Source organism: Ambystoma mexicanum, chromosome 2q (genome assembly GCF_040938575.1).
Source record: "Ambystoma mexicanum isolate Mex_15411 chromosome 2q, UKY_AmexF1_1, whole genome shotgun sequence".
Lineage (NCBI taxonomy): Eukaryota > Metazoa > Chordata > Amphibia > Caudata > Ambystomatidae > Ambystoma > Ambystoma mexicanum.
The window spans coordinates 288,298,947-288,371,035 of NC_090924.1; positions in this window are offsets into that span (position 1 = coordinate 288,298,947).

Sequence of the window (72,089 nt, forward strand, 5' to 3'; positions counted from 1 at the left end):
AAGCTCTTCCAGGTATTAGTGCGTCAATGTCATGCTTAAATTAAAGTAATTGAATACATAAAGAAATAAAACAAAAATATTAAGTCAGTTTGAAAATGTGTTCATGTATTGTACAGAAAATATGCATACCTGTAGTTTATGTTCATGCATTTGGATATGCATGGAGCTGCAAGGAGAAATCGTGGAGACTTGTACAGTATTTGTTGTAGATGGTGCTTGCCAATGATATTGCACTTGTACTCAGAGAGATTCACATTACATTTGCAGTGCTGATCTATGTGATGCAGTTAGATGTAGAGGTCTTGAATGTGATTGGTGGATGATCATGTGACTTCTTAGCTACATCCAGTGAGGGAATGGCACAGAAAGTGAAGTGGAAACGGTAGAAGGACTGTTCATGTTATGATATGTCTGCAGACATGGCGGTAGTTCGCGGACATCAGGTGTTACATCCGGGGATTTTTGGGTTCAGAAGTCATGCACATGAGAATGGGCACTGAAAGGCATTGGTCAGGAAAGTTTAGTGGGTGTGTTGTGCCAGGAGAGAGTTTCTCAGATACTCTTTTTGCTGAGAGAACAACAGATAGCTATGGCTGTGTGTTTCAGAAAACAGATTGTTTGGATTTTGGGAGATTCATGGATACATTGGTTGAAGGTACATGCAGAAAGCTGTGGTGTAGCTGTAGATCTTGGATTTCCACATGTGGAAGTACACTGGCATGGAGTACGTGGAATGAAGTGGTTGGACTTGCTACCTCTTTGTGGTACTTTGGAGACAGAGCAACATCCAGACATAATTGTAATTCATTGGAGGGAACAGTTTAGGACATGTGTCTGGAATTTCTTTGCAATTTTCTATGAAGGAAGGACTTGGGAAGGTCATGGACATGTTTCCTAATTCTCAAGTAATATTTTCACGGATTGCACAGAGACAAATGTGGCTTTGTTCTTCTTCATTTGGTCCACAAATGGAAAAAGCAAGGCGCAATGTTAATAAGGCCGTTTGTGCCTTTCTAAGAGATTTTGGCATGTCCTCTTTTCATAATGAAAATATTATGTTTCGTAGTACATACATTTTTCGCAGAGATGGAGTCCATCTTACTTATGCTGGCAATCAGATTTTTTTGACAAATATACAAAATGCATTACAATCTTTTTTAGATTTACAGCATCCATTTTGAAGTAGGTGTTAAGTATTTATAATTTTTGACATACAAACACCTCCCAAAGGCTCTTTTAAGAGCCACCACTTCTTACCAGAGAAAATTCCAATGGTTATGATAGGGTATCAACCCAATTTCTTTGATGTCCGCGAACTGTCCACAGACTTCTCAAAAATACAAAGGGCCCTGCTTCATTTATTTTCACTTCTATTTTTTAACTGTGAAAGGCGGCTCTGAAAAGGGCCTTCTTTTTTTTTTGATTTTTGTAATTTTGTATATTTTTGTTTTTTTTAGACACGATACACTAGGAGAGGAGGGGAAAGGAGAGTAAAGGGGGGCACTAACCACAGGGACAAGAAAGGGCGATCTGAGAGAGGAAGATGTAGAGTGGGTTTTATTTGGGTAGTGAGCAGGTCTTCTCATGCTCTGAGACGATAGTCTCAAAAGCACTGCAAAGTCGCTCCCCCCTGCAGAGTACTGTGTCATAGTACATACATACAACTGTGACCCTCGAAAGGTAAGGGTCATCAGAATTCTGTATGACCTGTGAGGCAGCTTGAGGAAGACGCTGTCCCACAGAGGTGGTCCTTGTGGTGACAGGATCAGAAACAGAGGAGGAAGTAGAGGAAATCAACCTACTACGTTCTTCGCAAGGTACAACCTTGCGAATAGCCCCGGAGTGAAATGACCTCAGGTTTCCCTTCATGGTCGTGGTCCCAAAGCTGTACGAACCATGCCTCCCACGACTGAGAATCATTTTGCACTCATTGCAGGTGACACGGTTTGCACAAGCCTTAGGACCATTCCCATGAATCGTAAACAACCTCCACACCCAAGACTCACGCCTAGTGCGGGTAGTAGGGATTTCCTCTACCTCATTCTCATCATCCTCTTCTTCCTCCTCTGCATCCTCACTCCTGTTCCCCTCTTCAGGCCCTTGGGAAGGTGGTGGTGGTGGAGGGGGTGGGGGTGGTGCTGAAGCAAGTGCAGCACCAGGTGGCAGTACTGCAGCCAGGGATGCCATCTCGATGGTGTAATCTGCAAGTTGCAGGAGAAATAGCTGTGCTCTGAAGAATAGCCAGAAACACAATGAGAATAAGCTCTAGGGCGTGGTCTTTTATAGGGGTGCTTGTACGCGGTTTGCGGACATGTGCACTGTCCGCGGACAGATCGAACACAAAAAAGGGTTCAAAAAGTTTCAAAAGTTAAGTAGAAACTCAGGATTACTATGTGGGACTTGTGCCATGGTGAGTTTTTATGGAAAAATATTGTGGATTACTCGAAAATGTACTTTTAATTTGTTCGGGGACACGAACAGTGTCCGCATTCAGAACATGCGATTAGCGTTGGTGCGGTCACATGATCCCTTTGCGAACATGTCCGCGAAGGAAGCTCCTGTCCGCAGGACACCAAATGCACAGACATTGGTTTGCACATGCGCGTTGATGTTCTACGGACACTGTTCGGGTCCTGAATTAATTAAAAGTGCGTCACACATCAAACGAACATTTCTGGACATCGCGTGTGTTCTAGAACAGTTTAAACTTGCTAGCGATCACTACGGACAGATTTAGTGTTCTTTAGGACACTTCCATTTTCGTTTAATTACGAACACTTCAGGACACCAATTGAGTTCTTAGAACAGTTTCAACTTGCTAGCGAACAGTACAGACAGGTATAGTGTTCTTTAGGACACCTCCATTTTCGTTTAATTACGAACATTTCAGGACACCAATTGGGTTCTTAGAACAGTTTCAACTTGCTATCGAACAGTACTGACAGGTATAGTGTTCTTCAGGACACCTCCTGGGTTACGGAGAGGGTTTGGGGATAATTGACTGGGATATGGTGAGGGCAGACAAGTACATGTAGGACAATGGTATGAGGTTTTTGTTTTAAAATGATCCTCAACAAAAGTTTTCAAATTATTAAAATTGGTCAATAATAAATCCATTTTTTCTTTTATGCTGTCAAGCGTGTTTTCCATAACAGTTTCTTCAGAGAAATGTTCTATTTTGGTATGCTCTGTACAAAAAGAAATATATATGTTAAATATATATAAAACAATAACAATTAAATGGTTTATATTGTAAAGTGTGTACCATTAGCTTCACTATCTTCTGACATTTCGTCATGTGGGAAGTGCTCCTCTAGCCATTCCAGAGTACTAGACATTTCTGTGATATTATAATAATATATAATATTTTTTTATCTAATACAGAAAGTTTATACATATATGAGTAAAATGAAGTACACTTACTATTTTAGGTAAGATATGTTCTAAGTACTCTCTAGGTCTCGTCTTGGTCTTAGTTGTGGAGTGTCTGTGACGTAAATATGTTGGAAGCCAATTTATCTTCTCTTGGTATATTCCATTTTAGAACATATTGTATTTAAATGAATGGATAGTGTGGTACATATATGCGTTACATTTCTTATGTATTACTACATATAATATGTATGTGTACTACTTTGTGAATGTTTTAAATGTTATCATTTTGTAATATAACAATTAAACATACCCCCCCAGACTTTTTAGGTAGTGGTACTGTTGTCCGAACATGTCCGCGGACATCAAAATTTTTGCGGACATCACATTCAGTAGAAGTGGTTCAGTATGTTCCATATTACATGTACATAAAGTCAAAGTTACTATTGTTAAGCTTTGCTACTAAAAACCTATGAAATTCAGTGAAAAAACTTTGTTAAAGGGACGTTATGGTTAAGTTGTGCTACTAAAAACCTATGAAATTCAGTGAAAAAACTTTGTTAAAGAGACGTTATGGTTAAGTTTCCCTACTAAAAACCTATGAAATTCAGTGAAAAAACTTTGTTAAAGGGACATTATGGTTAAGTTGCGCTACTAAAAACATATGAAATTCACTGAAAAATACTTTGTTAAAGGGTCGTTATGGTTAAGTTGCGCTACTAAAAACCTATGAAATTAAGTGAAAAAATGTTGTTAAAGGGACGTTATGGTTAAGTTGCGCTGCTAAAAACCTATGAAATTCAGTGAAAAAACTTTATTAAAGGGACGTTATGGTTAAGTTACACTACTAAAAACCTATGAAATTCAGTGAAAAAACTTTGTTAAAGGGACGTTATGGTTCCAAGTAAAATGTAAAACCCTTGAAATTCGCCAGTTATGGTAAGCTAAACAACCATAACTCACGCCACCACCGTGCGCTGCTAAGACTAACACCCAGGACATCAAAGATGACATCACAAATGTCATTGATGACATCACTGATGACATCACATATGCATTTACCTTTCAGTAAAAGTCTGTACAAGGGTTTCTTATTGTAATGTTAATAAAAAAAGTGTGAAGGATCATTGGAATAAATATCAAGGGCTAATTAGTCCATCCAGTATACTAATGTGCTCATGTAGAAACGTAGGCATTGTGTGCAGCAAACATGATGGAGATGTAATATTCATAAGCTTGCCATGTTGAATAGTGAAATGATAACTGTTTTCTTATTAGACTTTTGAATACTGTGAAACATGTGATAAGTAGAAAATAAAAACCACTTACTACGTAATTGCATTATAATAGACAAAACACAAAGAGACAACACCACATACAAATATGAGTATATAGAAAGGAATTGAAGTAAGAGAAAAATAGCAGTAGTAGTAGCAAAACGTGTTCATAACCTAACTGATTATCTTTTTGCAGATCAATGATTGTTCTGTTTCAAAACTGCTACTTACCCTATGTATATATATCACATGATGTGCCTGGACTCTAATGAAAGTAGTGTGAATACAAGATATAAAAATCGGATCTTATACAGGGATAGTACAGTAGTAAAAAAACAACAGAACTATCAGAAAGTGCTGACAACTCTACTGATTATTTTAATGCACAGAAAGGATTACTATCTTTCAAGCTTGTGTCTTCCCCTATGTATATGTTTCATATGATATGACTGGACCCTAAGGGAATTATTGTAAGAACATACTTGAAGGATAAGTGTACAAATATACTACCTTTTCCACTTTTAATTCCTGACTGTTACTGAAGAAAACCATGTGGCCTAGATATGTCAGTAAAGGAAAAAAGGGGGTGCCAGACATGTAATGTCATCAGTGATGTCATCAATGACATTTGTGATGTCATCTTTGATGTCCTGGGTGTTAGTCTTAGCAGTGCACGTTGGCGGCGTGAGTTATGGTTGCTTAGCTTACCATAACTGCCGAATTTCAAGGGTTTTCCGGTTTTACTTGGAACCATAACGTCCCTTTAACAAAGTTTTTTCACTGAATTTCATAGGTTTTTAGTAGCGCAACTTAACCATAACGTCCCTTTAACAAAGTTTTTTCACTGAATTTCATAGGTTTTTTAGTAGCACAACTTAACAATAATGACTTTGACTTTATATACATGTCATATGGAACTGACTAGATCTCTTCTTATGAACTTGATGTCCGCAAACTTATTTAATGTTCGCGGACATGTTCGGAGAACAGTACCACCACCTAAAAACTCTGGGGAGGTATGTGTAATAGTTATATCATAACATAGGAACATTTAACAAATTCACAAAGCAGCACACATACAAAGTTTATGTAGTAATACTTAAAAAATGTTACCCATATATGTAACACACTTACCATTCATGTAAATACAATATGTTTTAAAAAGGAATATACCAAAAGAAGATAAAGTGGCTTCCACCATAATTACCTCACAGACGCTCCACAACCAACAGCAAGACCAGACGTATACACTACTGATTACATATCTCACCAGACATAGTAAGTGCACTTCTTTTTACTCATATATTTATAAACTTTTTATATTAGAAAAAAAAACATATTACTTTTTTGTTTTCTCACAGAAATGTGTAGTACTCTCGACTGGCTAGAGGAGCATTTCCCACGAGAGGAAATGTTAGAAAATATTCCACCTAATGGTACACACTTTACGATATAAACAAATTAATAAATATTATTTTGTATACATTTAACATATACATTTTTTTTTTATTACAGACCATACACAAATTCCAAGCATCTCACAACAACAATCAGAGGATATCACTCTACAGCAGATTCATCAAAAAATGGACGACCTTATGCAAAATTTTATGGATTTGAAAAACTTTGTGGAAAATTATGTGAAACCCCCAACAGCACACCATTGTCCAACCTGCACTTGTCCCCCCTCACCCTATCCCACGCAGTTAACCCCAAACCCTTTCTATGGACCAAAGCGTTTCGATGACATTTCCTTCCCTTCTTCACCTGATTCCAGTTATCTAGAAATCCCTAATTCTCCTTTTTTTTCCGTTTCTGCCCCACCTTCCCAGTCATAATTGTATATATATATATGAAATAAAGTTACTTTTCTTATATTGTGTTGTAATTACTTTCAGTTCCTTGTAATAAAACCAATTTAGGTGTCCACAGACACCGCGGTTGTACGGAAATGTTCGTAAAGAAACGAAAATGTAACTGTCCTGAGGACACTACATCTGTCCGTAATGTTCTCATGCAAGTTCAAAATGTTCTAAGAACACTCGTAGTGTCCTGAAATGTTTGTAAAGAAACAAAAATTAAAGTGTTCTAAAGAACACTATATCTGTCCGTAATGTTCACTATCAACTTAAAACTGTCCTAAGAACACAATTGGTGTCCTGAAATGTTCGTAAATAAACGAAAATGATGTGTCCTGAACAACAGTACAACTGTTCATAGTGTTCGCTACCCAATTGAAAGTGTTCTAAGAACACAATTGGTGTCCTGAAATGTTCATACATAAACTAAATTACACGTGTCCTGAAGAACACTATATCTGTCCTTACTGTTCGCTACCAAGTTTAAACTGTTCTAAGAACACACGCGGTGTACTGAAATATTCTTTTCACGTGTGACGCACTTTTAATTACTTCAGAACCCGAACAGTGTCCGTAGGACATCAATGCGCATGCGCTAACCAATCTCCGTGCACTTGGTGTCCTGCGGACAGGCGCTTCCTTCGCAGACTAGTTTCAAACAGATCATATGACCGCGCCCACGCTCATCGTGTGTCCTGAAATGCGGACACTGTTCGTGTCCCTGAACAATTTAAAAGTACATTTTCAGTTAATCCATAATATTTTTCAATAAAATCTCACCATGCCACAAGTCACACATAGCAATCTTGAGTTTCTATATACCTTTTGAAACTTTCCAATCCTTTTTTTGTGTTCAATCTGTCCGCGCACAGTGCGCATGTCCGCAGACCGCGCACAAGCACCCCTATAAAAGACCATGCCCAAGAGCTTATTCCCATTGTGTTTCTGGCTATTGTTCAGAACACAGTAATTTTTGCTGCCACCTGCAGACTACACCATCATCGACATGGCAGCCTTGGCTGCTGAACTGCCACTTGGTGCTCCACCTGCTTCAGCACCACCACCACCCCCTCCACCACCACAACCTCCCCAAGGGCCTGAAGAGGGGAACAGGACTGAGGATGCGGAGGAGGAAGAAGAGGATGATGAGAATGAGGTAGAGGAAATCCCTACTACCCACACTAGGCGTGAGTCTTGGGTGTGGCGGTTATTTACCATTCATGGGAATGGTCCTAAGGCTTTGCGAACCATGTGACCTGCGATGAGTGCAAAATGATACTCAGTCGCGGGAAGCACGGTAACTACAGCTTTGGGACCACTACTATGAAGCGACACCTGAGGTCATTTCACTCTGGGGCTATTCGCAGGGTTGTACCTTGCGAAGAACGTAGCAGGTTGATTTCCTCTACTTCATCCTCTGTTTCTGATCCTGTCACCACAAGGACCACCTCTGTGGGACAGCGTCTTTCTCAAGCTGCCTCACAGGCCATACAGAATGCTGATGACCCTTACCTTTCGAGGGTCACAGTTCTATGTATGTACTGTGACACAGTACTCTGCAGGGGGGAGCGACTTTGGAGTGCTTTTGAGACTATCGTCTCAGAGCACGAGAAGACCTGCTCAGTACCCAAATAAAACCCACTCTACATCTTCCTCTCTCAGCTCACCCTTTCTTATCCCTGTGGTTGGTGTCCCCCCCTTTACCCTCCTTTACCCTCCTCTCCTAGTGTGTCGTGTCTGAAAAACCAAAAAAAAATACAAAATTACAAAAATCAAAAATAAATAAGGCTCTTTTCAGAGCCGCCTTTCCCAGTTAAAAAATAGAAGTGAAAATAAATGAAGCAGGGCTCTTTGTATTTTTTAGAAGTCCGCAGACTGTTCGCGAACATTAAAAAAATTGGGTTACTACTCCATCACAAACATTGTAATTTTCTCTGGAAAGAAGTGGTGGCTCTGAAAAGAGCCTTTGGGTGGTGTTTGTAAGTCAAAAATTGTAAATACTTAACATCTACTTCAAAATCGTTGTAATTCCAAAAAAGGTCGCAATGCATTTTGTACATTTCTCAGAAAAATCTGATTGCCAGCATAAGTAAGATGGACTCCATCTCTGCGAAAAATGTATGTACTACAAAATATAATATTTTCATTGTGTAAAGAAGAGATGCAAAAATCTCTTAGAAAGCCACAAACAGCCTTATTAACATTGCGCCTTGCTTTTTCCATTTGTGGACCAAATGAAGAAGAACGAAGCCACATTTGTCTCTGCGCAATCCGTGAAAAAATCACTTGAGAATTAGGAAACATGTACATAACCTTCCTCAGTCCTTCTTTCATAGCAAATTGCAAAAATATTCCAGTCACATGCCCTAAACTGTTCCCTCCACAATGAATTACAATCATGTCTGGATGTTGCTCTGTCTCCAAAGTAGCACAGAGAGGTAGCAAATCCAACCACTTCATTCCACATACTCCATGTCAGTGTACTTCCACATGTGGGAATCCAAGACTACAGCTACTCCACAGCTTTCTGCATGCACCTTCAACCAATGTATCCACGAATCTCCTAAAATCCAAACAATCTGTTTTCTGAAACACACAGCCATAGCTATATTTTGTTCTATCAGCAAAAAGAGTATCTCAGAAAATCTCTCCTGGCACAACACACCCACCAAACTTTCCTGACCAATCCCTTTCAGTGCTTATTCTCATTTGCATGACTTCTGAACCCAAAAATCCCCGGATGTAACTCCCGATGTCCGGGAACTACCGCCATGTCCGCGGACATATCGTAACATGAACAGCCCTTCTACCATTTCCACTACACTCTCTCTGCCATTCCCTCATTGGATGTACCTCAAAAATCACATGACCATGCACCAATCACATTCAAGACCTCTACATCTAACTTCATCATCATAGATCAGCACTGCAAATGTACTCTGAATCTCTCTGAGTACAAGTGTCATATCATTGGCAAGCAGCATCTACCACAAATACTGTACAAGTCTTCAAGATTTCTACTTGCAGCTCCATGCATATCCATATGCATGAACACAAACTTCAGGTATGCATATTTTCTGTATAGTAGATGACATAGCTCTCAACCATTTTTGTTTTACAAGCGGGTGAAATCACCCGATTTTGTTTTTAGAGGGTGAGACGCCCATTGCAATGAATGGGCATGCAGGAGGCTTGGCGGGTGATTCTGCCCTTTACAAGGCGTGTGACACCCACCAAAAGCGTGTGAGTTGAGAGCTATGGTAGATGAACACATTTTCAAACAGACTTTTACCTTGTAAAATCTGTAAAATGAATTTACTGTACTTTTTTCAATTTCCTTAAATCAACTACCACTTATACACCTTTATACTTTTTACTTTCTTTATACACACACACTCAAATCATGTTAAACTAACATTTTTTAAATGAAATATATAGACTACATATATTCAAACAAAATTGCATGCAAACACAATCTATGTTTAAACCTTTATAAAAATACTTATACAATTTCATATTTTTTTGTTTTTATTTATTTATTTATTTACTTAATTACTTTAAATTAGACATGACATTGAGGCGCTATTACCTAGAACAGTTTACTTTCAGAAATAGTGGTATTCACTAATATATTATAAATTTCACAAGACATAGTAAAGATATTTTATTTTTGCTACAGTTAGTCATTCAATACAATTTGTTCATTAAGAACATATCATATGTACTGAACTGATGCAATGTATCTTATGTAAATAAATCAGTTTAATGGTTTTACAGAAGGCAATGAGGATTTCAATTAAAAAAATCAATATCTAAATTAAAAACAGTGCTATATACAAACAAAGTTACTAATTTGAAGCTTCTACAGTTGCAGTGAAGACCAGTTTCCTGAAAAGAAGCAGCCGAATTCGAAGAAGAAAGAAAAACTAAGAAGTTACCTGTTAATTTAAAAAAAAAGTAAGTAAAATATCACCATATTATTTATATTATTAATCAAATATACTATAACATTAATACCAGCTATTTTGGTTTCTTAAAATAGAGATTTTGTACCATTTTGTCCAAAAATGTCCATGTCGTAAACAGCGATTTACAACCAGAATGGCCCACAAATTTCTATTTTTTGACACACAAATTAGCCAACTGAAGCACTACAATTTTCATATTATAGAACAAACAACTGTTTTAATTGTATACATTACATTTACTATTTGTACTTTTCCACACTACTAGCTTACTTTTTTTTTGTCATCTGAACCCCAGTTTAGTGACACATAAATTCAAGAATACCTATCCCTACTAGTTTTAGTTCCCAATGCACAATCACACACCATTACATACATCTTTACCATCTTACTCAAACACTCATGCACACAGCACACATGCATTCCAGAACACCCCAACCCATATCTTCTTTATTTTTTTCAACAGACCCTAAAGAATGCCTACCAAAAGACAACTCCGTAGAAAGCAAGGCAAAATTAGAGCAAATGAAAATAAAGGTGTCCAACATAAGCATCCATCTCTAGCAGAATTTGTAAAAAAGTTGAAACAAAACAGCTAATACAATCATTTAGTGAAACACAAGAAGTTTCAAGTACAACAACTTTGCTTCCTCTATCAAAATGTAAAACAAACCAAAAAACAATTAACAGAAAATCAGCTATCAGTACAGATAAAACTACTTCTTCAAATTTTAATATAGTGCAAAGTAATCATACCAAGAAAAGTATTTTAGCCAAAATATACTGTCACAAAGTCCTTCAAAATCTTATAAAAACAGGAGAGAAATCAGTTTCAAAGCTTAAAACCTATCGTATGAAATTAATCTTAGAAGCATTGATGGACAGTGCAATTCTTCTCAAAAGAAATGTATTTATTTTACTGTTAAACAAAATGAAACCACTAACAAAACGAATAACTAAATTACAAAAAATACTTCTCAATAAGCGAAATGTCAACAGAAAGAACTTCTTAAGTATCTGCAGAGGTGAATGGAATCACACTACGAGCACAGAACCATATTTTAATGAAGAAGCGTACAAACAAAAGCAATCAAATACAATTGCCATAAATAGCAGTGGTCGAGGTTATGAAAAAGTGAATAATACCATAATGGAACAAGAAGTACTCCTTACAAAAATATGCCCTGAAAAATTAGAATTACCCCTCCATTCAACTGAATCAGAACGTCTAGTGTACAAATGGCCATGCACGTCAATGTGTAACATTCCCAAACAATGTTTCAAATCTTTACACCAATTCCTCAATAAATATGTAAAAAGCAAAGACAAAATCAAAATTAAATTACTGCAAAATATAGATACCTGTCCAGTGCGCAAGTACACAGGACTACAAGGACATTCATTGGCCTGCATTACAGGACCTACTTGTAAAACCACTTTCCTTGATATCAAAAGGATATCAACACATCATTCAACTATAAGAAATCTAGTCTATAAACTGTACTATGCTAAAAGTCCTGCTTTAACACTAGCAAAGTTAAATAACATCCTTCTACATGGTACAGCAAAAGACCTACTTGAAGAAATTCACTATATCCAGAAAAAATATTTTGGAAGTGAAAGCCATTTACAGAATGAAATAGCTTTAAACCAATTAAGCAACAATTCTACACATGGCAACCTTTTGCTAAACACATACAAAAAAGAAATACTAAAATTTAAAAGTACATCAGCTGAAGTACCAAACCATGTATGTGTATGTTGCCGTAGAATTTTTTATAAAAGTAACACAAAAACTGTGGACGTATCATACAAAATAGCAGACTATGAAGATTCTAAATGGTTTGAATTAGCTCTCTACCTTCTAGCAGAAAACAAATATGAAATAACTGAGGCCTTAATACTTTGCAGTTATTGCACTACAAAACTTGACAACAACCAAACTCCTTCACGTTCTATCACAAATAATTTGGAATTATACCCAGTACCAAAACCTCTACAACAACTTAATTTATATGAGAACATCATAATTCAAACAGTACACCCATTTCAAGCAATAATACGCCTTCAACCAAAAACAACAAAATTACCTCCCTCTGAATTGGTAAAAGGCATTCGTGGAAAAGTAGTTTATTTACCATTAAATCTAAAAGAAAATGTGCATACTCTAGGAGTGCAACGTCCAATGCAGCAATCTTTAATTATATTAGTAAATGGAGTACCTACAAAAGACAAAAAAATATGGCAACAGCTGGTAGCTTTATATAAAGTTAGACAAGCCTTCCAATATCTTAAAGAGAATAATGAATATTACAAAGAAATTAATATTGAAGAAAACTTGAACGATACAACTGAAATAATTCAAGAAACACAAGAAGCTGGTCAATTTGAGCTACTAGATCCTGCTACAATATCAAATACTTTAGACCAGTATACAATTCATCCTTTGCACTGTAATGACACCGTACAAGATGTACTGGAAACTTACCAAATGCGTCAAACAAAAGGATCGCCAATCAGTATATGGGAAAGAAGTATAGAAGCACGTGCTTTTCCTCTACTCTTTCCAACTGCAAAGGAGGAAGGTATGATGATAGACCTATTCAAATATCAGCTTAAGAATACCGCTCATTACGGATGTATTCTGAAGATCCCAGATTTAGACAAAATGTGGAATACATATTCCACCTACTCTTTGAAAGTGAACTAGCAACTTTATGTTACAGAGTTGCACACATATTAAAATCAGGATCACACTTTCAAAATATGACAGCTACACAATTATTAGAGAAAGTGCAACAAAAGGATGAGGTTTTACAATCAAATATTAAAAATCTATTAGCAAATATGCGTGGTACTAAAGAGTATTGGTTTCGACGTCATGGAGATGTACGTTGTATGATCAGAAACCTTGGCCCACCCACTTGGTTTGTTACATTAAGTTGTGCAGAATATGCATGGGAAGATTTACATGATTTCCTACGTTATCAAATAAAAACAAAACAAACATAGATATTCTAACACCTGGAGAACTTTGTTCTTTGGATCCTGTTAATGTTTCAAGATATTTTCACCATCGCTTCATTGCTATGCTACATTTTATTTGAAATAAAACTGTTCCTCCCCTTGGAGAAGTGCAACACTTCTTTTGGAGAAAAGAATACCAAGCCAGAGGAGCACCACATATCCACATGCTTTTATGGATTAAAGATGCTCCTAAATTTGGTCAAGACAGTGATGGCACTGTTTTACAGTTTATTGAAAAATATGTCACTTGTGAAATTCCATCAGAAGCCACAAATAGTGATCTTTGTGCACACACAAATTTTACAATTTCAAACACACAAATGTGGAAAATATTGTCTTCGCAAATACAAAAACAAAGGCAAATACTACACCAAATGCCGATTTGATTTCCCTAGACCAGTTACAAATACAGGTCAAGTAAACAACCTCATGTCTTCAGTTAGACATACTGTTAAAGGAAAGTCACCTAAAAATACATATTACATAACAAGAAAAGAAGAAGATAAATATATCAATGATTATAATGCAATCATTGCCCACTTATGGAATGCAAACATAGATGTGCAGTACATTGCAGACAATTCTACTGCAGTTGCACAATATGTCACAGCATACTTAACTAAAGCAGAAAAGACAGAGCTCCAAGACCTCTGGAATGACCTGTCATCAGATAAAACAGTATCTCAGAAATTATACAGCTTGGGCATAAAAATGCTCACCCATAGAGAATGTGGATCTTATGAAGCAGCTGATCGTTTAACTGGTACTTCATTGTATGGTAAATCTGAAAATATAGTATGGCTAAGTCTTGGTCCAGCTAAATCTAGAAAAAGAGTTCTAAAATCATATGAAGATATAGAAACAATAGCCAAACATGATCCCAACAGCCAAGACATTTTAAAAAACAATTTATTGGACACATACTACCCAAACAGAAGTAATACTTTGGAAAACATGTGTCTATACCAAATAGCCCAAAACTACACATACAAAAATAATATGAAACCCGATGAAAAAAAAGGTAAATATAGAGTGACAGACTGTGAAGGCAGCTTAGTTAAACTCACTAAACCAAATTTAATTAATCATATCAAATTGTCATTGAAGACTCCTCAACATAAAGAAGTATATTACATGTCCCTGCTACAACTCTTCTAACCATGGAGAAAAGAAGAACAATTACTAGATAACTATGACTCATATGAGGATGCTTTCAAAGCAAATGAAAGCACTATAACTGATGTAAACTTTACACAGTACAAAACAATGTTGCACAATGAACAGCAACATGAAGAAGAACTCCAAGCTCAACTAGATAAGGATACTCCTGACAGTAGTCAACCTTCTGTAACAGGAAGCCAAGAACCACTGGGAGAACCACTAATAACAAATGAGGCAGAATTAGCTATGATAGAAGTAGAAAACACCATGTGTCAGTATGAACATAAGGAAGACTTAACTATACTACAATCAAAACTAAACAATGAGCAAAGTAGCATTTTTCAAGAAGTAACAAAATAAATTGCACATGGTGTAAAACATGAAAATAAAGAATGTTCCTGCCATAATTATAAACCTATACTACTGTACGTCAGTGGTGAAGCTGGTTCTGGCAAAACATTCCTAATCAAAATCATTAGTAAGTTCCTTCAACAATTGACAAACAACAAACTGTCAGCTGTTGTCACTGCCCCCACAGGTTTAGCTGCCTACAACATAGGTGGTGTTACATTACACCGATTACTACTATTACCAGTAGAACACCAGAACAAATTAGACTATTACAAACTTTCTGCAGAAGCTGCAATGGAATTACGCAGAGTATTGAAACAAATAAAAATGCTACTAATAGATGAAGTGAGCATGGTCTCCAACCTGATGTTAGCTTTGATTCACCTCAGATTACAAGAAGTACTCAAAACAGACTATGAAGAGCTCTTTGCAGGAAAACACATTATTGTTTTTGGAGATCTGCTTCAATTAACACCAGTAAAAGGTGAACCTATTTTTAAAACATTAGGGCACAAACTCTGCCGTAAAACTGTTGGCAGCATTGGAAATGTCAACCTTTGGCAACATTTCCAATACAGAGAATTAACAGAAAACATGCGCCAATCTGCAGATCTAACTTATGCCAACATTTTAAAAAGTTTGAGAGTTGGTATACTTTCTAAAGAAGCAGAAGCAACATTGAAAACCCGGCACATTAATGCACTTTATGACGATAATGCATGTGCTACAGATGTTATGGAACAATTAGCCCACAAAAATGTCAATTGTATGGCCTTAATGCCTACTCTTGCAAGCTGTTTCAAATTCAATGAAATGATGCTAAGTAAAGAAATGCAACCAATAATGGAAATTAGCGCCACAGACAAACTAGATGTACATGGTCTGACACTACCCATGTGTGACCAAGCCACAACAAGACTAAATAATTTAGAAAAATCAATCTCAAACACAGCAGGCTTAGAAAAGATGTTAAAATTATCCTTAAATTGCAGAGTAATGCTTAAACGTAACCGTGACGTGGACCAAGGACTAGTTAATGGAGCACTGGGTACAGTTGTTGGCTTTCAAACATACCCACGTGACAACAAAATTCAGTTTGTCAATATACTCTTTGACAAACTTTCAGAAGTAAAACGGATAGGACGCTCAACAGCTAGATTCCTTCTCTTCAAAGATATGTATGTACGCAGAGAACAATTTTCTCTAACTCACAATTTATAAATCACAAGGTCTTACCCTAGACAAAGCAATGATAGATATTGGTAACACAGTCTTTAAAGAAGGCATGAGCTACGTAGCACTATCACGCTTACGTACACTTGACGGTCTATTTCTAATCAACTTTGATGCAAGTAAAGTAAACGCTGATATTCATTGCATTTTAGAATATCATAGACTTCGCTCACTATACACTCCCCATCTAAACACATATTCTGTTCCACAAAAACTAAAACGTTGTAAAAGAAAACTAAATCAAACAGAAATGCAACAGGACGTCACTGCAAATCCTCCAAAGAGAGTAAAAGAAACTAATACTTCATCAAGTACCACAAACAAAAACGAATCAATTAGAGAAAGTAAACCAGGTACTTCTTTAAAGAAGGAAGACAAACTCCAAAAAAAGCAGTTAGATACAGAACTACCTGGACCATTTAAATTCTCAAATATAGTTGGTGTAAGTTGCTATGCAAATGTAGCAATGAATATTCTATTTCAATTACCACCAATTGCTGACAACATTTACTCACACAGTACAGACCCATTGTGTTTGCAAATGTTAGTACTTCACAGAAATGCAGCAAACAATCCTGACAATACATATAGTGTTTTTGGAATAAGACGACAATTGTACTACTGTGCTGGAATGGTGAAATTCACTATAAACTCACAGGAAGATCCACAAGAATTTCTAATGTACTTACTACAAGTACTAGAAAACAAAAACATACCTATAAATGTAATCTTTCAGATTTCATACATGTGGAAACATACATGCACTCTCTGCAACAATGTGACACAAGAAGAAATCCCCAATGAACGCTTCATATATATATCTATACCAAATTGTGAATCCATTCCATTTCAGCAACTTGTACAAAATGCAAACCATGGTATATTATGCTCTACCTGCAATTCAGATAATCGCTCCACGTTAGTAATACAAACACATAGTAAATACGTAATACTAATGCTTCTATGTTACAATGCAGATGGTACCAAAAACAACTGCAAGCTGACTGGATTCACACATGGTCAAATATCACTTGGTAAGAAAACCTTCACAACAATGGGGGTAATCTACCACGCAGGAGCCACAACCAATTCAGGGCACTACACTGCGTACATAAAAAAGAAATGTGGATGGTTTGAATGTAATGATAGTACCATTACTCTAAAGCAGAGATTACCAGCAAATCTTACAAACGCTTATTTGATGTTCTTAAAACCAAAATTTGATAAATAAACTGTATTTAAACCTTTAAGTAAATTTGTGTTACAAAAATATAAACTGTTAGAATACTCCAAAAGCTATCTAACTGCTCAAAGATTCTACAACAACTAATCAGATAAATGAATACCACTAAATTAGACCAAAAAATACACAGTTAGAATACGCCAATTGGTATCTAACTGTCCCAAAATTATAAATGTGTGTGAAAATAATATAAACTGTTAGAATACTCAAAAAGCTATCTAACAGCTCAACGATTCTACAACAACTAATCAGATAAATGAATACCACTAAATTAGGCCAAAAAATACACAGTTAGAATACGCCAATTGGTATCTAACTGTCCCAAAATTTAACAATATCCAAATAGGTAAATCAAAACCACTAAACTATATTAAAAAATAGACAGTTAGAATATGCCAATTGGTATCTAACTGCTCAAAAATTTTATAATATCAAAACAAATGAAGAATCTGTTACTGCTCCAAAAAAAATACAATAAAGCAAAGTATAAAGCATTAGCCAGAAACAACAAGTGAACACTGAAAACAAACAAACAAATAAACTAGCATAACAGAAAAAGGTTTTTTTTTAATCCAACATGGATTTATTTTTCTCCCACAGACCCAATGATTTTAGCAACAAATACAGAAACTGAGCAAATTGCAGAGTACTCTGATTTGTACTCTACTAAATATGAGGGTCGAAAAAAAATAAAAGTATATTGCTTATACAATGTAATAAGTCATTACCAAATACTAATACTAACATGCTATTTTCTTTAATCACAGAAATGAAGAAGAAAAACATGGACTCCCATTACTAGACCAAACAGTAAGTATACAATAATAAGGACAACCATAGCAGCATATCACATCCATAGTATCTAATACCTTTGTTCCTTATACATTTGTTTTTCACCCAAAGTTATAAGCAAATATGAATGTGATATGCTGCAGTGGTTGTTGCCAGGACATACAATCTTGGGTGCATGGCCAAAAGCCATGCACCCAAGACTCTATGCCCTGGCAACAACCACCGCAGCATATCACATCCATAGAGTCAAACATTTCAACTATGATCTATGGGAAACTTTTAATGTCCGCGAACAATGTGAGTGTTCTTAGAACACTTTGAACTTGCCAGCGAACAATACGGACACCATTTTCAAGACACCCCCTACGAACATTTCAGAACAACGCGATAGTTCTTACAACACTTTCAACTTAACAAATAACAATACGGACAGCGTCCTAAGGACACCCCCTACGAACATTCCAGGACACCGGGAGTGTTCTTAGAAGCGTCTTCAGAACACCACCATCTTGTTTATTTGCGAACATTTCAGGACACCGCGAGTGTTCTTAGGACACATTCAACTTGACAAAGAACAATACGGACAGCGTCCTCAGGACACCCCCTACGAACACTCCCCGGACACCGGAGTGTTCTTAGAAGCGTCTTCGGAACACCACCATCTTGTTTATTTGCGAACATTTCAGGACACCGCGAGTGTTCTTAGGACACATTCAACTTGACAAAGAACAATACGGACAGCTTCCTCAGGACACCCCCTACGAACACTCCCCGGACACCGCGAGTGTTCTTAGAAGCGCCTCCAGAACACCCCCATTTTGTTTATTTGCGAACATTTCAGGACAATGCGAGTGTTCTTAGGACACATTCAACTTGACAGAGAACAATACGAACAGCGTCCTCAGGACACCCCCTACGAACACTCCCTGGACACCGCGAGTGTTCTTAGAAGCCTCTTCAGAACACCACCATCTTGTTTATTTGCGAACATTTCAGTACACCGCGAGTGTTCTTAGGACACATTCAACTTGACAGAGAACAATACGGACAGCGTCCTCAGGCCACCCCCTACGAACACTCCCCGGACACCGCAAGTGTTCTTAGAAGCGTCTTCAGAACACCCCCATTTTGTTTATTTGTGAACATTTCAGGACACCGCGAGTGTTCTTAGGACAGACTCAACTTGACAGAGAACAATACGAACAGCGTCCTCAGGACACCCCCTACGAACACTCCCTGGACACCGCAAGTGTTCTTAGAAGCGCCTTCAGAACACCACCATCTTGTTTATTTGCGAACATTTCGGTACACCGCGAGTGTTCTTAGGACACATTCAACTTGACAGAGAACAATACGGACAGAATCCTCAGGACACCCCCTACGAACACTCCCCGGACACCGCGAGTGTTCTTAGAAGCGTCTTCAGAACACCCCCATTTTGTTTATTTGCGAACATTTCAGGACACCGCGAGTGTTCTTAGGACAGACTCAACTTGACAGAGAACAATACGGACAGCGTCCTCAGGACACCACCTACGAACACTCCCCGGACACCGCAAGTGTTCTTAGAAGCGTCTTCAGAACACCCCCATTTTATTTATTTGCGAACATTTCAGGACACCGCGTGTGTTCTTAGAACATATTCAACTTGACAGAGAACAATACGGACAGCGTCCTCACAACACCACCTACGAACACTCCCCGGACACCGCGAGTGTTCTTAGAACAGTTTCACTTTGCTTGCGAACAAAACGGACACATATTGACTCCTTAGAACACCCCCTGGTCAGTTTATTTAGAACATTTCAGAACACCCGTGATGTCCGCAAACAAATCGAACACAAAAAGAACATCTAACACATAAAAAACACCACTTTCATCCTATCTCACACACTCCCACCCTCCCCAAACACTCCTACACACCAACACACTCTACAAAATACACATTTTGAACAAAGTTTCACCGCGCTGTCCGGGGACGTCCGCGAATCCAATAAGGCGGGCGCTACCGAAAAATCTGACGCGCTTCACGCTCCACGCCGTCCAATCAGCGAACACTTTGCATGTCCGCGAACATCACGCAAGACGATTGGCCAATCAGGACACTTTCCGCGGAGCGAACAGGGAAGTGTATCCGCAAACCGAACACAGATATCACTAATTTTTTTTGACCTACTTTTTGGTCATTTAAAAAAAAACTACTGGACAAATTTTCACCAAATTTGCAAAAGCACGCTTTCGGGACCAAGCCGCTGCTCCTGGTCCAAATTTGGTGGAAATCCGTCCAGCGGTTTGGGCTGTATGCGCGAGCAAATTCTTTTTCCCATTCACTCTATGGAGAGTGAGTATAATGTATACAAATATGAGCATATAGAGGGAAGGTAGAGTAATAAAAATAAAACTATGACAAAGTGCTGATAACCATAATGATTATCTTCATGCACAGAAAGGATTGTTCTCTTTCAAGCCTGTATCTTCCGCTATGTACATGTTTCATATGATGTGACAGGACCCCAAGTCTACAAATGTAGTACCTTTTCAATTTTTACTTCCTGACTGTTACTGAAGAAAACTATGTGGCTTCGATATGTCAGTAAAGGATAAAAAGGGAGAGCCAGCCATGTGATGTCATCAGTTATGTCATCAATGACATTTGTGATGTCATCTTTGATGTCCTGGGTGTTAGTGTTAGCAGTGCACGGTGGCGCGAGTTATGGTTGCTTATGTTACCATAACTGGCGAATTTCAAGGGTTTTTCGGTTTTACTTGGAACCATAACGTGCCTTTAACAAAGTTTTTTCACTGAATTTCATAGGTTTTTAGTAGCACAACTTAACCATAATATCCCTGACATGTAACATAGAACATACTAACCCCCTCGTAGTGATTTTCATGTCCGCGGACTACCGCCATGTCCGCGGACACATCGAAAATCTGAGCGTGGTGAATGTAAATTTAAATAGTGTGCCCCATTTCCCCTTTGAAGTTGGCTCTGAAAAGAGCCGTTTTTTTTTTTCAGATGCTTGACAGACACCTGTTATTTTATATTTTTTTTTCTTGTTTTTTTTTCTTACTTTACTCCTAAAATCTTCACATAACCTTCTCCAAAGCAACCCTTACATTCCAAAATAGAAAGGCATTTCCGGTAAAAGATAAAGAAATGCCATCTTCTTTAAAATTAACAGCATTACTGGCATCAATATTCTCATTGTTACAGAAGAACATACCAGCTCTAAGCATGAAGGCACACATGCCTCGGTTGATGACACACCTAGCAATGTTTTGCTGAGGACAAAAAACTGAACTATTGTCCCAATTTGCCCTAGGTAGTAATCTAGAAAAAATTACTTTCGCATTTGGAAGGATCTTCATTACGGCTTGAACCAAGCGTTCCAAATCAGCCAACAAAGTAGGGGCACTGACGTTGCCCAAATGGAAAGCACCATAGTGCAAAACTACCACATGCGGACTGTTCATCGTGGCCATATCCGCACAAACTTGTACAATTCCCTGTACATTGCAATCAGGCACAGTGCTCCACACCACCTCCACTCCTTTCACATCAAAGTTCTTTGCAACATGCCTGCATTCAGCGTACTGCTGTAAACCATGCACAAACATATCTCTGAGCACCAACACCCTGACTTTCTCCACTTCTGCCATCTTCACCACACACAGTCTCTTTCAACACAAATCCACAACCTCGACATCTGATTGGCTGATCCGAACAGTCTTCTTTCCATTTTGGATTTCCTGGAAAAACCCAGATTTACCACGCCCTGTCCACGAAGAGCCGCGGTGTCCGCGGACGGCGTCCACTTTACTCTCTGTACCATTCCCTCATTGCATACAGCTAAGCAATCATACAATACGAATAACGTCCTCAGAACACCCCCATTTTGTGAATTTTCGAACATTTCAGGACAATTATCATTTCATTATTCAATATATTAACATTACAAATATTATACTTTTATCTTGTACTCCGCACACAATGCTATCTTTCTCAATTAGTAGCTCAGTATACTACATAGAATCCCATAATACAATGCTATTTATTGATAGAAATGCATCGTTCAAAGCACTAATAACGGTATGATATTTATTGAAATATCCTTGACACTTTTTTCGGAACATTATAATAAAAATCCCTAGTACACAAATTCCATGAAAAGTACATTCACATGTGATGTCATCAGTGATTTCATCAATGACATTTGTAATATCATCTTTGATGTCCTGGGTGTTAGTCTTAGCAGTGCATGGTGTTGGTGCAAGTTATTTTTCATAGCTTACCATAACTTGCTATTTTCAGAGGTCTTTCGGCTGTACTTAGAACCATAACGTCCTTTAAACAAACTTTTTTTAATATCACGCAAACAATATACAAACATGGCGTGCAAAAACCAACTTCTACAGATGGCTTTACACAGAATGTTGCAAAGTAAGAATTTATGCTCGTTCACAGTGAAGGTCAGCTGCTTCCATTTTTTTCTCGGGCCCCGGAGAGGCTCACGAAGCAGACTATAAGGTTGTATTGTGTTTTGACCTTGACAGACAGAGATTGTGATGAAAGACTTCTCTTGAAGGAGTGTTGCTAAAACGTAAGAGAAGATAAAGATGAAATTTCTGAAACGAAACCACTTTTACATATTATATCACTATGCGAAAGATCGTTGGCACACGCGGAGTCGTATTTTAGGACTGCACCACTCGCAGACAATGGAAATTGCAATTGTACTGTAAGTAACCCTTTAGATTACTTTATACCAAATATAATTACAATAGCGTAGCATTAAAGACCGCTGAAGTTGAACTTGTTCGTTGAAAGTGGCATAATGTTTTCTTCCGCGCACTATCATCACCTAATTGATCCCCTGTCGTTTAGAGGGCTCTGAAAAAAGCAGACGACACAGAGTGGGTTAATGTAAATAATTTAACTGGTCTATAGGCGGTCAAGCGCTCTACTCGCTGTTCCACTTCACTGTAGCCTGTCAAGTGGCACAGCGAGTACAGCGCTCGCTTTGACATCCGTGAACAGCTTGCTAACGCAAGTTCGAATCCCGGCAAGGCGAAACTCAGCCTTTCATCCTTCCGTGGTCGATAAATGAGCACCACACACCGTGGTTAATAATAAGCACTGCTTACATACCTCACAGTTCTTAGCGCTATATTAATGGGAAAACATTATTATTTTATTATTAACATACTCTGTTGCACTATCTTCGATAGCAAATAGTTTCACGCCCTAATAAATAAAATGATGATTTTTAATGAAGATCGGCTGGTGAGACTAATTTATGTTTTTTAAAACAGGTACGTGGCCCCATTTTGTCTATGTCACGATTTACAGACTCCAGCGGATGGGGTCTTCAACTGCCAGGTGGAAGTCCAAATATGCAACTTCATGACCCTCACCATTTTATGGTACAATCGCCAAGGACCAATATGCCCTTACGCAGTACTAGCGGCTACAAACAACACACCAACCAATAGGGTGGTCTAATGGCTCGTTGTTGGAGCAACCTTCCGATTATCAGAGCGACCATTTACTGCTTTTATCATAAACCAACAGCCTATCTGCCGCAAAGGAACAACGCGTGGCCCAAATAAACTTTTGCTGATCGACAGCAGAGACAATAGCAAATCGCTGAATATTCACTAAACATTTCATGTGAAATAAATGTACTTTACCAAATGTACAATCCTGCTGTTTACTTTTAAACCACAGTTTCATATTCCGAATTGTGGCGCACTGAGTTGTAAGCTGATCTAACACTCTCTGTACCGCAAAGGAACATCGCGTGTCTCAACATGAACTTTTGCGGATCGACAACAAAGACAAATGCAAATTGCTGAATATTCTCTAAACATTTGATGTCAAATAAATGTACTTTACAACATTTACAATCTTGCTCTTTGCTTTTAAGTCACAGTTTCATATTCCGAATTGTGGCGCGCTGTGTTGTGACATAATGTGTGTTGTCTTCCGGGTTCTGTGTAAAGTCGCGTAGTACTGGAGACGACTGGGCGCGTTTCATTACGCACCCTGTAACGTCACGGAGAAAGGCGGGGAATATGAATGCTTTGATAATATCAGGCTTAGGGGCGGGAGATATGATTTAGTGTCGCAAAAGCAAGTCAGCCAGGTCAATAGCACCAATCATAGTATTATCACATAATGTCGACGCACACCAGCCGGATTTATTGTTTCTTTAGTGGACAAAAAGTCGGTTGACGCCCCTAGGAAATTGTACTATTAGCGAACAAAAGGAGTGCTCTTAAAACACTTTCACCCTGACAACGAACAATACAAACAACGTTCTCAGAACACCCCCATTTTGTGTAATTGCAACCATTTCGGGACACTGCGAGTGTTCTTAGAACACATTCAACTAGACAGATTACAATATGGACAGCGTCCTGAGGACACCCCCAGTTTGTGTATTTACGAACAATTAAGTACACCGCGAGTGTTCATAGCTCATTTTTACCTTCCTTGCGAACAAAAATGACACATACTCCGTCCTCTAAACCATAGCTCTCAACTCACACGCTTTTGGCGGGTGTCACGCGCCTTGTAAAGGGCAGACTCACCCGCCAAGCCTCCTGCACGCCCATTCATTCCAATGGGCATCTCACCCACTAAAAACAAAATCGGGTGATTTCACCCGCCTGTAAAACAAAAATGGTTGAGAGCTATGTCTAAACACCCCACCATTTAGTTTATTTACAAAATGTCAGAACAGCAGTGTTCTCTGCGGACAAATCGAACGCAACAAAAAGGTCTAGCACATAAAAAAAGAAAACATTGAACCTATCTCATACTCCCCAACCCTCCCAAACACTCTTACACACCAACACACGGCACTAAATACAATTTTTTATCCACGTTTCACTGCGCTGTACGCGGTCGACTGCGAATACAAGATGGCGGGCGCCACAGAAAATCTGACGCGCTCCACGCCCCTCGCCGTCCAAACAGCGAACACGTCGCATGTCCGCGGACATGACGCAAGCCCATGGGCCAATCGGGGTGCTGTCCGCGGAGTGAACAGGGAAGTCTGTCCGCGAAGCGAACGCAGATATCACTAATTTTTTTGCCTTACATTTTGGTCATTTTTAAAAAAACTACTGGACAGATTTACACTAAATTTACAAAAGCACGCTTTTGGGACCAGGCCGCCAGTCCTGCCGCAAATTTGGTGTAAATCCGTCCAGCGGTTCGGGCTGTAGCCATGCGCAAAGTTTTTTCCCATTCAGTCTATGGGAAAAAAAAAAGTTTTGGGACCCCCCCTATAACTTTTCCCCCCCTGGACGAATCCTCACCAAACTTTGCATAAAAATTCAGAGTGACCCATCTACTTTTTTTGCAAAGTTTGGTGAGGATCCGTCCAGGGAGAGCGAAGTTATAGGCCACCCAAAAAGTGCTCTTCCTATGGAAACAGCAACTTAACCATAACTACATGGCCACTACCGTGGCCATGTAATATAATATATATATATATATATATATATATATATATATATATATATATATATATATATATATATATATATATATATATATAGTGAAAAACATTGTTAAATGGACATTATGGTTAAATTGCACTGATAAAAACCTACAAAAATTCTGTGAAAAAAACATTGTTAAAGGGACGTTAAGGTTACAATTAAAAACGAAAACCCCCAGTTACGTTAAGCTAAGCAACCATAATATGCACTATGATTGTGCACTGCTAACACTAACACCCAGAAGATGACATTACAATGTTTTAAAACTTTCCAAGTCCTAATTTTGGCTCAGTAGTCTGTGGTCGGTTCTTCTAAAGGGACCCACCCACTACTTTTAGTCATTTAGTCATTTATAATCTGGGACACCAGCAGACAGAATCTTCCAGGAGAGCTACTTCCAACACACATCCAGAAGTTTAATAATGGCATCGCTCATGGCCATCCCACATTCCCAGAGGTCACCACCACCACAGCCACCAAGTGAAAGGCCTGGACAGGGCAACAGGCTCAGTGATGTGGATGAGGATAACAAACAACAGTAAGAGTAGGTCGAGTAAGTGGCTATCTCTAGTGCCCTGAGAAAGTCATGGATTTGGCATTTTTTTTTAATACTGTTGGGGGAGTACCAAAGCTCAGGCTTCTCAGGTGAAATGCTTTCAGTGCAGGGTCGTACCTACTTGAAAACAACCTGAACAGTACTCCTTCAGCAACACCTCCATGTGCCGCCACACCAAATCCAACCACTCGGGTCCTCTGAAAAAGTGTGTTCCTTTGTCACGGAAAAGCATACGCGTATACCCCATCTTCCTCAACCACTTCTGCCACCACACAAGGTAGTCCGGTGGAGTAGAGGATCCTGCCAGCTCCTTTGCAGGCCATACAGGAGGCTGTTAATCCTTACCTTTTAAGACTCACAGTTCTCTGTATATACTGCAACACACCGCTCTTCAGGGGGGAGCAGTTTCAAAGTGCTTTCGAAGCCACAGTCAAGGATTACAAGAAATACTGCCCCCTACCTTATATTTAAGGCCTGCCCAACATCTTCACCTGTCCACCTGCTCCTCGGTATCTGTGGTTGCTACCCCTTTCCTCTCTAAATTCACTTCCCTCCCCCTTTACCTTCTCACTTCACCGACAAAAAAAACAAAATCCCAAAAAAAATAAAAGCCAGAAAGACAAAAAATGGTTTCTTTGGAGCCACCTTTCAAAAATAGAAAAATCAGAGGGCCTTTTTCAGCCTCTAAAGTCCACAGATACTATTATAGCGTGTGGACACCTGAAAAAATGCAGGCACGGGGCAGGGGAATTAAAATCAATTACCTTGTTTTTAATTCAAAAATGGCTCTTAAAATAAACTTTTTTTACTTTCTGACTTCTATATATTTTTGGGATTATTTTGTTTTATATTCTCAAGAATCAAATGTTCTACTAAAATTCATTATTTTTTCTAACTTTCCCAAAAACTGCTTCACGTTTTTATTCCTGTTTTTCCATTTTGTTTATTACAAGTACTAACAAATACTTCAATACATATTTTATATGTTCACAGAAACTATTTCAATACATTTTGAAGATTTTCAACAAAAGTCGGATTGCCAACATCAGTCAAATGCACTCCATCTCTTCAAAAGAATTTGAGAATATGAAACTTAATATTTTCACTCTGAAACCCCATCTAGCTTTGTTGACATTTCACCCTGCTTTCTGAATTTGTGGACAAATTGAATTCAAACACTTCCACATTTGATTGTCAGCTATCCGAAAGAAAACAATCTACAAATGTGAAAACAGTTCCATCAACTATGAAAATGTATCCTTCATTACAAACTGTAATACAATTCCAATTACATAGCCCAAACTATTGCCACCACAGTTAACTAGAATGATGTCTGCATGCTTCAAGGTGTGGTGGCCAAGATAAGGCCCCCTCAGCCAGCCTCAGTTTCCAGTAAATAAGGGAACCAGACAGCCAGGAGGTAAATTAAGCTTCTCATGTTACATCGCAAATACACAACATATAGGGTGATCAGCAGGGAACAGAGCATGCACGTGTTCCGGCAGTTGGCACAAGGAGCTCTCCCTAGTGCAGTTTATATAGTATATGATAGGCGAACACTAATATGTTTCAGTACTTTCACAATGGGGGTGTTACCTGGCATGATATTGCAGATCTTTGGCAAGAACTGTCGGCATCTTACTTGGGACCTTGTGACTTCAGGGACATCATGTTATATTATTAATAAGTGGTATTCGCAGAAGCCACTCCTGTTATCTTTCAAACATGGGGCTAATGCTATACTTGTAGAGAATAAGCAGAGGGGAAGGTTTGACGTGTCCTCTGCCCTTGGAGGGGTTTGGGCCTGTCCTGGGTGTTGTGTTAAGAGCAGGCACAGGTAGGCAGATGGAGGTGATGTGGAGGGTCTGAGGCCTAACTGTGTGGGAGAGCCAAATGTAGCATACCATAGCATTGGATAACATAGCATAATAATAATCCTGCCACATCAATCCCCTGTTTCGTTTTCCCTGAGACAGGGCGTAGACCACAGGGAGCAGTATTGGTGTCCAGCATCAATCGTGGGAGGCCAAGATATACCAGTTAACATTGGGATAGGACGGACAGGCCCAGGGAATTACTACAGAAAGGATGCTGCTTCAGAGATCCAGTATGTCAGTTTCTACAATCCTAATTTAAAAAGTCATATTACTCGGGGTTGGACAAATGTCCTAACACATCCAACATTTCCTGGTCATTGGAGGTGTCTCTTGAGGCGTTTTCCTTAAGCTGAATTGTCTCTATAATGATCGGCAGCAGCCTGGCCTCTAGGGGCAAGCAAGATATTTGTTTAGCACAGCATGACAGAAGACAACAAATAAGAATCACTATCTTCACAAAGGCAGCAATTATAACAATAATAATTAAAATACCATGTAGAATGGAAGAGCCCAGTGAACCAAAAGTGTTAGTAAGTGGTGAAAGAGATCAGATCATGTGGAACAAAGGCTTTTGGTATCTTGGGTGGTAAAGTATTGGCGTAGCCGAAGCGGACAGGAATCCCAGGGTAAACGAATGGGACATATTGGGACAAGAAAAATAATGAATAAGGAAGTCATTACACCATTCAGCAAGATTAAACGGGACAGGGATGAAGGGTATCCTCCCCACTGGCATACATAGGAGTGTGGGAGCATATCATTTATTGTGTCCATGTATGTCCGAGAGAAATTGAGAAAGGTGTTTGTGTCTTGGTGTAGGATGGTGGATGTAGGGTGAGGCAGAACACATTCCATGGAAATGAACAGCAACATGGTTCAAATACTTCACATATACTCATGCAGTGCGATTCCTAGCTTTAGCAGTCCAACCCTAAGCAGATTGGGGCAGATTGGGGCCTTATGCCTAAAAGTTCAATAAGAGTGTCAGTCGCTCCCGGAACCAATAGACAGGATGGACGATGATGTAAAAGTTCAGGATCCCTGCCATGATGATGATGGCAGATGTGTAGATCTGGAAGAAATCAGCTGCCATACTGGGTCAACCAAGCTGGCCTCCAAAAACCCCTTTGGCTTCAGGACTTATGCACCCATACTCCAGGTGCGCAGTGTTATTGTGGCTGCTTGGTGACAAGATCCTTTGTGAATGATGGGCCACCCACAGGACACAAGGGTAACTAAACCTTTTCAGATCAATGGGCCACCCGCTGATGTCAGGTGAGATGGTGGCTGTTCTCTCATGCTGGCTGGCTTGGACTGCGGCGTGGGTTGTCAGAACTTTCCAGCGAGGATTCAGTAATTATTTTTGCTGGTGCAATTTCAGGACCAGTCAGTCCCCCGGCAGGAGGCTGTGGCACAGCGTTTCAGGTGGTCAAGGCAGAGCCTCTTATATTTGCTGAAAGTGAGAACTGACAACAATCATTAGTCTTTTGCAATATGACACAACAAGATCATCATTCAGTGGTAAGTCAGAGTTCAGGGGGAAAGTGGCACAGTAACTGCCCTTCTAATGGGTTTCTCAAGGGGGGAGAGATCTCTGTCAGAGTTCATGGAACTGAAAGGCCAGGATGGAAAGAGATGCAAGTGGTCCTCAAATCATAGGAGAAACGGTGCCAAATCAACAGAGCCTGGAGTTTTCTGTCAGAAAGTCGAGTGTGGGCCCTGCACTTCATAATAGCCAACTCGGTATGTAACACAATTGCAATAAGTGGGTATTCAATCTAGGGTACATTGAGAATGGGAGTACCTTGTGTAGTTAGGTAAACTCTCTGTTTCCAGACGGCCCAGTAGTCATATGTTAAACCAAAAGAGTAACATGAATCAGTGTATATACTGGCTCTGCGTTGTGTGGCGATTGTGCACGCTTGTGTTAGGGAAATGTTGTCAGCTTTTGTAAGGAGAAGGCTGGTGGCAGCTACCGCTCTGAGACATTTGGGAAAGGCAGAGGCTATAGGGTCTAACTTAGCTACAAGGCGTTGTAGGCCCCTGTGCTTTTCTGTGTGCACACCCAAGGCATACCCCTCTTTCTCATCCCAGAAAAGGGTGAGTTATTTAGAGTCGTCCGGAAGGGCAGGAGCAATGGAGAGGTGCAGTCTTGCTCTTGGCAAAGGCTTTTACCCCGTGAGCCGGATTAAGCGAGGCAGACCTGAAAGGAAGGTGATGCTAACAGTAAGTCACCCATGTATTGGATCTTAGTTGAACCTCCCTGGAAGGTGACATCCTGGAGGTCTGCCTGCAGTATATGGGAAAAGAGAGATGGGGTGTCACTAGAGCCCATTGCAAGGGACCGATAGGTGAGCTGACATCCCTTGTAAATCAATGCAAAAAGGTACTGAAATTCCTGGTGGATGGGGACAGAGAAGAAGTCTGAGGCAAGATGCAAAGTGAAAAAATGTGTCATGTGATCATGGAAGTCGTAGTACAACTCACATGGAAAACCACAGATCACCGCCTTACAGAGCCATGTGGGGGACAGCTGCCAGGGGGTGAGTTGGAGAAAGATTGCAATACTAGTCTGTGTAATTAGGGGACGAGATGACATGCTTGATACCCTCCTCTGCTTGAGGTGATATTCAGTACTGGGGCACCTGTGGGAGAGGCACCCCTGCATTGAGAGTGATGCAAACAGGTTAAGCAAAGATAATGTGTCCTACCTTATTGGCCTGTGCTGCCCAGAGGGCCGCTGGCACTGAGGCAATAAGGTGTTGTAACTGTGTTACTTGTATGGGTGTTAGTAGAGAAGGAGACTTTGTAGGAGGTACCTCGTGAGTGGGGTATTGGAGGAAAAAACAACTTTCAGCTTGCCTAGATAGTGGAAAGTCTAGATAAATACCATCAGGAGAACAATACATGGTATAATGCATCTTGCATAGTAGATCAATGCCTAGCACATTAGTAGGTGAGCAAGAGCTTAACAGAAATGCATGGTGTTCAGAGATGGGACCAATGGAAGCAGACAATTCAGGTGATACCATGTGTGGGATAGTGGAGCCAGATAGGCCACAAGTATTGACCATTTTCTTGGCGACATCCACATTTGGAAATCCAGCAACTCGCAGGGTCTAGCTCCTGGCAGCAGTGTCAAGTAGTCCAGTGGTAGAAAAGCAGCAGAAGGCACAGCAGGGTCCCTCTGGCAATGTCATTGGGGACCATAGGAGAAATTAATGTCCTGGTAGCCCCCATTAGGAGGAGGAAGAGGAGCAGGAGGGTGAGGAAGAGAAGGAGACGGAATGGCAGGTCGTGTGGGTTTAGGGTAGCAAAATAGAACTGTTAGTAGGAATGAAATCATTGCGAGTAGTAGTAGTGGGACCATACTGTCGTGGCCTGAAGGTTTGGTAGGAAATTGCAATACAGGCAGTGAGGTTGCCCTGGCAGAGGTTGCTGGGCAGGCAAAGATAAGGTGTGCAGAAATCTGCTATTTGCTGGTGTATCTGGTGAAAAGGCAGTGGTAGATTCTGTTCGGCATTAGGTTGGTCTGAGGTACCCTGGTGTCCCTGGCCCCCAGAAACAGTCTTTTGGTGAGCCTATTGTATCTGCAAAGCCTTGAGGCGGGTAGCCCCATCTTAGTCCTGGCGTTTGAGTTTGTCACAGAATATTGAGCTATTTGTTGTGTTTTTTCAATAGATTCAGCTTGCCCACCCACTTAACATTTTGCATCTTGTTAGAATTTGTTTCCTAAGTAGGCCAGTCACAAGAAATTGATAAAAAACAGTTAGTCAGTCTTGGTAGGTAGTTATAGGGTAGTCACTTTGGTTCATGTTGGTTCTGTTTGAAAGATGCGATCTTTGCCCAGACAAATTTGACCGACTATTTACTTTGATGAGGGTGGCAAGAGCGGTAATATTAGCATGTATAGCCTCACCTTCTGCTAGTGTGTCAGGCCATTGCAGTTTGTCCATTTTTTGTTTTTGTATAAATTGTCTTTGAGCACAGCTCCTAGAGTTGTTTAAGGCCCCCAATTCTGGGATCATAACATACAAGTCAGTGGAACTCCAGGGATTGTGAATCCCCATAGGTTCAGCATAAGTATAGACCTGAGGGAAGGTGCGCATAGGCATTATGGTGGATGGTGCGGAGGATGTTGAGGCGTCCGGAGTGTCTACCGAGGGTTGCTCAGACATAAATCAATGTGACAATTGAATATCTTGCCAGGTAAGTTGTCCTGACCTAGAAATAACAGTGTAGGAGTCGGACAGTGCCTGCAAGTCCTTCATGTATTTCTGGCAGATTGAGTTAGACATGCACCTGTAGGACTGTGTGGTAGGCAGGGCAGGGGATGTAGATAGAGGTGGGACCCCATTTTGCTGGGAGCAAGCCCAGGGTGTTTTGTAGGTAGAGGCCGCTGGCGGCGGAAGTGGAGGTGGGGCAGGGGGGAGATGAGGTTTTGGTGGGAGAAGGTGGTGAGGTGGCTGGGGTGCAGGCATGGGCGAAAGTGGCAGGGGAGGGTGGTGGGGTGAAGCAGGTCTGCCAGCTTGATGTGGTGTGGGCGGTTGTAGGAGTGTGACAGTTGGTGATGGCGTGGTGGGTGGAGGAGGTGGCGTGGTCGGTGGAGGTGGAGGCGGAGGCGGAAAAGGAGGTGTGTCGGCCCTCAGGTAAGGCGCGCATGGTGCTAGTTAAAAATAAGGTCTACAGATGGCGTTTTAGATGCTTCTGAAAGGGATTCTTTAATAGTGTCTGCAGAAGCACTTGGGTATTGGCCTGTTTTGCGAGTGCGTTTACTGTTTGGCCAGCCAGCCTTTGAGCAATGCCTGTACTACCCTAATTCTTTCACTAACTTAGCCTGAGAGTTGTTAAGCGATCTAGTCTGACTGTCACGCAATCTGCCCATAGACACTTTGTACCAGGCAAAATAAGATGACCAATGACCAGCAGTCATTTTATACTTTCTTTGTTCAAAAACCTTGTGCAAGACAAAAAGATGATCCCCATGAAATGACCCCTCGAGTGGCCACTGAAACTCCTTTTGAACATGCGTGAAAAAATCCACACTTTTAAATATTTACAGGTGAATGCTCCATCTGTTGCAGGAGTAAGTCATTGTGAGGAAAGCTCAGAGACCATAGCTAAGTCCATAAATCCAATAGGGCAGGGGAAACACAAAGGGAGGTAGGCCCGCAGGTACTGCAGATCAAGATGATTGGTGCAAGCAACCTCCCGGCAATTGTTATTTACTGTAGGTGACAGCAGAAAGACAAACCAGACACAAAGGGAGACAGGATCAAGCAAGAATTGATAGAGTTACTGAATATAAAGATTAACAGATCAGAGGAAAAGTGTTGGTCTTATCTAAACAATAACATTTGACACTTAACTACCAAATGGCTAAAAAGGCCCTCCACATCTCCTCTTTAGTTGAAATAAGAACAGAAGAAATAAGAACATAGATATAGACTGCAGGGCACTCAGTGTCGTGAAACAATGAATGTGGAAGGCCAATCACGCAAATTTATTTAAGCAGGACCTTATTTCTTGTCAATCAAGGCCTACCCGTGCCTGGAAGAAAAGCATGTAGGTATTTCTGTAGCACTAAGTTGTCGGTAGCATGGACAGGGCGACAGTGAAAAATAGCAAAATAAATGTTGACAGTGGCCACAATAATCAAGAAAATAAACACAAAGTCATTTCATTAATTCAAAAAAATCACAATCGCAAAGTTCCCCAAGGGAATAAGGCAATTCCCTAAACACTGCAGGTCTGTAGGCAGCAATTTATTTAAAGACTGCTGGCATAAGCCAAGCATTTGTGGTAATGGCATACCACAGCAATCCTCTGATTGTATGACAAAGCAAACCACGGCTCAATAACACGGCAGTGGAGAAAAAAAAACACAACACAATCCTATCAGCTGCAATCATGGAAACAGCAGCACATAGGAATGCACATGAACCAATCCTCAAAACACCCAGTGAAAAACACCTCAGAACCAGTCTACAAAATCTGGGGGCCATGCGACAACATACCTTCACCCCCCTATACATAACTGTGTCTATGTGGTGCACAAATAAACCAACAGGCACAGCAACTCACAAACACACTCAAACTGGAAACAGCATTATGTTTCAATAGTTCTAAAAACAAAAATCGACCGTGGCATCACATGGTGGCCCTCTGCCTAAATCACAAAATAAAATGCAATGATGTTCTCAATTTCCTCTTTAACCAGTGCAAAAAGCAAAATAGTCATCAACCCAAAACTGTTAAACCTAACCTGACCAATTTAGAATCCAAACAGCCAATGCAACAAATGATACCAAATTTACCAGTAGTAGAAACAAAAGCAATTTATTTATTCTCGCACAGAACATGAAAAATAGTAAGAAATGACATTATATGATATACCACTTGTTAGCCAGAAAGGCCCTTTCATAAAAGAACTACACCTCCCCTGCATTCTGTAGTTCAGCACTTGACTTTATCATTGTTTTATGTTTTTCGAGAAAATTTGTGAAAACATTAAATATTGAACATTAAACATCGGCTTCAATGTGGAGCTGTGCAAGCACTTTCCTTGGTAGGATTGTGTTGGAGTGATACAGAGAAGAGGGGGGCGTGGGTGAATGCAGGGGCAATTCTCTGCTATACTACGGGATACTATGGAATGTTTCTCTATTTGATTGCCACAAAGTTTACATTGACCTGTTATACTATGTATCTCTCAGTAGATGGCAAACAAGAAATTGTTACACGCAAGATAGCTTGCTGCACTAATTCTTAGTTTTTCAATTTTAGCTCTAGACAGGACCCAGCAACTAGTACCTATAAGCCCAAATTAGACAGTTCATAGACAAACACGATGAATGCGCTCAGCACAGATGAAACTCTCGGCTGTGCACCTATCACATACCCAACACAAAACATCAGGGCGTGTAAGGAGAGAGAGTATATAAGACATTGCAAATCAGCTTCAAAATAATGTGCAATGCCAAGAACACACAGTACCATATGAGGAAGGTTGATATTTACCACTCCGTCCTCGAAAAATCAAACATGTTTATTGTCGTGGTCTGCGATAGAGATTTCCCAGCGGCCACTTACCAATCACACTGCTGAGTTTGGCAACTTTGGAGATAACAGTTGTGCCGTGTTTTTTAACAGCACCCTCAGCATAATGAGTGTAAAGACTGGCGGTGGGTCTTCTGTACTCCTGGCCTCTATATGGCAGAGTAAGCGCCCCAGACAAGATTCTCTATAAGGTAGCTATGGACGAGCAAGCAAGGCTTAAACTCTAAGGAGGTGATGCGGGCTGTTTTTTAAGTACAGTGTAGTCCCCAAGCCCCCACAAAGGAATGTCCACACACTATGTTAGTGATAACACAGTTCTTTATATAAATAATATTCAAGTTATACACACACACACAATAACACACTTTGTGCTCAGGCAATTCTATAATGATAAATGTACTATTTCTATGGGGTACCACAATTACTCTTTGATTCCATGAAACTGCACAAACTGCTGACAGCTGAAGCCAACACCCTCTTGAGGTACTTCTCTGTAAGCGAAAAGCAGGCATGGCAGGAGGATATCCCATTTCCTCCATAGGGGCTCTTCCAAAGCACCCGGCATGCCCTTGAGAATTTTATTAAATCTCTCAACCAGACCATTGGTCTGGGGATGATAGCAGGTGGAGAACTTGTAGGTTACCCCACACTCTTTCCACATCGTTTTCATGTAACTCGACATGAAGTTGGATCCTCTGTCAGAGACAACCTCCTTAGAGAATCCAACCCTGGTAAAAATGCCCAGGAGTACCCTGCCAACCACATTGGCAGTAACAGTCTGAAGTGGCATGGCATCAGGGTACCTGGTGGCATGATCTATCAAGACCAGGATGAACCGATGCCCACCTGAAGTGGGAGGGTCAAGGGGACTGACAATGTTGATGCCCACTCTCTCAAATGTTGTGCCAACCACTGGCAATGGCTGCAGTGGGGCAATGACACTGCCTCTAGTCTTGCCAGACAACTGAAAAGTGGGGTAGTTCCTGCAGTGGGACTTCACTTCTATTCCCATCCGGGGCCAGTAAAAATGGGCAGAGAGCCTTTGCTTTGTCTTCTTGGTCCCAAGATGACCAGCCAAGGACACCTCATGTGCCAACTGCAGTAAGAAGGGCCTGTACACCTGGGGTACCATCAACCTCTTGAGGGCACCAGGTTCAGGATTAGTGGGTTCACTGCAAAGGAGCTCAGCCTCTCAATAAATCTGGAAAGACCTAGGCACTTCTCCTTGTGCCTGGGCCAGGTCCTGTTTCCTCAGACCCTCGAGAGAGTGGCACTCTCTCTGACCCTAACAAAAGTCTCCCCTAAAGGGCCCCCCTTCAGCCAGCAGGTATTGAAAGGTCGGAGTGATCCTCTGGGTTGAGCATAGTCTCCGGTAGGAGGGTCTTCTGGCTCTTCTCCCACAGGAGTTGAGTCTAGGTTTACCACTGGAACCAGCCCGTCCGGCGAATGAATCCCAATGGGTGCTGCTAAAGCAGCAGGAAGAGAAGGAGCCCCCTTCACAGAGGTGGCCTTCTTGCCTCGGGTCTCCCCTTTGGCTTGGGTACCTGACTCACAATCAGACCTTCTGTTACCTGTAACCTAGTGACTGCAGAAGCAGTCAGGGGAAGACCATCAGAGATCAACCCCAACTCTACTAGATCATTGCCTAACAAAATGTTAGCAGGTACATTGTCCTGAACCAGGACAGGAAGATTTGCTGTCTTGTCTCCAATCGTGATTGTGACTACGGCTGCAAGAGATAATTTGAGAGGCCCACCAGCTAACCTGGTGGTTCTCAGAGGAGCACCTACATAGTCCTCTGTCTTGAGAAGGGTCCTGTCCACCACTTCCATGCTTGCCCCAGTGTCTCTCAAACCAGTAGAAGGCTGGCCATTCAGGAGGACACTTTTAAAAAACCTGTGGGATTGTAGTGAGTACTTCTGAGTACTGGTCCCAGGCACCAAGGGACACTAGGGAAATCTCTGCAGGAGCACCAAAAGAGATTCCAGCAGAGGAGGGGAGGACAGTTGCATCCACCTCAGATATGGAGCAAGGGTAGGTCAGTCTGACAGCCTGGACTCCAAGTGCCTTACCTTTACACTTGGGGTCACCCTTCTTGTGGTCCAGAGTTCCAAAGTCCCAACAAGTGCCAGGAATGTGGGGTACGGTACTGGAGCCACTGGGAGACTGCTTTGCAGCAGGAGGACCAATACTCTTGCTCCCACTCACATAGGACTTATCCCCACTACATTTTTGGGTCTTAGAAGAAGGTTTGGATTTACCCGACTGTGACTGCTTTTGGGACTGCTCAGAGTTCTGATAAGCCCCCTTTTCTTTATCCTTGTCCTTCCCACTGGGTTCCTTATGGGACACCCGATGGGAGACCCACTTGTCAGCCAGCTTGGCCATTTTAAAGGGATCTAAAATGTTCTGGTTAGCAACATACTGACACAGTTCTGGTGAACAGACTTCATATAAATGCTCAATAAACAAAAGATGAGACAATTCAACAAACGTTTTCACTTTGTAACCATCAATCCACCCCATCATGTTCATATGTGCAGCACTCACCCAGTCAATCCAAGACACATTCTCTCTTTGCTAATACTCCCTGAACCTATCAAGGGATTGTGTAGGTGTCTTGCCACTCTTGGCAATCAAAGCAGATTTCATGCACTCATCCTGACTCCTTTCTTCCACAATCAGTTTAAGAATACAGTCATAAACATTTTGAGGCACTCTGCTTAACAAACACTTAGCTCAATCTCTTTTATCAACATCATGGATTCCACAAGCCATTTCAAACGCTTCAATCCACTGGAGTATGTCAGAACACTCCACATGGATACCAACCAAATCTTTCATAAACTTGGTGGCAGGGGACCTGACACTCTCAACTGGTTTTGCTGAAGTCTCCACTCTAGCTTTCTGTAGCTGGATTCTCTGACATTTCGGTGTCCCTATTGTTAAGTTCAAGGTCCCTGTCATTGAGTTCCAGATCCCTATTCTTGATTATAACTTGCTGTGCCAACTCCTCCTTCTGAAGTTCAGCTTCTGTTTCGTACTTTTTATATTCAAAGGCCAATTTCATCCTCAATGATTCAAGTTCGAAGGGATTCCCTGAAGAAACACTGCTGGGGTTCGGAATAGAGGCAGCAGGAGTGGTGGCACTCCCAGAAACAGATCCGGTAACAACCACAAGGGCAGGGTCCTCAGTGGTTGCATCCCCCCTTCATCAAGAGTTTCACATCAGTCTGGTAGTCCACCAGGGCAGCTATCAGCTCAGCCCTAGACTTATCTTCAAAGTCTAACTCCCTGGCTTCACAAGCACTCTGAATAGCATCCAAGATCATCCTAGTCAATTTACCATTTGCAATAAATTCCATGGCTCGTAATGTAGTTATCTAGTACACAACTAAACTTCATATTATCAAAGTGTGTATATTTTGTAAGTGGTAAGGTTACACACCTATTCTTAAAACCATAAGCAGCCCACTGCTGCCACCAGTGTAAAGACTGGAGGGGGGCTCTTCTGTACACCTGCCCTCTATATGGCAGAGTAGAAGCACAGAGCGCCCCAGCCAAGATTCTCTGTAAGGTAGCTATGGACGAGCAATCAAGGCTTAAGCTCTCAGGAGGTGATGCAGGCTGGTTCTTAAGTACAGTGTAATCCCCAAGCCCCCACAAAGGAATGTCAACACACTATGTTAGTGATAACACAGTTCTTCACATAAATAAGATTCAAGTTATATACACACACAATAACATACTTTGTGCTCAGGCATTTCTATAATGATAAATGTACAATTTCTATGGGGTACCACAATTACTCTTTGATTCCATTAAAATTCACCAACTGCTGACAGTTTCAACTGGCATACAAATCAATAGCAAAAGGTATCAACCATAGACTTGGGAGGAACCAGATGGTTAAACAATTGGCAGAATTCTGGCTCCCTACCACCAGGCACAGTTCTGTGTGAGGATCCCCCCAACTGGGCAACCAGTAAATAATATAATAAACAAGCCCAGTCCATATATTGCACAGCAGAGTCTTATTTCCCCATAGAAATGTTCTACTACCCCAATGTACCTTTTTTAGCAGAGTTCGACAATGGGTCATCGATGGATCCTTCTTGAGTGAACTCCCTTTAAGGCAGGAACCACGAATCATTGAGATTCCTTGAAGAAAAGGTGAACAATGGCGTGGTGTCACCAGCTTCAGACCTTGCGGTGCTCATCAACAATCAGTCGTGGATGTCCTGCGAAGATGAGGCATGTGGTGCACCTCGATGATGATAGTTGGTTGCAGCAAAGAGTCAATGTAGAACGTAGGCCCAGCAAAGTTGTCGGGTCATCAGCGTTTGGCGTCGGCAATTGGGACTCAACCACGGCTGGCTTCAGATCTTCATCAGCGTCTTTGAGAACTTCGGGTGGCGGGAAACCCACCGGCGGATTCTCCTCGGTTCAGTGGCGACCTTGACTTTCTCTGGCCGGACAAAGCGGTCGACGGAGATGAGCAAGGGAGTCCTTGGTTCAATGTCTTAGGCAATCAAGCTTTACATCTCTGGTCGACGATGATGGTCGATGACGGCGATGGACTTCAATGTCCGGGTGCCTTGCCTCAGAATGCTCGGCGGTCCCCGTCTCCGGTCAGCAGCCTTAAGATGACTGACTTCAAGGGACCTTTGGTGAAGGTTAGCTGGTGTACGATATTCCCTCGTAACTCAGGAAAAGGTATCCTAGCCAGGTCCTCTCTTGGATCAGTCCTTGAAGACACAGAAGTTTTCAGATTGGTTAAGGAAAGCAGCAGCAATTCTTCTTCCAGCCGGCTTCAAGGGTAAGCAGCTTCAAATTTTAACTTCAGCTTCTGAACGATTTCCATCAGTGAGAGGTCCCCAGATATACTGTTTGCTCTCTCATTCACTCTGCTGGGTCACACTCAGGCAACCAATCATTCATAAGGGAGCAGGCAGGCAGACAGCCAATCAGGCTCACAGTGCATTCAGGCCATTCTTCTCCATCCAGACCCTCACAACAAGGAATGTGGATTGGGACAAGTACCCAGCAATTCAGCACTCCACACTGCATCCATACTAGTTTTGGGCCGGGCTGTCTTAGTCTTTGTGTCACATACCAGAAACAAGACACCCATAACATGAAATGCATATTGGCCACACACTCCATTCACCAAGATCTCACCCCAAGGGCATACCCACAACATACAGTCATTGGGAAGGCTTCAGCCAGTCTTGCCTGGACTTCCCCACAATACCATATATGGAACATCCACCCAACAGCCAGTCAAGGGAAGGGACAGAGTCAGGGCTTCCCAGGACTTTGGGAAAACAAGGTAACAGGGAATAGAAAGCAAGAGGCCACAGGGGTCATCTTGTCTCCTATCAGGAATCAACTGATTCCAATGGCAGGGCCTAGGTAGCCCAAAATGAAGGACACTCAGAGCACCTGTCAAATTCAGCATGGAGCTGCCAGCAGCCCATACCCTGCTCTGTGGGCCAAACACAGGTGCCCAAAAACATACACTAGGGGTACAGGGTTGTACCCCCACCCATGTGTGCTGTACGGGTATCCCAAGAGTCTGATCACCAAACCAAAAAGAGGAAGAGCTGCACATGGACTGCTTTGCAGAAAATAACACAGAACACACATGATGAAAGGACTACAGGACAAGGACATGGAGGCCCTGTCCCTCCAATGCATTTCCAGCATCACAATGAGGACCTAATGTAGCCGGACTGTGGTGATCATTGATGGCAGCCCCCAGAAAAACTCCTGTGCAGTCCTGACCAGAGATCATAGCCTCATTTCTGTGGTGGCCAAAGTAAGGCCGCCTTAGTTTGCAGCAAATAAGGAGATCAGACAGACAGGTGGTAAATCAAGCTTCTTATATTATATTGCAAATACACAGCATACAGAGTGATCAGCAGGGAACACAGCATGCAAGTGTTGAGGAGCTCTCTCTCGAGCCCCCACCATAGAGTGCCGGTTTATACAGCATATGATAGGCAAACACAATATGTTTCAGTACTTTCAAAATGGGGTGTTACCTAACACGGTATTGCATATCTATGGCAAGAAATGTCAACATCTCACGTATGCCCTTGTGACACATCCCTGTGGGGACATCATGTTGTATAATGAATATGCTGCATTTGCAGAAACCCCTTCTCTTATCTCCCATATATGGAGCTAATGTTATACTTGCACAGAATAGACAGAAGGGAATGTCTGATGTGTCCTCTGCCCTTAGAGGGGTTTGGGCCTGTCCTGGGTCCTGCGTGTAGAGAAGACACAGGGAGGCAGAGGGAGGTGACATGGAGGGTCTCAGACCTAACTGTGTGGGAGAGACAAATGTAGTATACCATAGCATAGCATTGCATAACATAGCATAATAATAATCCTACATAACATAGCCTAATAATAATCCTGCCACATAAAAATTAACCATACTCTCACAAAACAGGAGCAATTCCACCCACTTTATTCCTCAAACTCCAAATCCAAGATTCCCACGTAATCTAGACTGCTCACAGTATGCCTTAAGTGAAAGAATAGCCCACCAACCAGAAACTCTGCTTCGTCAAAGCCATATCCATTGTCACTACACACAACAAAGATAACTCTTGCGGCCCAGTCTTCCTGTACACCACACCCACAAAACCAGTAGCTTCCTTTCCATGCCTAGCATCCTTAAAATACCCAGATTCAACACATCGTGTGCACAGAATACTGAATTTCCCGCAGATGGCATGACCAATTGAAGGGGGTGGGAAGGTTTAAAACTCAATTTAAAGCATTTATTTTGCAATGGTTGTTCTTAAAAGAGACTTTTCTATTATATTTTTTGGTTTTCCATTTTTTTTCATTTTGATGTTTTACACCTTCTAAGAAATGTTTCATTCTACCTTCTACATCTTCCATTTGAACTTGTTTACAAGCAATGTTTGTAAGAGTTTGTTTGCAATGCATTTTTAACATAGAAGAATATGATTGCCAACATCAGGTAAATGCACTCCATCACTCTGAAAAGTATTTACACCATCCAACTTCACATTTTCATTCTAAAAATATGCCATCCCTAAACCATGTAAAAAAGCACATACACCTTTGATCACAAGATGCCTAGCTTCTTCCATTTGTATAATAAGCAAATTAAGACTTCCCTATACTTGCCTTGGATTGATTTGAGAAAGAAATAGTGCACCTGGTAACTGTTACATTAGGTTTCTCATCATATTCTTTATGGCAACCTGCAAAGATACTGGACTTACATAGTCCAAACTGTTGCCTCCACAATGCACAACAATAATATCTGAACGTTTAAAGTGAGCCACACTCTTACAGAATGTCAATAAGGTTGTCTAGTTTAACCCACAAAATGTATACCACCAAACCTCCACTTCTTCCAATCCAATAGTTGCAGAAATGCCACAAGATTCAGTGTAACCCTTCAATGAATGCATCCAAGAATCTCCCACTAGCCACACACTCTGCTTCCTCATAGCCATAGCTACAGACATGTTCACTGCACCCAAAAAAGAAAACACCTGCTACCCTCGTTCCTGTATACCACAACCACAGAACCTGATTGGCTGATAGCCCCGAAGTCGCAGACCTTCACGACTGTCCGCAGTCACCGCAGTCCCCTTTCCATGCATGGCACCCTTAAACAACCCGAATGGAAGGTGCGGTGCGAGGTCCATGGACACCATAGCACAGGGCAGCCTTCTACCTATACTGACTACAACCACTACAACAGAATTAAACATGTACTACTTTTTCACCTACAAAAAAGCCTCCATCTTTCCACTACACCACCCTTCTCAGTTCCACATTCGGTCACAAAATAACCCCAAATACAATAAAATTTGCCCAAAAACATTTATTTAAATAACCACAGTTAGTATTCATGAATTTTCTTTTATAACTGTGGTTACAAATTGTTAGTTAAAGGGGGGGCTCACTTCAGGTTTTATAATAAAATAGAAGTTCAAAGAACAATACAGTAAAGTACTGCTCATGTATTTATGTAAGATGAATGAAGATAAAGAAAGCTCTGTATAATACATGACAGTAAACTAGATGGGGACACGTGTAATATGTACAATTACCCAAGATAAAATGCACAGGCTAAAATACAGTGTATTGGCATCTAAAACTAGAGTGGGGTGGCTCCTTTTTCTTTCGATTTTTTCAAACAATATTCTTCTGTTTTTATCCACAGTCTCACATGTAAAAAGGTCTGAAAACACACAGCCAAAATAGATAAGAATCCCAAATACCTACCGTGTCTCTGACCATGGCCTTTGACCATTGCCAGTGATATTTCACCCCTGACGTCAGTACACTTAAAAATAATTGCTTTAAAAAAGAAATAAAAACACAGTTACCCCACAATATATATTACGGGCACAGAATTACTCTTACCTGCGGCTATCCGTAGTCCTTTATAGCCTCGAATATAACCAACACTTTAGGAAAAATGACAGCTTACCCACTCCCAAGATGGCCACCTCACATAGCCTGCCCTCTCCCTTTCCCCCCACAACACACACTGTTTCTGTGATGCAGTTTGCTTTGAGATGTCAGCTATTTGGGGCTATAGCCGCAGCTACGGAAAGCTTTGTGTTGTAAACTCAGTCCATGGATGGCCTATAACACCCAAATTTATCTTGGTGTCCTCCACCAACCTCCCCACCTCTAGACAAAACTCATTTTCAATTATTTTAACCGGCAAATAGCTTTTTAACAACTTTTCTTTTCCCTTTATCCTCGGATATAACTGCGGTTATATCTCACATTGAGAGAAAAACAAGATGGCGGTCGTTTAATTTCTAAAACACCCCAGTTTCGGGTAAATCACGAGATATAGCTATCTATTTTTTAGAAGTGGCACCCCCTTCTGTGTCAAATATTTAAATAACTATTGAACAGAATACCCCAAACCACAAAAAGGCATTTAGTAAATGCTTTTTGCCCAAGTTGTTCAGACATGGTCATAATTCCTCCAGCAGTTTGGGCTGTGCGCTTTGACAAAAATATACCTTGTTTGTCTATGAAAAAAATGAATGGGAAGTGAGCCTCACTTGTGGATAAAATAATGTTTTGTCTTCTTAATAACGCTTTTTATTTTTTAACGAATCTTTACGAAACCTTGCAGTCTGGGGTGCCCATGATTCCTTAATCACTTTCGAAATTATGGTCAAATCCGTTTCTCAGATCAAAAGTTATTAACATTAGAATTTTGAGGGGTTTCTATGGGAGTTCTTCTCGCCTTAACTATAGGGCGGTATCACCGCCAAATAATATATATATATATGTTAAAGGGATGTTATGGTTAAGTTGTGCTACTAAAAACCTGTGAAATTCAGTAAAAAATCTTTGTTAAAGGGACATTACGGTTCCAAGTAAAACCGAAAAACCCCTGAAATTTGCCAGTTATGGTCAGCTAAGTAACCATAACTCACGCCACTCTGTGTACTGCTAAAACTAACACCCAGGACATCAAAGATGACATCACAAATGGGATGAGGATGAAGAGAATGAGGTTGAGGAACTCCCTACTACCATCACTCACCGGGAGTCATGGGTGTGGCAGTTGTTTACCGTTCATGGTAACGTACCGAATGCATGTGTGAACAAGGTCACCTGTAACCAGTGCAATTTGGTGCTGAATCGTGGGAGATGTGATTCAAACAGCTTTGGTACGACATCCATGAAACGACACCTAACTTTGTTCCATGGTGTGGCCATTCGCAAGGTTGTACCATGTAAAGAACGTAGTAGGTTGAGTTCCTCCACAGCATCCTCCGTTTCTGATCCTCTCACCACAAGAGACACTCCTGTGGGAGAGCGCATCCCTCCAGCTGCTTCACAGGCCATTCGCGATGCTGTTGACCCTTACCTTTCGAGGGTCTCAATATTGTGTATGTACTCTGATGCAGTAATCTGCAGGGGGAGAGTCATCGAAGTGCTTTCGAGACTTCGGTCACGGAACACCAGAAGAGCTACTATCTACCTAAATAAGGCCCACCCTACATCTTCCTCTCTCCACCTGCCCTTTCTTATCCCCGTGGTTGGTGTCCCTTCCTTACCCTCCTTTCCCCTCCTCTCCTAGTATATCGGGTGTAGAAAAAGCCAAAAAAATATATAAAACAACAAAAAGTTTAAAAAAGGCTCTTTTCTGAGCCACCTTTCTCAGTTTAAAAATAGAACTATCAAGTAAACGGTGCAGGACCCTGCACATTTTTTTTTTAAGTCCGCAGACAGTCCTAGGACAGATAACATTTTGGGGTGAAACCCTAGCAAAACCAATGCACTTTTCTTTGGGAGTAAGTGGTGGCTCTTTAAAGAGCCTTTTGATGGTGTTTGTAAAATTTGGATTTGTCAACATGTAATGCAAACTAGATCTCTATACTTCCAAAAAAGGTTGCTATGCATTTTGTACATTTCAAATAAAAATCTGATTGCCACCATATGTAAGATGGACTCCATCTCTGCGACCTTCTCAAGTCCTTCCTTCATTGCAAATTGCAAAGAAATGTAGACACATGTCCTAAACTGTTCCCTCCTCAATGAATTGTAATTATGTCAGGATTATGCTCCGTCTGTAAAGTAGCACAGAGAGGTACCAAGTCCAGCCACTTCATTCCACGCACTCCATGCCAGTGCGCTTCCACATAATGGAATCCAAGATCTGTAGATATACCACAACGTTCTGCATGCACCTTCAACCAATATATCCATGAGTCTCTCAAAATCCTGACAATTGGTTTTCGAGCACACACCGCCATAGTTGTCTGTTCTCCTCTCAGGAAAAAGACATCCTCACTAAATATCTCTGTACACAACACACCCACTAATCTTTACTGACCAATCACTAGCTCTGCTCATTCTCATTTGCATGCCTCTCCACCCCAGAATCCCCGTATGTAATACGTGCTGTCCGCAGATCACCGCCATGTCCGCGGACATGTAGAAGATCTGAGCATGGCAAATGTGCATTTAAATAGTGTTCCCCATTTCCCCTTTAAGGTGGGCTCTGAAAATAGGCATGTTTTATTTTGTATTTTTTTTTCTTAGTTTACTCCTAAAAACTTCACATAACCTGTTCCAAAGCAATCCTTACATTCCAGAAGAGCATGTAATTTCCTAATAAAGATAAAGAAACACCATCTGCTTCAAAATAAACCGCATTACTAGAAACAATGTTCTCGTGGCTACAGAAAAGCATACCAGCTCTTAACATGAAAGCATGCATGCCTCGATTGATTGCACACCTAGCAATGCTTTGATCAGGACAAAAAACAGAACTGTTGTCCCATTTTGCTCTAGGAAGTAATCCAACAAAAAATTACTTTCACCAACTGTTCGAAATCTCCCAACAAAGTAGGGGAACTCACGTAGCCCAAATGAAAAGCACCATAGTGCAAAACTACCACATGGGGAATGTTCATCCTACGCATATCTCTGCAAACTTGGAGAATTGCCTCTACATTGCAGTCAGTCGCAGCGCTCCACACCACCTCCACTCCTCTAACATTGAAATTCTTTGCCACATGCCTCATTGAGAATAGTGCTGTAAAACATGGACAAACATATCTCCGAGCACCAACACCCTGACTGTCACCACCTCTGCCATCTTCACTACACACACTCCCTTTCTACACAAATACACAACATCACCATCTGATTGGCTGATTCCTACAGCCCCTTTCCATGCTGGATTTGCTGTAAAACCCCATATGTGGCACGCCCTACCCACAAACAGGTGTGGTGTCCACGCGGCACGTAACTCTTAGCCAGCCCTTCTACCCTTTCCACATCACTCCCAAATCCATTCCCTCATTGGACACAGCTAAGCAGTCACACAACCATCCACCAATCACATCCAAGACCTCTACATCTAACTCCATCATCAGAGGTCCGCACTTCAAATGTACTGTTGATCACTCTGAATACAAGTCTCATATCATTGGAAAGCACCTACTACAAAAACTACTGTGCAAGTCTCGAAGATTTCTACTCACAGCTCCATGCATATCCACATGCATGATTACAAAGTACAGGTATGCATATGTTGTTCATAGTACATGTACAACTCTTATGATTCCATATAAACAAAGTAATGCCACTAAATCTGCATAGGCAATACATACATGCCAAAGCTCCCGCTTTAAAAGTGAGACTCCTGATTTTTCTTTGAAAAATCACACTACTTTTTACTATCTTCTGCATAACATATACATACATGCCAACCCTCCCGATTTACGCGCGAAACTCAATTTCTCATTAAAAAAGGTCACAATTGTTTACTGTCTCCCGCCTAAATTAATGCTAATCCCAATGCGATCGTATGAGAAAAATAAACGTTCCCGATTGCTGTGGTGAAATCTCCCTCTCAGGTTCTCCCGATTGTTCGCATGTCTAATTATAATATGAAATGATTCAATTTTTTCCCATCTACTATAATGAACTATCACTTCCAAACCTCTCTGCTATCTACAACACGGATAGAAAAAAACAAGGGAATTTCATGAACTTAAAATTCTACTCATTTGCGAAGCAGGTTGAACTAACATACTGCAAATAACATATAAAGGCTGCACATAGTCAAATGAAATGCATGCATACATTATGTTCAGATATCAAATGAGAATACTACCACAAAAATATAAAAATCAACATGTACATTAACATCAGTGCTATAAACGCACAAAATTACTAACTTCTTCCTTTTACAATTGCAGTGAAGACCACTCTCCTGAAAATCAACAGCATCTAAACTACAAACAACATATCCGAAGAAACCTGCTCATTCCACAAAAAAAAGTAAGTAAAATACTACCTTTATATTCTTACTGTTCCTCCAAGAGACTTTGTGGTTCATTCATGTAATTTGCGCACCAAAAAAAACATTGATTTCTGAACCATTCTGCCCACAAATCCCCATTTCTTAAACAGAAATTAACCAGCAGAATGGCACACAAATCCCCGTTGTTTTTTTGGAACACAAATAACATACTCAAGCCTTAGAATGTTAGTACTAAAAAACAAATAACTGTTTCAATTTTATACCATTACGTTTACTATTAATGCTTCTCCTCACCACTAGCTCACTTTCTACTCTCATCTGAACCACAGTGTAGTAACATACAAACAGAAAAATAGCCTTCCCAACTCATTGTAACTGCCCAATGCACATTCACACACCATCACAAACATCTTCCCCATTAAACTCATACACGCATGCACACAGCACACATACATTGTAAAACAGACCAACCCATACCTTTTTTTTTTCAACAGACCCCAAAGAATGCCTATCATAAAGCTAGTCCATAGAAAGCAAACCAGAAATAGAGCAAATGAAAATAAAAGTGTCCAAATGAAGCATCCATCTCTACCAGAGTTTGTACAAAACGTTCAAACAAAACAGCTAATGCAGTCATTTAGCGAAACAAAAGAATCTTCAACTACAGAAACTTTGCCTCCTCTATCAAAATGTGAAACGAAACAAGAATTCAGCTACCACTACTGCTAACACTGCTCCTATAAATCCTCATATACTAGCAAGTAACCATACTAAAAAAACTATTTTTGCAAAAATGTTCCGCCACAGAGTCCTTCAGAATCTAATAAGAACAGGAGCAAAATCATACACAACCCTAAAAACGTACCATAGAAAATGAATCATAGAAGCTCTCGTAGACAGTGCTATCCTTCTCAAAAGGAAATTATTTATTATAGTTTTGAACAGGACGAAACCACTAACAAAACTAAGTACTAAACTACAAAAAAAACTTCTCAATAAACGGAATGTCAACAAAAATAACTTCTTAAATATCTGTGGAGGTGAATGGGGTCACACCACGACCACAGAACCATATTTTAATGAAGAAGCATACAAACAAATCCAAACACAATTGCCATGAATAGCAGTGGATGAGGATATGAACAAATTAATAATACCATCATGGAACAAGAAACACTGCTTACAAAAATATCCCCAGAAAATTCAGAATTACTCTCCATTCGACTGAACCAGAATGTCCAATATACAAATGGCCGTGCACGTCAATGTGTAACATTCCCAACAAATCTTTCAAATCTTTATGCTACTTTCTCAATCAGTATGTGAAAGGTAAAGACAAAATCAAAATGAAAGGGCTGCAAAATATGGATACCTCTCCAGTGCGCAAATACACAGGACTACAAGGACATTCATTAGCCTACATTTCAGGACCTATTTGCAAAAGCACCTTCCATGATATCAACATCATATCAACACATCATTCAAATGTAAGAGATCTAGTGTATAAACTGTACTATGCTAAAAGCACTGCTTTAGAACTAGCCAATTTAAATAACACTCTTCTGCATGGTACACCCAAATACGTACAAGAAGAAATTGACTGTATCCAGAGAAAATATTTTGGAAGTGAAAGCCACTTACAAAATGCAATAGCTTTAGAAGAGACTAGCAACAATTCTGCACATGGCAACTTTCTATTACACACATACAAAAAAGAAATACAAAAATGTAAAAGCACATCCGCTGAAGTACCAAACCATGTGTGTGTGTGTAGCTGCAGAACTTTTTACAAAAGTAACACAAAAACTATAGACGTAACATACAAAATTGTAGACAATGAAGATTCCAAATGGTTTGAATTAGCTCTCTACATTTTCGCAGAAAACAAATACGAAATAAGTGAACCCTTAATATTTTGCAGTTACTGCACTATGAAACTTGACAACAACCAAACTCCTTCACGCGCTATCACAAATAACTTGGAATTACCCCTGCAACAACTCAATTTGTATGAGAGCATCATAATTCAAACAGTACATTCATTTCAAGCAATACTATGCCTTTAACCAAAAACAGCAAAATTACCTCCCTCTGAATTGGTGAAAGGCATTTGTGGCAAACTAGTAGTAGTAGTAGTAGTAGTTTATTTACCATTAGATCTGACAGAAAATGTGCACGCTCTAGGAATGCAACGTCCAATAGAGCAATCTTTAATTGTCTTAGTTAATGGTATACCAACAAAAGACAAAACAAATTGGCAAAAACTTGTGGACTTACATAAAGTTAGACAAGCCTTGCAATATCTGAAAGACAACAATGAATACTACAAAGAAAAAAATATTGAAGATAGCTTAAGGGGAACAACTGAAATAATTGATCAGAAACTGGTCAATTTGAACTTCTGGATCCTCCTGCAGTATCCAATCTTTTGGACCATTATACAATTCATCCATTTCACTCAAATGACAGCATAGATGATGCACTAGAAACTTACCAAATGAGACAAACCAAAGGTTCACCAATGAGCATATGGGAAAAAACGTATAGAAGCACATGCTTTTCCTCTACTATTTCCTACAGGCAAAGGAGGAAGATACGATGATAGACACACTCAGATAACAGCATCAGAATACCGCTCATTACGAATGTATTCTTATTTAGACAAAATGTGGAATACATATTCCACCTACTCTTGAAAGTGAACTAGCAACCCTATGTTACGGAGTTGCACACATATTGAAATCGGAAACCCATTTTCAAAATATGTCAGCTACGGAATGAATACAAAAAGTGCAAGAAAAAGATGAGGTTTTACAATCAAGAATAACAAATCTGTTTGCAAACATGCGTGGTACGAAAGAATACTGGTTCCGATGTCATGTAGATGTACGTTGTATGATCAGAAACCTTGGACCACCCACTTAGTTTGTTACTTTAAGTTGTGCAGAATATGCATGGGAAGATGTACATGATTTCCTACGCATATCAAACAAAATCAAAACCAACATAGATATACTAACACCTGGAGAACTTTGCTCTCTAGATCCTGTTAATGTTTCAAGATATTTCCACCATTGTTTCATTGCTATGCTACACTTTATTTGTAATAAATCTGCTCCTCCCCTCTGAGAATTGCAACACTTCTTTTGGAGAAAAGTCTACAAAGCCAGAGGAGCACCACATATCCACATGCTTTTATGGATTAAAGGTGCACCTAAATTTGGTCAGGACAGTGATGCCACTGTTTTGCAGTTCATCCAAAAATATGTCACTTGTGAAATCCCTTCACAAACGAGACATAGTGACCTTCATGGACAAATTGTACAATTCCAAAGGCACAAATGTGGCAAATATTGTCGTCGCAAATACAAAAACAAACGTAAATACTATACCAAATGCCGCTTTGGTTTCCACAGACCAGTTAAAGAAACAGGTGAAGTCAACAACTTCATGTCTTCAGTTAGACATAGTGTTAAAGGTAAATCACCTAAGAACACGTATTACATAAAAAGAACAGACAAATTAAAACATATCAATGATTACAATGCAATAATTGCCCTCTTATGGAATGCAAACATTGATATGCAGTACATTGCAGACAATTCCACTGCAGTTGCACAATATGTTACAGCCTACTTAACAAAAGCAGAAAGAACAGAGCTTCTAGACCTCTGGAATGACCTATTATCAGACAAAACACTATCTCAGAAATTGTACAGCCTAGGCATAAAAATGCTCTCTCATAGAGAATGTGGTGCCTATGAAGCAGCAGATCGTTTAACCGGTACTGCTTTGTATGGAACATCTGAAAATATAGAATGGCTAAGTCTTGGTCCTGCTATGCTAAATCTAGAAAAAGAGTTCTCAAATCATATGAGGACATAGAAACAATAGCCAAAAATGATACCAACAACCAAGACATTTGAAAAACAATTTACTAGACACATACTACCCGAACAGGAGTACCACTTTGGAAACCATGTGTCTATACCACATAGCCCAACACTTTGTATACAAAAATAATATAAAACCTGATGAAAACAAAGGTAGATATAGAGTGACATATTGTGAAGGCAGCTTAGTGAAACTTACCAAACGAAGCTTAATTAATCATGTCAAATTGTCATTAAAAACTCCTCAACAGAAAGAACTATATTACATGTCCCTGCTACAACTTTTTAAACCATGGAGAAAAGAAGACGAGATACTATTTAACTATGACTGCTGTGAAGACGCTTGCAAAGCAAATGAAAGCACTATCACCGATGTGAACTTTACGCAGTACAAAACAATGTTGCACAATGAACAGCAAAACGAAGAAGAACTCCAGGCCCAACTAGATAAGACACTCCCGACAGTAGTCAACCATCTGTAACAGGAAGCCAAGAACCACTGGGACAGCCACTAATAGCAAATGAGGCAGAATTAGCTATGACAGAAGGAGAAAACACCATGTGTCACTATGTAAAAGATACAGAAGACTTAACTGTACTACAATCAAAACATAACAAAGACCAACGCACCATGTTTGAAGAAGTAACAAAAGAAATTGCAACTGGTTTACAACACGAAAATAAAGAATGTACCTGCCAAAATTACAAACCTATACTGCTGTACGTCAGTGGTGAAACTGGTTCAGGCAAAACATTCTTAATCAAAATCATCAGCAAGTTCCTTCAACAATTGACAAACAACAAACTGTCAGCTGTTGTAACTGCCCCCACAGGTTTAGCTGCCTACAACATAGGCGGTGTCACTTTACAAAAATTACTGCTCCTTCCAGTAGAACACCAAAACAAATTAGACTATTACAGACTTTTTACAGAAGCTGCAATGGAACTACGCAGAGTATTAAAACAAATGAAAATGCTACTAATAGATGAAGTGAGCATGGTCTCCACCCTAATGTTGGCTTTGATTCACCTCAGATTGCAAGAAGTGCTTAAAACAAACTACAAACAACTCTTTGGAGGAAAACACATTATTGTTTTCGGAGATCTTCTGCAATTGACACCAGTGAAAGGTGAACCTATTTTTGAAACCTTAGGACACAAACTCTACCGTAAAACTGTTGGCAGCAGAGGAAATGTCAACCTTTGGCAACATTTCCAATACAGAGAATTAACAGAAAACATGCGTCAATCTGCAGACTTCACTTACGGCAACATTTTAAAAAGTATTAGAGCTGGTGTACTATCTCAAGAAGCACAAGCAATATTGAAAACCCAGCACATCCATGCACTTTATGGCGATGACGCATGTGCTACTGATGTTATGGAACAATTAGTGCACACAAATGTCAATTGTATGGCCTTAATGCCAACTCTTTGCAAGCTGTTCCAAATTCAATGAAACAATGTTAAAAAAAGAAATGCAACCAATAATTGAAATTTGCGCCACAGACAAACTAGACATGCATGATATGACACTACCCATGTGTCAGCAAGCCACAACAAGTCTAAATACTTTAGAAAATTCAATCTGCAACACAGCTGGGTTGGAAAACATATTAAAATTATCCTTAAATTGTAGAGTAATGCTTAAACGTAACCTTGATGTGGAGCAAGGACTAGTTAATGGAGCACTGGGTACAGTTGGTGGCTTTCAAACATACCTACGTCACAACAATATTCAGTTTGTCATTATTTTCTTTGACAAACTTTCAGAAGTAAAAAGGATAGGGCGCTCAACAGCTAAATTCCTTCTCTTCAAAGACATGTATGCACGTAGAGAACAATTTTCTCTAACTCTTGCATATGCAGTCACCATTCATAAATCCCAAGGTCTTACCCTAGACAAAACATTGATAGATATTGGGAACAGAGTCTTTAAAGAAGGCATGAGCTATGTAGCACTATCACACTTACGTACACTTGACGGTCTATTTCTAATCAACTTTGATGCAAGTAAAGTAAACACTGATATTCCTTGCATTTTATAATACAATAGACTACGTTCACTGTACACCCCCCATCTGAAATCGTATCCTGTTCCACAAAAAGGAAAACTTTGTAAAAGAAAACTAATTCAAACAAAAATGCAACTGGATCTGACTGCAAATTCTTCAAAAAGAGTAAAAGCAGCTAATACTTCATCTATTACCACAACCAAAGAAGAACCTATTAGTGAAAGTAACTCAGGTACTTCTTCAAAGAAGCAACACAAATTCCCAAAAAATGACTCAGACACAGAACTATCTGGTCCATTCAAATGTTCAAATGTAACTGGTGTAAGTTGCTACGCAAATGTAGCAATGAATGTTCTATTTCAATTGGCACCAATTGTTAACAACATTTACTTACACAGTAGAGACCAATTGTATTTGCAGATGTTAGTCCTTCATAGAAACGCAAAAAACAATCCTGACAACACGTATAGTGCTCACGGAATAATACAAGAATTGGACTACTGTGCTGGAATGGTGGGGTACACTATAAATTCACAAGAAGATCCACAAGAATTTCTAATGTACTTACTATAAGTACTGGAAAACAAAAACATACCTATAAATGAAATCTTCCAGATTTCATGCATGTGGAAACATACATGTACTCTCTGCAGCAATGTGACACAGGGACAAATCCCTAATGGATCCTTTGTGTATGTATCCATACCTAATTGTGAAACCATTCAATTTCAGCAACTTGGACAAAATGCAAACCATGGCAGATTATGTACTATCTGCAATTCAGATAATCGCTCTACCTTACTAATACAAACACATAGTAACTACGTAATACTAATGCTTCTACGTTACAATGCAGATGGTACCAAAAACCAATGCAAGCTGACTGGATTCACACACGGACAAGTATCACTTGGTAAGAAAACCTTCACAACAATAGGTATAATCTACCATGCAGGAGCCACAACCAATGCAGGTCACTACACTGCATATATTAAAAACAAATATGGATGGTTCGTATGTAATGATAATAGCATTACTCTAAAGCAGAGATTATCAGCAAATCTTACAAACGCTTATTTAATCTTCTTAAAGACAAAATTTAATAACTAATCTGCACTACAACATTAACAAAAATGCAATTAAAAGACTATAAACAGTTAGAATACGCCAACGGGTATCTAACTGGCCCAAGATTGTATAACATCCACACAGATAAATGAATAGCACTAAATTGTAACAAAAAAATAGACAGTTAGAATACGCCAACAGGTATGTAACTGCTTAAAAAATCTGCAACAAGCCAACACTAACATGCTCTTTTCTTACAGAAATTGAAAAAGAATATTTCCTCCAGGTACTAAAGTCATGTAAAAAATATATCAAATCTCAACAAATGAAACATAAAGTATAATTTCAAACATTTCATACATATTCGAATCTATACATGTGATCTATGACTGTAATATGGTGCAGTGGTTGTGGCCAGGGCCTAGAGTCTTGGGTGTATAGCCTACAGCCTACAGCCTGCGGCCATGCACCCAAGACTCTAGGTCCTAGCCACAACCACCACAGCATATCAAACCCATGGTGGTTTATAACTTCACTGGTTAAAGACTCTAGGTCGTGGACACAACCACCGCACCAGATCACACCCATGCTGACTTATAACTTCAGTGCTTATAACTTCGGTCTTGGATGCATGGCCAAAGGCGCTACATCCTACCCACAACCACCACTGTATGTAAAACCCATGGTGGATTATAACTTCACTGCTTATAACATTGGTCTTGGGTGCAAGACTGAAGGTCCTGGCCACAACCACCACAGCATATCACACCCATTGTGGCTTATAACTTTAGTACTTAAAATTTTTATCTTGTGTGCATGACCTTTGGCCATAGTCCATACACCCAAGACTCTAGGCCCTGGCCACAACCACCACAGCATATCACATCGATAGATCACACACATAGAATGGAATATCTACGGCCATACACCCAAGACTCTAGGCCCTGGCCACAACCACCGCAGCATATCACACCCACGGCGGCATATAACTCAGTACCACACCCATAGAAGCAAAAACTTTAACTGCGCAATATACTCAATTTCCACCCAACACTCTAGTCCTTGACCACAACCACCCGATACATATTCCATTCTATGGGTGTGATATGCTGCGGTGGTTGTGGCCAGGGCCTAGAGTCTTGGGTGTGTGGCCTACGGCATGCGGCCATGTACCCAAGACTCTAGGCCCTGGCCACAACCACCACAGCATATCACACCCATGGTGGCTTATAACTCAGTATCACACCCATAGAATCAAAAATGTTAACTGCGGCATATACTCAATTTTAATGTCTGCTGACACCACGCATGTACTTAGAATAGTTTCAACTTGCCTGCACACAGCACAGACGGAAATACTATCTTTAGGACACCCCGCTTTTTCAGTAATTACAAACATTCTGGTCAGCGCAGGCATGGCGAATACATCAGTAGCACCTGCCGCCTAAACAAATTCAGTATTTCACCCTTCTCTTACTCCCTAAACCTCCCCAAGCACTCTGACACACCAAAACACTCCCCAAAACTGCATTTTGCCTCTGTTCGCCGCTGCGCTGTCGGCAGATCCAAGATGGCGGGCACATCCGAAAAATCTGACACACATTACGCCTCACTCCAGCCAATCGGCGGACATGTCTCGTGTCCGCAGTCATGACGCGAACCCATTAGCCAATCGCTCTCTTGTCCGTGGAGCGAACAGGGAAGTGTGACCACGGAGTGGACATAACTATTACTCATTTTTTGAGACATACTTTTTGGTCATTTTAAAGAAAACTACTGGACGGATTGTCACAAAATTTACAAAAGCATGCTTTTGGGACCAAGCTCCTGCCACACATTTGGTGAAAATCCGTCCAGCGGTTTGGGCTGTAGGCATGCGCAAAGATTTTCCCCCATTCAGTCTATGGGAAAAAAAGAAGTTTTGAGTCCCCCCCTATAACTTACCCCCCCTGGACCAAACATCACCAAACTTTGCAAGAAAATTCAGAGTGCACCATATACATTTTTTTGCAAAGTTTGGTGAGGATTCGTCCAGGGGGAGCGAAGTTATAAGCTGCCCAAAAAGTGTTCTTCCTATGGAAACAGCAACTTAACCATAACTACACAGCCACTACCATGGCTGTGTAATATATATATATATATATATATATATATATATATATATATATATATATATTACATGGCCACGGCAGTGGCCATGTAGTTATGGTTAAGTTGCTGTTTCCATAGGAAGAGCACTTTTTGGGTGGCTTATAACTTCGCTCTCCCTGGACGGATCCTCACCAAACTTTGTAAAAAAAAGTATTTGGGTAACTCTGAATTTTTTTGCAAAGTTTGGTGAGGATTCGTCCAGGGGGGGGCAAAGTTATAGGAGGGATCGCAAAACTTTTTTTTTCCCATAGACTGAATAGGAAAAAAATTTTGCTCGCGCCTACAGCCCAAACCGCTGGACGGATTCCCACCAAATTTGGACCAGGAGCAGCGGCTTGGTCCCGAAACCGTGCTTTTGCAAATTTGGTGAAAATCCGTCCAGTAGTTTTTTTTAAAATGACCAAAAAGTAGGTAAAATAAATTAGTGATATCTGTGTTCGTTTCACGGACACACTTCCCTGTTCACTCCGCGGACAGTGTCCTGATTGGCCAATCGTCTTGCGTGATGTTCGCGGACATGCAACGTGTTCGCTGATTGGACGGCGTGGAGCGTGAAGCGCGTCAGATTTTTCGGTAGCGCCCGCCATCTTGGATTCGCGGACAGCGCAGTGAAACTTTGTTCAAAATGTGTATTTAGTAGAGTGTGTTGGTGTGTAGGAGAGTTTGGGGAGGGTGGGAGTGTATGAGATAGGATGAAAGTTGTGTTTTTTATGTGTTAGACATTCGTTTTTTTTGTTCGATTTGTTTGCAGACATCACGGGTGTTCTGAAATGTTCTAAATAAACTGACTGGGGGTGTTCTAAGGACTCAATATGTGTCCGTTTTGTTCGCAAGCAAAGTGAAACTGTTCTACGAACACTCGCGGTGTCCGGGGAGTGTTCATAGGGGGTGTCCTGAGGACGCTGTCCGTATTGTTCTCTATCAAGTTGAATGTGTTCTAAGAACACCCGCGGTGTCCTGAAATGTTCCCAAATAAACAAAATGGGGGTGTTCTGAAGACGCTTCTAAGAAGACTCGCGGTGTCCGGGGAGTGTTCGTAGGGGGTGTCCTGAGGACGCTGTCCGTATTGTTCTCTGTCAATTTGAATGTGTCCTAAGAACACTCGCGGTGTCCTGAAATGTTTGCAAATAAACAAGATGGTGGTGTTCTGAAGACGCTTCTAAGAACACTCGCGGTGTCCGGGGAGTGTTCGTAGGGGATGTCCTGAGGACGCTGTCCGTATTGTTCTCTGTCAAGTTGAATGTGTTCTAAGAACACCCGGGGTGTCCTGAAATGTTCGCAAATAAACAAAATGGGGGTGTTCTGAAGACGCTTCTAAGAACACTCGCGGTGTCCAGGGAGTGTTCGTAGGGGGTGTCCTGAGGTCACTGTCCGTATTGTTCTCTGTCAAGTTGAATGTGTCCTAAGAAAACTCGCGGTGTCCTGAAATGTTCGCAAATAAACAAGATGGTGGTGTTCTGAAGAAGCTTGTAAGAACACTCCCGGTGTCCTGTAATGTTCGTAGGGGGTGTCCTGAGGACGCTGTCCGTATTGTTCTCTGTCAAGTTGAATGTGTCCTAAGAACACTCGCGGTGTCCTGAAATGTTCGCAAATAAACAAGATGGTGGCGTTCTGAAGACGCTTCTAAGAACACTCGCGGTGTCCGGGGAGTGTTCGTAGGGGGTGTCCTGAGGACGCTGTCCGTATTGTTCTCTGTCAAGTTGAATTTGTTATAAGAACACCCGCAGTGTCCTGAAATGTTCGCAAATAAACAAAATGGGGGTGTTCTGAAGACATTTTTGAGAACACCCCCGGTGTCCTGGAATGTTCGTAGGGGGTATCCTTAGGACACTGTCCGTATTGTTCGTTGTTAAGTTGAAAGTGTTGTAAGAACTATCGCGTTGTTCTGAAATGTTCGTAGGGGGTGTCCTGAAAACGGTGTCCGTATTGTTCGCTGGCAAGTTCAAAGTGTTCTAAGAACACTCACATAGTTGGCGGACATTAAAAGTTTCCCATAGATCATAGTTGAAATGTTTGACTCTATGGATGTGATATGCTGCGGTTGTTGCCAGGGCATAGAGTCTTGGGTGCATGGCCATTTGGCCATGCACCCAAGACTCTATGCCCTGGCAACAACCACTGCAGCATATCACATTCATATTTGCTTATAACTTTGGGTGAAAAACAAATGTATGGTTCTCTGTCAAGTTGAATGTGTCCTAAGAACACTCGCGGTGTCCTGAAATGTTTGCAAACAAACAAGATGGTGGTGTTCTGAAGACGCTTCTAAGAACACTCGCGGTGTCCGGGGAGTGTTCGTAGGGGGTGTCCTGAGGACGCTGTCCGTATTGTTCTCTGTCAAGTTGAATGTGTTCTAAGAACACCCGCGGTGTCCTAAAATGTTCGCAAATAAACAAAATGGGGGTGTTCTGAAGGCGTTTTTGAGAACACTCCCGGTGTCCTGGAATGTTCGTAGGGGGTGTCCTTAGGACGCTGTCCGTATTGTTTGTTGTTAAGTTGAAAGTGTTCTAAGAACTATTGCGTTGTTCTGAAATGTTCGTAGGGGGTGTCCTGAAAACGGTGTCCGTATTGTTCGCTGGCAAGTTCAAAGTGTTCTAAGAACACTCACATTGTTCGCGGACATTAAAAGTTTCCCATAGATCATAGTTGAAATGTTTGACTCTATGGATGTGATATGCTGCGGTGGTTTTTGCCAGGGCATACAGTCTTGGGTGCATGGCCATTTGGCCATGCACCCAAGACTGTATGCCCTGGCAAAAACCACCGCAGCATATCACATTCATATTTGCTTATAACTTTGGGTGAAAAACAAATGTATAAGGAACAAAGATATTATATACTATGGATGTGATATGCTGCTATGGTTGTCCTTATTATTGTATACTTACTGTTTAGTCTAGTAATGGGAGTCCATGTTTTTCTTCTTCATTTCTGTGATAAAAGAAAATAGCATGTTAGTATTAGTATTTTGTAATGACTTCTTACATTGTATAAGCAATATACTTTTATTTTTTTTTGACCCTCATATTTAGTAGAGTACAAATCAGAGAACTGTGCAATTTGCTCAGTTTCTGTATTTGTTGCTAAAATCATTGGGTCTGTGGGAGAAAAAAAAATCCATGTTGGATTAAAAAAAAACCTTTTTCTGTTATGCTACAGTTTATTTGTTTGTTTGTTTTCAGTGTTCACTTGTTGTTTCTGGCTAATGCTCTATACTTTGCTTTGTTGTATTTTTTTTGGAGCAGTAACAGATTCTTCATTGGTTTTGATATTATAAAATTTTGGAGCAGTTAGATACCAATTGGCGTATTCTAACTGTCTATTTTTTTAATATATCTTAGTGGTTTTGATTTATCTATTTGGATATTGTTAAATTTTGGGACAGTTAGATACCAATTGGCGTATTCTAACTGTGTATTTTTTGGCCTAATTTAGTGGTATTCATTTATCTGATTAGTTGTTGTAGAATCTTTGAGCTGTTAGGTTTTGGAGTATTCTAACAGTTTATATTATTTTAACACAAATTTATAATTTTGGGACAGTTAGATACCAATTGGCGTATTCTAACTGTGTATTATTTGGTCTAATTTAGTGGTGTTCATTTATCTGATTAGTTGTTGTAGAATCTTTGAGCAGTTAGATAGCTTTTGGAGTATTCTAACAGTTTATTTTTTTTAACACAAATTTACTTAAAGGTTTAAATACAGTTTATTTATCAAATTTTGGTTTTAAGAACATCAAATAAGCGTTTGTAAGATTTGCTGGTAATCTCTGCTTTAGAGTAATGGTACTATCATTACATTCAAACCATCCACATTTCTTTTTTATATATGCCGTGTAGAGCCCTGAATTGGTTGTAGCTCCTGCGTGGTAGATTATACCTATTGTTGTGAAGGTTTTCTTACCAAGTGATATTTGACTATGTGTGAATCCAGTCAGCTTGCAGTTGTTTTTGGTACCATCTGCATTGTAACGTAGAAGCATTAGTATTACGTATTTACTATGTGTTTGTATTACTAACGTGGAGCGATTATCTGAATTGCAGGTAGAGCATAATCTACCATGGTTTGCATTTTGTACAAGTTGCTGAAATGGAATGGATTCACAATTTGGTATTGATATATATATGAAGCGTTCATTGGGAATTTCTTCTTGTGTCACATTGTTGCACAGAGTGCATGTATGTTTCCATATCTATGACATCTGGAAGATTTCCTTTATAGGTATGATTTTGTTTTCCAGTACTTGTAGTAAGTACATTAAAAATTCTTGTAGATCTTCCTGTGAGTTTATAGTGAATTTCACCATTCCAACACAGTAGTCCAATTCTTGTCTTATTCCATAAACACTATATGTGTTGTCAGGATTGTTTTTTGCGTTTCTATGAAGTACTAACATTTGCATACACAATGGGTCTCTAAAGTGTAAGTAAATGTTTTCAACAATTGGTGGTAATTGAAAGAGACTATTCATTGCTACATTTGCATAGCAACTTACACCAACTATATTTGAGAATTTAAATGGTGCCAGGAGAGATTTTCTCAGATATTCTTTTTGCTGAGAGAACAAAAGATAGCTATGGCTGTGTGTTTCAGAAAACAGATTGTTTGGATTTTAGGAGATTTGTGGATACATTGATTGAAGGTGCATGCAGAAAGCTGTGGAGTAGCTGTAGATCTTGGATTCCCACATGTGGAAGTACACTGGCATGGAGTACGTGGAATGAAGTGGTTGGACTTGCTACCTCTCTGTGCTACTTTGGAGACAGAGCAACATTCAGACATAATTGTAATTCATTGTGGAGGGAACAGTTTAGGACATGTGACTGGAATTCTTTTGCAATTTGCTATGAAAGAAGGACTTAGGAAGGTTATGGACATGTTTCCTAATTCTCAAGTGATATTCTCACGGATTGCGCAGAGACAAATGTGGCTTTGTTCTTCTTCATTTGGTCCACAAATGGAAAAAGCAAGGCGCAATGTTAATAAGGCTGTTTGTGCCTTTCTAAGAGATTTTGGCATGTCTTCTTTTCACAATGAAAATATTATGTTTTGTAGTACATACATTTTTCGCAGAGATTTTTCGTTTATTATTTGAACCATAACGTCCCTTTAACAAAGTTTTTTTACTGAATTTAATAGGTTTTTAGTAGCGCAACTTAACCATAACGTCCCTTTAACAACGTTTTTTTCACAGAATTTCATAGGTTTTAAGTAGCGCAACTTAACCATAACGTCCCTTTAACAAAGTTTTTTCACTGAATTTCATAGTTTTTTAGTAGCACAACTTACAGAAATAGTGGTATTCACTAATATATTATAAATTTCACAAGACATAGTAAAGATATTTTATTTTTGCTACAGTTAGTCATTCAATACAATTTGTTCATTAAGAACATATCATATGTACTGAACTGATGCAATGTATCTTATGTAAATAAATTAGTTTAATGGTTTTACAGAAGGCACTGAGGATTTCAATTAAAAAATCAATATCTAAATTAAAAACAGTGCTATATACAAACAAAGTTACTAATTTGAAGCTTTTACAGTTGCAGTGAAGACCACTTTCCTGAAAAGAAGCAGCCGAATTTGAAGAAGAAAGAAAAACTAAGAAGTTACCTGTTAATTCAAAAAAAAAAGTAAGTAAAATATCACCATAATATTTATATTATTAATGAAATATACTATATAAATGTCCATGTCGTAAACTGCGATGTACAACCAGAATGGCCCACAAATTTCTATTTTTGGACACACAAATTAGCCAACTGAACCACTACAATTTTCATATTATAGAACAAACAACTGTTTTAATTGTATACATTATATTTACTATTTGTACTTTTCCACACCACTAGCTTACTTTTGTTTTGTCATCTGAACCCCAGGTTAGTGACACATAAATTCAAGAATACCTATCCCTACTAGTTTTAGTTCCCAATTCACAATCACACACCATTACATACATCTTTATCATCTTACTCAAACACTCATGCACACAGCACACATACATTCCAGAACACCCCAACCCATATCTTCTTTATTTTATTCAACAGACCCTAAAGAATGCCTACCAAAAGACAACTCTGTAGAAAGCAGCGCAGAAATTAGAGCAAATGAAAATAAAGGTGTCCAACATAAGCATCCATCTCTAGCAGAATTTGTAAAAAAAGTTGAAACAAAACAGCTAATACAATCATTTAGTGAAACACAAGACGTTACAAGTACAACAACTTCGCTTCCTCTATCAAAATGTAAAACAAACCAAAAAACAATTAACAGAAAATCAGCTATCAGTACAGATAAAACTACTTCTTCAAATTTTAATATAGTGCAAAGTAAGCATACCAAGAAAAGTATTTTAGCCAAAATATACGTCACAAAGTCCTTCAAAATCTTATAAAAACAGGAGAGAACTCAGGTTCAAAGCTTAAAACCTATCGTAGGAAATTAATCTTAGAAGCATTGATGGACAGTGCAATTCTTCTCAAAAGAAATGTATTTATTTTACTGTTAAACAAAATGAAACCACTAACAAAACTAATAACTAAATTACAAAAAAGACTTCTCAATAAGCGAAATGTCAACAGAAAGAACTTCTTAAGTATCTGCGGAGGTGAATGGAATCACACTACGAGCACAGAACCATATTTTAATGAAGAAGCGTACAAACAAAAGCAAACAAATACAATTGCCATAAATAGCAGTGGTCGAGGTTATGAAAAAGTGAATAATACCATAATGGAACAAGAAGTACTCCTTACAAAAATATGCCCTGAAAACTTAGAATTACCCCTCCATTCAACTGAATCAGAACGTCTAGTGTACAAATGGCCATGCACGTCAATGTGTAACATTCCCAAACAATGTTTCAAATCTTTACACCAATTCCTCAATAAATATGTAAAAAGCAAAGACAAAATCAAAATTAAATTACTGCGAAATATAGATACCTGTCCAGTGCGCAAGTACACAGGACTACAAGGACCTTCATTGGCCTGCATTACAGGACCTACTTGTAAAACCACTTTCCATGATATCAAAAGGATATCAACACATCATTCAACTATAAGAAATCTAGTCTATAAACTGTACTATGCTAAAAGTCCTGCTTTAGCACTAGCAAAGTTAAATAACATCCTTCTACATGGTACAGCAAAAGACCTACTTGAAGAAATTCACTATATCCAGAAAAAATATTTTGGAAGTGAAAGCCATTTACAGAATGAAATAGCTTTAAACCAATTAAGCAACAATTCTACACATGGCAGCCTTTTGCTAAACACATACAAAAAAGAAATAACAAAATTTAAAAGTACATCAGCTGACGTACCAAACCATGTATGTGTATGTTGCCGTAGATTTTTTTATAAAAGTAACACAAAAGCTGTGGACCTATCATACAAAATAGAATACAATGAAGATTCTAAATGGTTTGAATTAGCTCTCTACCTTCTAGCAGAAAACAAATATGAAATAACTGAGCCCTTAATACTTTGCAGTTATTGCACTACAAAACTTGACAACAACCAACTCCTTCACGTTCTATATCAAATAATTTGGAATTATACCCAGTACCAAAACCTCTACAACAACTTAATTTATATGAGAGCATCATAATTCAAACAGTACACCCATTTCAAGCAATAATACGCCTTCAACCAAAAACAGCAAAATTACCTCCCTCTGAATTGGTAAAAGGCATTATTAGAGAAAGTGCAACAAAAGGATGAGGTTTTACAATCAAATATTACAAATCTATTAGCAAATATGTGTGGTACTAAAGAGTACTGGTTTCAACGTCATGGAGATGTACGTTGTATGATCAGAAACCTTGGCCCACCCACTTGGTTTGTTACATTAAGTTGTGCAGAATATGCATGGGAAGATTTACATGATTTCCTACGCATATCAAATAAAAACAAAACAAACATAGATATTCTAACACCTGGAGAACTTTGTTCTTTGGATCCTGTTAATGTTTCAAGATATTTTCACCATCGCTTCATTGCTATGCTACATTTTATTTGTAATAAAACTTGGAGAAGTGCAACATTTCTTTTGGAGAAAAGAATACCAAGCCAGAGGAGCACCACATATCCACATGCTTTTATGGATTAAAGATGCTCCTAAATTTGGTCAAGACAGTGATGCCACTGTTTTACAGTTTATTGAAAAATATGTCACTTGTGAAATTCCATCAGAAGCCACAAATAGTGATCTTTGTGCACAAATTTTACAATTTCAAAGACACAAATGTGGAAAATATTGTCGTCGCAAATACAAAAACAAAGGCAAATACTACACCAAATGCCGATTTGGTTTCCCTAGACCAGTTACAAATACAGGTCAAGTAAACAACCTCATGTCTTCAGTTAGACATACTGTTAAAGGAAAGTCACCTAAAAATACATATTACATAAAAAGAAAAGAAGAAGAAAAATATATCAATTATTATAATGCAATCATTGCCCACTTATGGAATGCAAACATAGATGTGCAGTACATTGCAGACATTTCTACTGCAGTTGCACGATATGTCACAGCATACTTAACTAAAGCAGAAAAGACAGAGCTCCAAGACCTCTGAAATGACCAGTCATCAGATAAAACAGTATCTCAGAAATTATACAGCTTGGTCATAAAAATGCTCACCCATAGAGAATGTGGATCCTATGAAGCAGCTGATCGTTTAACTGGTACTTCATTGTATGGTAAATCTGAAAATATAGTATGGCTAAGTCTTGGTCCAGCTAAATCTAGAAAAAGAGTTCTAAAATCATATGAAGATATAGAAACAATAGCTAAACATGATCCCAACAGCCAAGACATTTTAAAAAACAATTTATTGGACACATACTAACCAAACAGAAGTAATACTTTGGAAAACATGTGTCTATACCAAATAGCCCAAAACTACACATACAAAAATAATATGAAACCCGATGAAAAAAAAGGTAAATATAGAGTGACAGACTGTGAAGGCAGCTTAGTTAAACTCACTAAACCAAATTTAATTAATCATATCAAATTGTCATTGAAGACTCCTCAACATAAAGAAGTATATTACATGTCCCTGCTACAACTCTTCAAACCATGGAGAAAAGAAGAACAATTACTAGATAACTATGACTCATATGAGGATGCTTTCAAAGCAAATGAAAGCACTATAACTGATGTAAACTTTACATTGTACATAACAATGTTGCACAATGAACAGCAACATGAAGAAGAACTCCAAGCCCAACTAGATAAGGATACTCCTGACAGTAGTCAACCTTCTGTAACAGGAAGCCAAGAACCACTGGGAGAACCACTAATAACAAATGAGGCAGAATTAGCTATGATAGAAGTAGAAAACACCATGGGCCTCATTACGACCCTGGCGGTAAGGGGTTAGCGCCATCGTTAGCTGCGCCGACCCCTTACCGCCAATCACGAGTTCCCTTTCCGCCATGGCGGATTTTACACCTGCTTCTAGCGGGTGTAAAAATCCATGGCGGTAAGGGAACTTGGTGTTAATTACGCCACCGTAATTTACGGTGGCGTAATTAACGCCTTCCCCACTCCCATTATGCCCTATGGGGCAAAAATGGGAATGGGGAAGGGTAAATGGGGATTGGGGATTTACCGCCCCGCCAAGGTCGGAATGGGGCGGTAAATCCCCTTACCGCCATGGTGTTAACGTAGTTAGCACCATGGCGGTAAAGTCACGGCCCTGGCGGTAACTTTCCGCCAGGGTCGTAATGAGGCCCCATGTGTCAGTATGAAGCTAAGGAAGACTTAACTATACTACAATCAAAACTAAACAATGAGCAAAGTAGCATTTTTCAAGAAGTAACAAAACAAATTGCACATGGTGTAAAACATGAAAATAAAGAATGTTCCTGCCATAATTATAAAATTATACTACTGTACGTCAGTGGTGAAGCTGGTTCTGGCAAAACATTCCTAATCAAAATCATTAGTAAGTTCCTTCAACAATTGACAAACAACAAACTGTCAGCTGTTGTCACTGCCCCCACAGGTTTAGCTGCCTACAAGATAGGTGGTGTTACATTACACCGATTACTACTATTACCAGTAGAACACCAGAAAAAATTAGACTATTACAAACTTTCTGCAGAAGCTGCAATGGAATTACGCAGAGTATTGAAACAAATGAAAATGCTACTAATAGATGAAGTGAGCATGGTCTCCAACCTGATGTTAGCTTTGATTCACCTCAGATTACTAGAAGTACTCAAAACAGACTATGAAGAGCTCTTTGCAGGAAAATACATTATTGTTTTTGGAGATCTGCTTCAATTAACACCAGTAAAAGGTGAACCTATTTCTAAAACATTAGGGCACAAACTCTGCCGTAAAACTGTTGGCAGCATTGGAAATGTCAACCTTTGGCAACATTTCCAATACAGAGAATTAACAGAAAACATGCGCCAATCTGAAGATCTAACTTATGCCAACATTTTAAAAAGTTTGAGAGTTGGTATACTTTCTAAAGAAGCAGAAGCAACATTGAAAACCCAGCACATTAATGCACTTTATGGCGATAATGCATGTGCTACATATGTTATGGAACAATTAGCCCACAAAAATGTCAATTGTATGGCCTTAATGCCAACTCTTGCAAGCTGTTTCAAATTCAATGAAATCATGCTAAGTAAAGAAATGCAACCAATAATGGAAATTAGCGCCACAGACAAACTAGATATACATGGTATGACACTACCCATGTGTGACCAAGCCACAACAAGACTAAATAATTTAGAAAAATCAATCTCAAACACAGCAGGCTTAGAAAAGATGTTAAAATTATGATTAAATTGCAGAGTAATGCTTAAACGTAACCTTGATGTGGACCAAGGACTAGGTAATGGAGCACTGGGTACAGTTGCTGGCTTTCAAACATACCCACGTGACAACAAAATTCAGTTTGTGAATATACTCTTTGACAAACTTTCAGAAGTAAAACGGATAGGACGCTCAACAGCTAGATTCCTTCTCTTCAAAGATATGTATGTACACAGAGAACAATTTTCTCTAACTCTTGCATACGAAGTCACATATTCATAAATCACAAGGTTTTACCCTAGACAAAGCAATCATAGATATTGGTAACACAGTCTTTAAAGAAGGCATGAGCTGATATTCCTTGCATTTTAGAATATAATAGACTTCGCTCACTATACACTCCCCATCTAAACACATATTCTGTTCCACAAAAACTAAAACGTTCTAAAAGAAAACTAAATCAAACAGAAATCAAAAGGACGTCACTGCAAATCCTCCAAAGAGAGTAAAAGAAACTAATACTTCATCAAGTACCACAAACAAAAAAGAATCAATTAGAGAAAGTAAACCAGGTACTTCTTTAAAGAAGGAAGACAAACTCCAAAAAAAGCAGTGAGATACAGAACTACCTGGACCATTTAAATTCTCAAATATAGTTGGTGTAAGTTGCTATGCAAATGTAGCAATGAATATTCTATTTCAATTACCACCAATTGTTGACAACATTTACTCACACAGTACAGACCCATTGTGTTTGCAAATGTTAGTACTTCACAGAAATGCAGCAAACAATCCTGACAACACATATAGTGTTTTTGGAATAAGACGACAATTGGACTACTGTTCTGGAATGGTGAAATTCACTATAAACTCACAGGAAGATCCACAAGAATTTCTAATGTACTTACTACAAGTACTGGAAAACAAAAACATACCTATAAATGAAATCTTTCAGATTTCATACATGTGGAAACATACATGCACTCTCTGCAACAATGTGACACAAGAAGAAATCCCCAATGAACGCTTCATATATATATCAATACCAAATTGTGAATCCATTCCATTTCAGCAATTTGTACAAAATGCAAACCATGGTAGATTATGCTCTACCTGCAATTCAGATAATCGCTCCACGTTAGTTATACAAACACATAGTAAATACGTAATACTAATGCTTCTACATTACAATGCAGATGGTACCAAAAACAACTGCAAGCTGACTGGATTCACACATGGTCAAATATCACTTGGTAAGAAAACCTTCACAACAATAGGTATAATCTACCACGCAGGAGCCACAACCAATTCAGGGCACTACACTGCATACATAAAAAAGAAATGTGGATGGTTTGAATGTAATGATAGTACCATTACTCTAAAGCAGAGATTACCAGCAAATCTTACAAACACTTATTTGATGTTCTTAAAACCAAAATTTGATAAATAAACTGTATTTAAACCTTTAAGTAAATTTGCGTTACAAAAATATAAACTGTTAGAATACTCCAAAAGCTATCTAACTGCTCAAAGATTCTACAACAACTAATCAGATAAATGAATACCACTAAATTAGACCAAAAAATACACAGTTAGAATACGCCAATTGGTATCTAACTGTCCCAGAATTATAAATTTGTGTTAAAATAATATAAACTGTTAGAATACTCCAAAAGCTATCTAACAGCTCAAAGATTCTACAACAACTAATCAGATAAATGAATACCACTAAATTAGGCCATAAAATACACAGTTAGAATGCGCCAATTGGTATCTAACTGTCCCAAAATTTAACAATATCCAAATAGGTAAATCAAAACCACTAAAATATATTACAAAAATAGACAGTTAGAATATGCCAATTGGTATCTAACTGCTCCAATATTTTATAATATCAAAACAAATGAAGAATCTGTTACTGCTCAAAAATACAACAAAGCAAAGTATAAAGCATTAGCCAGAAACAACAAGTGAACACTGAAAACAAACAAATAAACTGTAGCATAACAGAAAAAGGTTTTATTTTTAATCCAACATGGATTTCTTTTTCTCCCACAGACCCAATGATTTTAGCAACAAATACAGAAACTGAGCAAATTGCACAGTACTCTGATTTGTACTCTACTAAATATGAGGGTCGAAAAAAATAAAAGTATATTGCTTATACAATGTAATAAGTCATTACAAAATACTAACACTACCATGCTATTTTCTTTTATCACAGAAATGAAGAAGAAAAACATGGACTCCCATTACTAGACCAAACAGTAAGTATACAATAATAAGGACAACCATAGCAGCATATCACATCTATAGTATCTAATACCTTTGTTCCTTATACATTTGTTTTAAACCTAAAGTTATAAGCAAATATGAATGTGATATGCTGCGGTGGTTGTTGCCAGGGCATAGAGTCAGGGCATAGAGTCAGGGCATAGAGTCTTGTGTGCATGGCCAAAAGGCCATGCACCCAAGACTCTATGCCCTGGCAAAAACTACTGCAGCATATCACATCCATAGAGTCAAACATTTCAACTATGATCTATGGGAAACTTTTAATGTCCGCGAACAATGTGAGTGTTCTTAGAACACTTTGAAATTGCCAGCGAACAATACGGACAGCGTCCTAAGGACACCCCCTACGAACATTCCAGGACACCGGGAGTGTTCTTAGAAGCGTCTTCAGAACACCACCATCTTGTTTATTTGCGAACATTTCAGGACACCGCGAGTGTTCTTAGGACACATTCAACTTGACAAAGAACAATACGGACAGCGTCCTCAGGACACCCCCTACGAACACTCCCCGGACACCGGGAGTGTTTTTAGAAGCGTCTTCAGAACACCACCATCTTGTTTATTTACGAACATTTCAGGACACCGCGCGTGTTCTTAGGACACATTCAACTTGACAAAGAACCATACGGACAGCGTCCTCAGGACACCCCCTACGAACAGTCCCCGGACACCGCGAGTGTTCTTAGAAGCGTCTTCAGAACACCCCCATTTTGTTTATTTGCGAACAGTTCAGGACACCGCGAGTGTTCTTAGGACACATTCAACTTGACAGAGAACAATACGAACAGCGTCCTCAGGACACCCCCTACGAACACTCCCCGGACACCGCGAGTGTTCTTAGAAGCCTCTTCAGAACACCACCATCTTGTTTATTTGCGAACATTTCAGTACACCGCGAGTGTTCTTAGGACACATTCAACTTGACAGAGAACAATACGGACAGCGTCCTCAGGACACCCCCTAAGAACACTCCCCGGACACCGCGAGTGTTCTTAGAAGCGTCTTCAGAACACCTCCATTTTGTTTATTTGCGAACATTTCAGGACACCGCAAGTGTTCTTAGGACACATTCAACTTGACAGAGAACAATACGGACAGCATCCTCAGGACACCCCCTACGAACACTCCCCGGACACCGCGAGTGTTCTTAGAAGCCTCTTCAGAACACCACCATCTTGTTTATTTGCGAACATTTCAGTACACCGCGAGTGTTCTTAGGACACATTCAACTTGACAGAGAACAATATGGACAGCGTCCTCAGGACACCCCCTACGAACACTCCCCGGACACCGCGAGTATTCTTAGAAGCGTCTTCAGAACACCTCCATTTTGTTTATTTGCGAACATTTCAGGACACCGCGAGTGTTCTTAGGACACATTCAACTTGACAGAGAACAATACGGACAGCGTCCTCAGAACAACCCCTACAAACATTTCAGGACACCGGGAGTGTTCTCAAAAACGTCTTCAGAACACCCCCATTTTGTTTATTTGCAAACATTTCAGGACACCGCGCGTGTTCTTAGAACACAGTCAACTTGACAGAGAACAATACAGACAGCGTCCTCAGGACACCACCTACGAACACTCCCCGGACACCGCGAGTGTTCTTAGAACAGTTTCACTTTGCTTGCGAACAAAACGGACACATATTGACTCCTTAGAACACCCCCTAGTCAGTTTATTTAGAACATTTCAGAACACCCGTGATGGCCGCAAACAAATCGAACACAAAAAGAACGTCTAACACATAAAAAACACAACTT